This window comes from Lepidochelys kempii, chromosome 11 (assembly GCF_965140285.1).
Source record: "Lepidochelys kempii isolate rLepKem1 chromosome 11, rLepKem1.hap1, whole genome shotgun sequence".
Lineage (NCBI taxonomy): Eukaryota > Metazoa > Chordata > Testudines > Cheloniidae > Lepidochelys > Lepidochelys kempii.
Window position 1 is genome coordinate 49,539,201 of NC_136390.1, and position 72,089 is coordinate 49,611,289.

General features: G+C 39.0%; 1 long non-coding RNA gene across 1 annotated transcript; it reads right to left on the reverse strand.

Annotated features, from left to right (window-relative positions):
- Positions 1–22,593: 22,593 nt before the first annotated feature.
- Positions 22,594–58,155, reverse strand: LOC144929128 (uncharacterized). Its single transcript, XR_013634422.1, has 3 exons — positions 58,070–58,155; positions 31,500–31,653; positions 22,594–23,645 (listed from the first exon to the last, which is right to left on the reverse strand). It is a non-coding gene; the product is annotated as an uncharacterized LOC144929128 (long non-coding RNA).
- Between the last annotated feature and the right edge of the window lie 13,934 nt (positions 58,156–72,089).

Genomic DNA, 72,089 nt, shown 5'->3' on the forward strand with positions numbered 1-72,089 from the left:
TTCAAAATGGGTTTTCATGAAAAAGTATTTCTTTCAAAAATTTGAAAGGTGCTTTTTTAAAAAAACAAACAAAAAAGAACCAGAAAAATTTTCACTTTTTACTTGGTGAAAAAAGTGGAAAATTTTCACCCAATTTTTGTTAAATGTTGAATTTCTTTCAAAATTCTTCAAGGAAAATACTATTTTATTGCCATCTCTGCTCAGGAGTAGCCTTAACAGATTCCACACAGTGCTTGCTTGGTCAGAAAATAGTTAGCTTAACTTGAGAGCATCAGGAGGAAAGGAAGGTGTTTATGGGGCTATGTCACAGAACTGGAGACATTTTCCTCTGCCTTTTGGGTTCAGTCCTGCCAGGTGCTGAGCACTCTGGCTCCAGGCCAGCAAAGCATTCTATCTATGGATGTCAATGGGACTGCTTATGATCTTAAAGTTAAGCATGTGCATTCATGCTGGATCAGGACCAGAACATTCAGCACTCGGTAGGACCGAGCTTCCTGGTAACAAAATGCAATATTTTAGTGGAAGAATCATCATTTCGGTTATTTTGTTTCTTTGCTTTATGCTAAAAAAATATGACAAAAGGACAAAAGTCATGTGACAATTATGACTTCCACACAAGAATTAGGGAAGCTTTCCTTCTTTATTGTAGCTGATCACAATACCATACAAACTGTAATACCAAGGCACAAAAGCATGAGCTAAGGATACAGAAAGAAAGAAAGAAAGCCTACATCTGTATTTCCTAGCTATTGTGCATTTGATTCAGATTCTTAACAATACTGGTAAACACAGTTTTGTGCTTAATACACTTCAGAACTTAATGCTCCTCAGCACTAAAAACAGCCTCTAAATGATGGTACTATATATTAAATATGCCTTGTCTAACAGTATACCTGATTTATATCTGAGGCACAGGTCACCTAACGGGGGGAAGGTTGTATAAATTTTATGTAGAGAGAGTGAAGAAAGAAAATCCCTATACAAAAGTATTCATTGTGATGAACAAGTCAAGGAAGAGACACTTCAAATATCTGTAAGAAATGAGAATTCAGACAATGACCACAACACACCTTTAAGTGGGGAGGGGTCCTGGTCTGCCTTGCCAAGGGAAGGGGTAAAGCATTTCATGGGTGGCTGCTGCAGAAGGGCAGTGGGTCAGTCTGGTGATGCTGACTCACCCTCCAGGGACCAAAAGGTCTGAGGAGTTGATAAAGGGCAAGCTCAGCAAGAGAAGCCATTTCTTCCTGGACCAGGTGGGGCAAACTCATCCACCTTCCCTACCCTTGGAGGTGGCAAATACCAGGGTTGGTCAGGCTTACTGTGGGCATTGTGCTAGCAGCTCCTTTCTTGGGGAGCTGGGAAGGAATTTTTCCCACACCAGTAGATTGACCAAGGTATTTGGTTGAAAAATTCCCATTGACTTTTGTGGGAACAGCATCTCGTCCACAATTGATTAAATCGTCAATGGCACAAAAGAACCCTAAAGCTGCCTGAAATGGATATCCTCCTCCAGCAAAGAACCATAAGAGAAAACAGGAACAAAACAACATAGACAAAGATGATGGGCCCCAGTATATGTGTGTCCAGAACCCTTTGTGTTGGTTTTATGAATGCATATCTTATTTCTATGTTATACTGCAGGCTCTGTTTTTGTTCCTGCCCACCTCCCTGTAGACTGAATGTGGAGGACACACCAGAAAATTTTTGCTGCCTAGTAGGAAAACAAGATAAATAAGCATTTTCCTCAATGCTTCACCTAGCAGTGCGTTGCTTCTGAAATGTCCCTAATACTTTTCTATTAGCCAAAATGTGGACTAAGTCTAGAACCGATTACAGATTAAGTTTTTGTACTCTACCCTTCTGCCTGGTCTGAGGTAAATAACTGTAATGGGGTGGTCACCCGCTCCTGCCCTGGAGGGCTTGAAATCAGCCCTGGGAGAGGGCTGTGGCTGGGAGCAAGCAGTTCCCAGGCTGATTGGGGGAAGCAGGCTCAGCTGGCCCTTATAAGAGGGCAATGGGCCAGGAGTTGAGTCTTCTCTAGTTGTGGAGGGAGATGGGCCTGGCTGCTGGGGAGCGTACCAGAGGTGGAGCAGGACTGGGGGAAGGCCAACTGAGCTGGGGAGCTCCAGCCTTGAAACCCCACAGGTTGCAGGCCTAGTTTAAGGCCAGATAGGTACTGGAGTTGCAGGGGGCAGCCCAAAGGTAGGCAGAGGCAGCAGGTTGAAACCCCCTTGCCTGTGATGATTGGCTTATACACTGCAGTCCACCCCAGTGTGCGGGGGCTCAATGGTGACTGGCAGTAGCCAAAGACTGAGGCGAGGTGGGGATAGTGGCTGGGGGTTCCCTGGGGAGGGGAGACCCAGAGACTGGGGGGATACTGCCAGGGGGCAGCACCCTGAGTAAAAGGGGCACTGGGGTCCGGGAGGGACAAGAGGACCAGCAGCAAGCAGGATATCAGCCTGCAGAGGTTGCTCTGGAGGCTGGAAGAGCTTATTCCCTGAGAGACCAGCAGGAGGCGCCGCAGGCACCGTGACAATAACTAAGAGCAAGTTATCTTTCTAAAACATTTTATTTTGAACTAGCCACATAAACAGCCAGACACTTAGAAATGTCAATAATAACTTAATAAATATTCAAAAAATGCAGTTTGCTTATTTTCTGGGCAAATGGTTTTTGACACACTTTTTTTAGTGAAATAATTATATATGTAAATCACCCAGTTCAGAGGCAAATATCAATCCTTTGATCCCTCAAATCCTCAAAAATTACAGTGTAACTCTCGAAGTGCTATCTATAGGCTTTGCCAATCATAATACCTTATTGTACCAGAGAGTTCCAATGCTCGGGGCACAACTACATGCAGTAAGGTTACTATCATCACTACAACCTCGTTTGCCGTCCATCTCAATATTGTGATACAAAGCATCCTTTCCCAGTGCCCAGCATGACTGTATAAGTCTTTAATATAGTTAGTTCATCCCTTCGTCTTTGCCATTAAAAGACCAGCTATGCCAGCATTTGTCATTTCTGTCACCTCTATAGTCTATCTTTCATCTTTACTTCTTTTGATATGGTCACATAGCCTATTGCCACTATAGCTCTTACAATGAAAGATATTTTTCATTGTGGCTTGTTCTTGTGCACATTTGCTTGAGCTTTTCACTCTCCATGTGACACCAAGCATAGTTACTCCATTGCTAAGTTACTTGATTGCCATAGTTATTTCATTGCCATGACTTCTGCTTTAACTTTCTGGGAATACCACCTAATGGACCTTTAAACATGTCAGACAAGTCAAACTCTCTTCTCAATTTGAAAACTGTGAATAGGAACTGTATTGATCTTCTATAGTTCTTGATGCTGATGAATCAAAATATGTAACTGCAGCACCACTGCCAAGTTAGAAATGTACACGTGCTATGTGTGTCAAGTGAACCTCTTAGAGAAATAAGTGTGATGACTTTTACTAAGATAAACCAACATAGTTTGTTTAACCACTTACCAAAATTATAAGAAAAATATGGAAGCATTCTCTCCCTGCTTCCCCACAGTACTTCCAACAGCACTTAAAATGACTAATGGTGTCTAAATCTATTTTTGTCTTTCCAGGAATAAGTGAACCTGAGTGTATTCACGGACTTAGATACTAACTATGTCAATATGGATTTTACCTGCCTGATTCATTTAAATCCCCCTTTAGGCACAATAGATTTGCATATCTTTTTCAAAAGGTGTTTCCTTTATTATTCCTGGTACTGCTTTAAAAAAGAAGGGGTAAATATCCACTTTAGAAACAGTGGGATCAGACCGAGGTAAAACTGCTTAAACTTGCTGTGAGATCTTAACCAAACTCCTGGCATATGTTATCACTCAAGCATTTTATCAAGATTGTGTTCCTTGAAGTGAAAACTTGTAAAAGTTATTTCAGTTCACAAAATTGGTTTGGCCAGTGATGTGAGCAATTATTGGGCTTATCTGTGTTCGTTCTTTTTTGTCAGAAATTATACAAACTTGCCCATCACCAGCTATTCAACATTTGGTCATAAAATGACAAACTCATGCCATTGGCTTTTGACCTGGTTGCTGCACAGACTACCTCATTGCAGGTCACAGCACTGCTCATTTGTGTCAAACTAGAAAATCCAGTTTTCCAGTTTGAAACAAATGAGCAACCTCCATGGGTCCACTAATCCTCTATCCAGGGTGGATAGGAGCTGATTTGTCATGGAACAGGATAGTTAGGATCACTTCTCATGCATATTTATTCAATGGATCAACTAATCTTATTTAACAATAGCAGTAATATATTGTAAGATCAATGTCAGTATTAGTAACTACATAACAGATTTCCACTTACCACAAAAACTGAGTATTTTCTGTAACTATGCTTAACTACAAATACAGGAATTATGTCACGTTTCCACAGGGAAACTCGAGAAGATATTATCACATACAATCTCATTACATTCACAAGCTGCCTCAAATACAGATTATTCTCCTGTTGGTCTGAAAAGTGGTAAAACACATTCTTTTCACAGTTCATCAGGAACTGTTCAATTTTTTTTTTTTAACTCAGAAGATGCTGATTCATCAAAATCAGAACTTTTACAGGAAAGTCAGTTTGACTAATTTCTTGACTTTGGAAATTTTTGAATTGAATTTTGTTTCAAAATTATAAAAATGTTTCATATTGACAGAATTTTTAAACAAAATTCAGTTTTCTGGTTTGAAACAAATAATTTATTTTGAAATTTAAGCAAATTATAGTTAAAAAAACCCTTTTAAAAACAATGAAAATTGAAACAAAACATTTTGATTGATCTGAACCCAATATTTTTCCAGAATCTTGGTCCACAAAATTTTGAGATTTTTACTTCTTATGCTAGTTCAAGACAAAGGTTTTTTTTTTCAAATCTAAAATTTTCACTGCACAGGAAAACAGTTTCCTGCCCAGCTCTAATCCTGATCAAGTTGAAATATACCGGAGATAGACTGTCCAGTGCAGTTAAAATGGTCACAAGCTAAAAGCACAGGAAAAACTTAGTACAGAAGTAAAATTAAAATAAATTGAATGGAATCATACACTGATACTTCAACTACGCAAATACGACAGTGGGATCACCGTAGGGTTAACCACAACCAACTGAAACGGTGTTAAACATGAAACTCTGTGTCTTCATGAATACGCCTCACGGTTTCCAGCATAGACAAGCCCATCAGAGCCACAAGCACAAGGCAACCTCCTCCACAGCTGTGCTCTGTAGGGGTAAATAGAATATATGCCATTAACTACAGATCATCTGCTTACTGAAAGACAAGTCATTACAGATAAGAAGAGTGAGTGGGCAGACTAGGGGGCATTCTATATAAGAGTGTATCATGATCAGGGGCACTGAGTCAGAGGGCCCATGTGCCCTGGAGGAACTGTTATTGACGGAACACGAGTGGAACAGGCAACACAAAGAGTTAGGCTAGAAGCAACTCAGCCACAAAGACAGACCAGTCTACAGGGTTTAATGAAGTTCCACTTCTTTCATTTAACCTGCATTCAGCTTCACTTTGTGAATGAAACAATGACCCCACAACATTAGGACATTAGACATACCTAATGGAACTGAGGAAAACAAATATTTCTTAGTCCAAGGATAAACCTATCTATGTGGCAATGATATTTAGGCTTACACCAGGACACCATAATTCATTAGACAAAAAGGATTCAGATAATACCTTTTTACATAGATTTTCGGCCCTCAGAGAGGAAGACTAGATCCTCACTTATTGCAGAAGAGATGAAAGAAATACTGTATAAGAGAACAAATCAGGTTTCTCCCTAGTGCATGGGCAAAAAAAGAAAGATAATGTATCCCAAAATGCTGAGCTATTGTATGTGGATATCTACAAGTCTGCTTTGAGCATGCTGGGTGAAAAATGAATGTGTGTCAGGCTAGGCCTTGAAGAGGAATGCTCCTTAAATAAAATTTAAATTAATGATCTCTTTGCCATTGGTCTAATCTCTCCGCTGGTGATAAAAATTAACCTGTTTTTACACGAACTGCAACCTGCTATTATGTAAGAGCAATTACTGAATAATATTAAAGTAGTAATATTTATTATACAGTCAGTCAAAAGTTTATGTACTAATGACTGTTTATATTTTTTAAACTCAAATGGCAGTAAAATTCAAAATGAAAAGACATTTGGAATCATAAAATCAAAGTGGTTTATTTCAAAAGTGTCAAAACAAAACATTGATTTTTTTCTGATTATTTTTCCTGTTTGTTTTCCCCAGCGAAACAATTCAGCAAACTCAACCTGACTTCACAAAATGCTTTGGTCAACCCAAATCTGCATTTTTTGCTGAATAAATGTTTTGGCCAATAAATTTCACCCACTCTAGCTGTAAATTCCTAGAAAATATCCAGTGCCACAACCCTGATCAGGAGATGCTAGAAAAGGGAAGCAGAATAATCTGGTTGTTAAAGCAAGGGACTGGGAGTCAGGAGACATGGGCTCTTTGGCCTGCTCTGCTTTAGGCTCCTAAGGCCTGATCCAAAGCTTACTGAAGTCACTTGAAAAATTCCCATTAAGTGGTAGATCAGACCTTTAGCAACCAGACCCAAACCAGCAAAGCACTTAATCAAATGCTTAATTTTAACCACATAAATAGTCTTTAAATTCTGCACAACATTTTATTATATGTAAAATGGGGGGAAATAGTACTTATTCCCCTTAGCAACATGTTTTGACAACCTCAGACAGAAAGCATGCGTAACTGCAGCATTTTACTATTTAAAAACATAGAAAAAGAAAAAACTGGGGAATGTGATTTGTCTTTTTGATGATGATAGCTTGTATCCTCTCCCCCACCAAAAAAACAAAAACAAACAAACCCCAAAAGATATGTGCTATATGAAATGCTTGTTTTCATTGTTTTCAACTGCTTAATATAATGCTTTTAAAATACCGTCTATGTAAAGAGCATTTACAAATCCCAATCCACTCAAGTTCAGCAGACAGAGATATTATGCAAGTCACAATTATTTAACACTTAATGATTGATAAAAATTCTCAGTGTGGCACACGCTTTAGGCTTCTTTGTTTCCAGGTAAGCTTCAAAGAGAGACATCTACAGGAAAACCTTCTCTGGTGAATAAGGCAAAACAGTCCTCATGTGAGGCTAAGATATGAGTTCCATAAACAATTTTAACACTAAATCTAGTGTTGTCAAGTTTCCTCCCCCACTCTGAACTCTAGGGTACAGACTTGGGGACCTGCATGAAAACCTCCTAAGCTTACTTTTACCAGCTTAGGTTAAAACTTCCCCAAGGTACAAATTAATTTTACCCTTTGTCCTTGGAATAACCACTGCCACCACCAAACTCTAACTGGGTTTACTGGCAAATGTAATTTGGACACGTCTTTCCCCCTAAAATCCTCCCAACCCTTGCGCCCCACTTCCTGGGAAAGGTTTGGTCAAAATCCTCACCAATTTGCATAGGTGACCACAGACCCAAACCCTTGGATCTGAGAACAATGAAAAAGCATTCAGTTTTCTTACAAGAAGACTTTTAAATAGAAATAGAAGTAAATAGAAGTAAAGGAATCACCTCTGTAAAATCAGGATGGTAGATACCTTACAGGGTAATTAGATTCAAAACAGAGAATCCCTCTAGGCAAAACCTTAAGTTACAAAAAAGACACACAGACAGAAATAGTCATTCTATTCAGCACAATTCTTTTCTCAGCCATTTAAAGAAATCATAATCTAACACATACCTAGCTAGATTACTTACTAAAGTTCTAAGACTCCATTCCTGGTCTATCCCCAGCAACAGCAGCATATAGACAGACACCCAGACCCTTTGTTTCTCTCCCTCCTCCCAGCTTTTGAAAGTATCTTGTCTCCTCATTGGTCATTTTGGTCAGGTGCCAGCGAGGTTACCTTTAGCTTCTTAACCCTTTACAGGTGAGAGGATTTTTCCTCTGGCCAGGAGGGATTTTAAAGGGGTTTACCCTTCCCTTTATATTTATGACAAGTGTAAAAAAAAAAAAAAATACATAAGAGTCATGCACATGAACAAAACATATTTTGAAGTCATCTTTGTTAAGTAGGATGTATTTCTGTAAGTATTAGATCTGACTACCCACAACAGAAGTGGTAAAACACATGGGTGTTTTGGCAGGGCCTAGAAATACACACTAATACACCTTTACTATAATATGTGAATCCCATAGCCCCATAAATATTAGTGACTTAATAATTTATAAAAAGAAAAGGAGGACTTGTGGCACCTTAGGGACGAACCAATTTATTTGAGCATAAGCTTTCGAGAGCTACAGCTCACTTCATCGGATGCATTCAGTGGAAACATTCAGTGAATGCATCCGATGAAGTGAGCTGTAGCTCTCGAAAGCTTATGCTCAAATAAATTGGTTCATCTCTAAGGTGCCACAAGTCCTCCTTTTCTTTTTGCGGATATAGACTAACACGGCTGCTACTCTGAAACCTTAATAATTTATAGTTTTCCAAGCTGGCTCCTAAGATAAATTAGTATGACAAAATGATTCCACCACGGTATTAGATTTGTAAATGCAAAGTAATTTACATTTCACTGTAGAATGTATTAGTTGTTCCAAATGCCAATAATTTTTGAGACTGCTGCAGTGCTTCCTATGTCAAAGCTAATAGAAGAATGAAGTCTACTTCAAATAGTGGTCCCAAATGTTTAATAAAGTCATAGTCTTGACAAAATTATATACATATGTACATGTACTTGTGCATGCAGAGTCAACTGACAAATACCCAGAGGTCATAAACCAAATATTACTGAATTTGCATAGTTAAAAATAAGTACAACTTAACTCTACAACAACTATGCCTTGGGTTTATTATTTATTTGATCATTCCCATTGTACAAGATATTGTGTATTAATCTTACTGCAAACCCAATTAGAAATAAATAACTCCAAATGAATATGGTTATGATCCTGCAGTCCTTTCGGAAGCAAAATCCTTCCACGTATAAATGGGAGTTATGCCTGGATAAGAAATGCAGGAATAGCTTCTGTATATTTGATATAATCCAGTTGTAATAACGCTGCTTTCTCCTAACACTACTGGCATCCACATAAAATATAGCCTGTAAAATCTACTTTCACCAAAGTAATTTCTTATTTTCTTCCTTTCACATTTATTATATTTTTTCTGAGCTACAATTCTGTGATTCAGTTTTCTTTGAGGGCAGTTCCATGGGCCAGATCCTCAACTGCTGTTAATTGGCATATGTCTGATTGATATCAGCTAAGGATCTGACCCCAAGGATCTGTTGGTTGCCTAGCATTTACTGCTTTACATTTCTTTACTGTTGACCAGTTTTAGATATATACAGTCTTAAATACCCCCTTTAATAGGGGGTATGGAATGGTTTCCATACTCAGAGCGATTAATAAGACTGGGACTTCTCAGCTTGGAAAAAAGACAACTAAGAGGGGGTATGATAGAGGTCTATAAAATCATGATTGGTGTGGAGAAAGTAAATAAGGAATTGTTATTTACTCCTTCTCATAACACAAGAACTAAGAGTCACCAAATTAAATTAATAGGCAGCAGGTTTAAAGCAAACAAAAGGAAGTATTTCTTCACACAGCACACACTCAACCTGTGGAACTCCTTGCCAGAGGATGTTGTGACGTGCAAGACTATAACAGGGTTCAAAAAAGAACTAGATAAGTTCATGGAGGATAGGTCCATCAATGGCTATTACCCAGGATGGGCAGGGATGGTGTCTCTGGCCTCTGTTTGCCAGAAGCTGGGAATGGGCAACCGAGGATTGATCAGTTGATGATTACCTATTCTGTTCATTCCCTCTGGGGCACCTGGCATTGGCCACAGTTGGAAGACAGGCTACTGGGCTAGATCAACGGTTTTCAAATTGTGGGTTGAGACCCCAAAGTGGGTCGCAACCTCATTTTAATGGGGTTGCCAGGGCTGGCTTAGACTTGCTGCAGCCCAGGGCCAAAGCCCGAGCCCCACCATCAGTTTTTGAATCTAATTACCCTGTAAGGTATCTACCATCCTGATTTTACAGGGGTGAGCCCTTTACTTCTATCTACTTCTATTTCTATTAAAAGTCTTCTTGTAAGAAAACTGAATGCTTTTTCATTGTTCTCAGATCCAAGGGTTTGGGTCTGTGGTCACCTATGCAAATTGGTGAGGCTTTTTATCCAACATTTCCCAGGAAAGGGGGGGTGCAAGTGTTGGGAGGATTGTTCATTGTTCTTAAGATCCAAGGGTCTGGATCTGTAGTCACCTAGGCAAATTGGTGAGGCTTTTTACCAAACCTTGTCCAGGAAGTGGGGTGCAAGGTTTTGGGAAGTATTTTGGAGGGAAGGACGCGTCCAAACAGCTCTTCCCCAGTAACCAGTATTAGTTTGGTGGTGGTAGCGGCCAGTCCAAGGACAACGGGTGGAATATTTTGTACCTTGGGGAAGTTTTGACCTAAGCTGGTAAAGATAAGCTTAGGAGGTTTTTCATGCAGGTCCCCACATCTGTACCCTAGAGTTCAGAGTGGGGGAGGAACCTTGACAGAAGCAAAAAGATAAACTTATAAAGTGACTTGTTCACCAGATTCAATGTGTAACCCTGTAATAATTATGAAGTATTGTTGATACATGCACATACACTTGATTAGCTATGGTTAACAGAAATATATCTGTGATGAAGAACCCGGAACTGGATATAGACTGCCTGCCTAATTACCCCTGTAGTCCTTTGTTTATCTCCACCTTATTTCACTCCCTTTTATCCTTTTCCCCGTCTTTCCACCTCTCTATCACCACTTACTGTGAGTGATCAATGGGATGTACCAGTGAACTCCAAGAATGCTTATATTCTGATACTCTAAAAAGGCTTGGTAAATCTGAACCCCCAAGTTCCAAGAAGCATTATTTTAATTCTCTAGAGCTACACATTCATGTCTATTTGCACAAATATATTCAGCATAGCTATATATGCTATTTACTAAGTACTGAATATACAGTAGGAAATAACCTGGCAACTTTATTTGTGATATAGGACTGCTTAGTTGGAATAGGGAGAGGAAATAACACAAACTAAATTAGTCTTTGACTAATTTCACAGTGTGCCAAACCAAATTGTGGTTCATATAGTCAGAGAAATCTTTTGCATGGTAATAATCTACTTTTTTTTCCCCAAGAGTCATAAAGAAAACAAATCTCAAATGGCCAAACGACAGAGCTTGAATTGATCCCGAGTCATACAGAACATGCCATCAGGTGCTGCATAGTGATAATTGTGCAACAAAAGTTCAAAGCAATGGAAAAAATTAAAAATGGCCATGTCGGAAAGAAAGAGAGAATATAATGGGAGGTTAATGTGATGGGTTCAAAATGTTCAAAATAATGCAAATTGGTTTTAAAGTGAGGTTAGCTCCTCAAATGTTAAGAACATTAAACTGAAGAGTTAGTTTGATTTATTGTCAATTGAACACTGCTAATGTAAATTCCAGGTAACTGCAGTGGGTCATTCTTGTCTGAATTAAATGCAATCCATCAATATAACTTGAATAAAACCTTTTAAAGTTCTGTTGATAAAGGCAATTAATTTTAAATGATACTATGTGTATTCAGTCAGTGTGCTGTTCAATCAGGAGGCCTAAGGTGATTCTGACAATTTATAGTGCTGAAAAGTATAATGATGTGAAATTTAATCAGGTCTGAGTTTGAGCAGTAAGCAAAGTACTGCTATAATTAGCCTTTTCATCCCTTTCTTTCTTCCTTTTGTTTCTGGACATCACTTGTTATATGTTATGTCTGGCTTTAGCTTGGCAGCTTTGTGCAGCAAGGAACAGCTGCCTGTTTTTCATCAACGCTCAACATTTAGGGCCTAATCCAAATCCCATTGAAGCCTATGGAAAGACTCCCACTGATGTCAAGTAGCTTAGGTCCACTAGTTACAATAGGAGCACCGGGTGCTCAGCTACTGTGATAATCAGATCAAGAGTTCTTTTAACAATTTCTGTGGCACATCCTGTGCATGACGAGGCGCTCAAACATCATGAAAAAAGAATCAATGATGACAAATAGGATCCTATGCATGTCAATTACTTTGCACCCAACTGAGCAGCCCCTACTCAGACAAAACTTCCACGGACTCCAATGGGAGTCATAAAAGCTATAAAAAATTAACACAAAATAGGTAGCTGTGGTGAAGATACCATTTATAAAATATCAGGAAAGCAGACTGTGCAATTAATTCACAACTGCCAATTTGTAATTTTTAGGACTGTCAAGCGATTAAAAAAATTAATCGTGATTTAAAAAATTAATCACAATTAATCGCGCTGTTAAACAATAATGAAATACCATTTATTTAAATATTTTTGGATGCTTTCTACATTTTCAAAATATATTGATTTCAACTACAACACAGAATACAAAGTGTACAGTGCTCCCTGTAAAAAAAACAAGAGGAATAGTATTTTTCAATTCCCCCATTGCAAATACTGTAGTGCAATCACTTTATCATGAAATCTGAATTTACAAATGCAGAATTATGTTTAAAAGAAAACACCACCTGCATTCAAAAATAAAACAATGTAAAACTTTAGAGCCTACAAGTCCACTTAGTCCTACTTCTTGTTTAGCCAATCGCTCAGACAAACAAGTTTGGTTACATTTGCAGGAGATAATACTGCCCGCTTCTTGTTTACAGTGTCACCTAAAAGTGAGAACAGGCATTCACATGACATTGTTGTGGCCAGCGTCACAAGATTTACATGCCAAATGCACTAAAGATTCATATATCCCTTCATGCTTCAACCACCATTCTGGAGGACATGCGCCCATGCTGATGATGGGTTCTGCTCAATAACAATCCAAAGCAGTGAGGACCGATGCATGTTCATTTTCATCATCTGAGTGAGATGCCACCAGCAGAAGGTTGATTTTCTTTTTTGGTGGTTCAGGTTCTGTAGTTTCCACATTGGAGTGTTGCTCTTTTATGACTTTTGAAAGCATGTTCCATACCTCATCCCTCTCAGATTTTGAAAGACACTTCAGATTCTTAAACCTTTGGTCCACTGCTGTAGCTATCTATAGAAATCTCACATTGGTACCTTCTTTGTGTTTTGTCAAATCTGCAGTGAAAGTGTTTTTAAAACAAACAGCATGCGCTGAGTCATCATCCGAGACTACTATAACATAAAATATATAGTAGAATGCAGGTAAAACAGAGCAGGAGACATACAATTCTCCCCCAAAGAGTTCAGTCAAATTTAATTAACGTATTTTTTTAACGAGCATCATCAGCATGGAAGCATGTCCTCTGCAATGGTGGCCGATGCATGAAGGGGCACATGAATGTTTAGCATATCTGGCGTGTAAATATCTTGCAACGCTGACTACAGAAGTGCCATACAAATGCCTGTTCTCACTTTCAGGTGACATTGTAACTAATAAGTAGGCAGCATTATGTCCCGTAAATGTAAACAAACTTGTTTGTCTTCATGATTGGCTGAACAAGAAGTAGGACTGAGTGGACTTATAGGCTCTAAAGTTTTACTTTGTTTTTGAGTGCAGTTATGTAACAAAAAATCTACAGTTGTAAGTTTCACTTTCACAATAAAGAGATTGTACTACAGTACTTGTATGAGGTGAATTGAAAAATACTATTTCTTTTGCTACCAAGAAAAGTAGGAACTTTTATAGGTGTGGTTTAGTATGTTTCTGTTTGCTAAAGGTGAATAATAAAACAGAACAGGTGAACTGAGCTCCTAACACACATTTGCACCTTTGATAATCTCATCCTTCTTTATTTGTGACAAGGTATCATTTTTTCTTAATAAAAATAAAGGTTAGTAGGATGTCCATGGAAGCAACTGAAAAGGTCAAGATAAGCAAATGGAAAAGTTAAGCTAAATACCAGGGAAAACTTGTTCATGGTGAGAGCTATAGGTCTGTGGAGCTGTTTTACCAGAAAAATGATGGCAGTTCACCTCTAGAATCTTTGTTTAAAAACAGACTTGGGGCAAGGTTACACTAGAAGCGGAATGGCCTAGTTTCCCTATCTCTAATTTCTATGAAAAGACCTTTAAAGGAAAGGGCATAGTAAAAGTACTTTAGACTCCACCTTCCTTTAGCAATCCGGTCATAAAAAAATATTTGCTTTACTGTTTTCAGTGGCTTAGCAAGACAGTGCAGATGCTGGGTTAATCCCCCCTCTGTGGTCATTCAGGGAGCAAAGAACCAATCAGGAGTTAGAAATCCCTATACCAAAGTTAATTCAACAATATTGCTTATTTTATGGCATACATTTAAAAACAGAAATCTATTAAACTTCAAATTTATCAAGAGAAGTAAGATCAGAAACTACTACATATGTGCAAGATGGCCAAGTTAACATTGCGTTAGGAAACCTAAATGTTGGCTTTTTTTTAAAAAGTTTTAACAATGCAACACATTGTTGCATTACTGTCATTTTTGTCTTTACTGCTGGGTAGCGTTGGTGTGGGCACTCCTGACACCAAAGGTCTAAGGCAAAGAAAAACATAAAAAATTTAGAGATGAGAAATGGAGGAGACAGAGATATTAAAGAAAAGGAAGGAGGGATTTAGGGCGTTCTTAATAAGAACTGGTGATGTAAGGTGGAACGCTGAAAAATCTATTCTGTTAAGAGTTCCAGACAATCTACATATTTCTAGTGTGCCTATCACCATATATATTTATATTAAGTTGGAGAAACAAGTTTCACTGAGTAATTCCAATGTTTATTACTGGAATGGAACCAACCAAAACAGATATGACATCATCATCATCAAGGAAAGTGCACATGGAAAATTTGTCTTGATAAGGGTATTAAAGGTGGAATTGTTAGTGAGTAACCACTACTGTTGTTACCATATTTGATATATTAATAAGGTTGACATTCGTTTTCATCACAAACACTGCATGCAGGGATTCACTGTGTAGCAGCAACTGAATTTCATCCATCGAGAAAATCATTATTGGGGATTTTTCAATCAACTATTAAACAATGATTAAACTGTTAAAGAATGAATCCGTCTCTGAGCATGAATGAGCAAGATATGAACTGTGAAACATAATACACATTATGAGGGTCCTATAGGTCATTATCACTGTTTCACCTTATAAACCTGATGACTTGGTTTTTTCACAATTTTTGGCTATCATATGTACCCTAGATCATTAGCAAATATAGGTCTTGGTCTTGCGACTTTGACATCTATGGGACTGTTCATTTGCTTAAAGTTAATCAAATGCTTAATTGCTTTGATGGATCAAGGCCTGAGTTTTCAATAGCTTGCATAACCTCCAGACTTTCATTTCAAATCAAAATGTCTGCATTTGTCTGCATATACATATACAGCTATAGACACTGTATATATAAAATGTTGCATAATTTCCATGGCCATGACTATATTAATTTTATATTAAAATTCATGTGTACATATATGCAAAAAATATACACAGACAGATATATCTATGTAGGTCTGAACGTATGTAGGCAACATATACTTTTAGAATACCTCTAAATTACCCTGAAAATGTGCAAGTTACAAAATCCTGTCAAACTTACAATATTTATGGAACCTTACAAGAACTGAAATTTTTACCTACCTCAAGATAATCTGCTCCACAATCTATCCTTTCACACACGATCCATGAGAGAAAACAATATCACTGGCTCCAAGCAACAGGTACCATGGAGTGGAAGCATTATGCCAGTCAGTCAAAACATTAAAGAGATAGTGTAGATTAAAAGGGTGCTAGTGACAGTTAAAAGATAATAGCTACCATTCTATAAGAAACTGCTCTGTAGGCATTTTAAATCCTATAATGGCTCACAGGAGGAATTAACAGCACATGAGAATAAGGGTACCACATTATAGGATCTCTGATTTACTGGTATTACTGGACTTTTAAAGTAAAGTTCATACGAAAAAATGTTTTGTGCAGAAGATCACATACAGGAGCTTAAGGCAAGATAAAAGGAGAATCTGATGGAACATTTCCATTTCAAAGGCAAGCTGCTGTATGTGGGAAGTGAGACTGGACATAATGCTATAATCCATATTAACCAGTGTAGTCAGCAGACTTTTCTGAAAGTAACATTTTAAGGAAAATCACCTCAATGTTCCCTAATGTTCTTACACTGGATCTTTAATTGGTACCACCATAATCAATACATAATAATTATGGTGCTACTGCAACCAGTAGTAAGGACATAGAAAGGTAAGGACATTACAATAACACCAAGGCAATTGTTTTCCAACAGGACACTGTTGTTTATAACTGATCCAACATAAATACAACATATTTTATATCCAGTGCATGCATTCACAAGGCATTATACATGTGCAATTCTTAAGCTAAGAAATACTTTATTAGACTAACAACTAGGATTCTAGTAAAATATCGAGTCAGTAATATTAGAAAGTTATACTAATTTTTTGCTTAAGAAGAAACATTGTGATAGATTGTACTAGAGGATTTTCAAAACTGTATTCTTGACTTCCCCATATCCTCTTCCATGTTTAAGCTTGAGCATAAATGGAAATTAGAGCCAGGGAAAGGTTTAGATAGTAAAATAACAACAGGTAACATTTCACAGCCAAAGTTAAGACTAGACAGTATCTGTGCCTGGTTGTTAAAAAGACCTATAATATACTGCATAGGCCTGATTCTAAGAACAATGAAGACTATGAAAATACTTCCAACAATTTCAATGGACTTTGGAACAAGCTGCTTATCAAAAACATACAATAGCTTTCAGTAGATGTATTGCTAATATCTGATCCTCACCTATCACCTCCCTTAGCTGCCTCCAGGAGTCAACATTCATTCCTTTCCTGAAGCTGGTGCCCTAGCATCATAAAAGGCTCCAGGCCAGCTCTGACATGAACCTCATGACAAGGGTACCATGCTCATTCCAGGGTCAGAGGTTCAGATGGAGGAAGGCACTCCCTCTAGATCAGCAACCCATACAATATTGATCATGCACTTAGATAATTGTTCATCTGTAATTTAAGTGCAATGACAAGAACGTCTTTTGTTGCATATGTTCGAGAAATCTGGCTGTTAAAACTTATGAATGCTATACAGTATACTCTAGACTAACAAGCAATCTCTTCGCATTTTGGTCAACTAAAGATGTACTGCAACAAGTGTCATGTACTTTTCAGAATAAAGTGGAATCTGAGGACACTAGTTTAAGGGGTGGGGATTTTTTCAAACCAAATTGGGGGTTTAGGAGCCAACAGATATACAGAAAAAATTGAGTAGAAAATGTCAGCTCATTAATACACTGAAAATCAGTTTTTGACAGAACACACCCTTTTTCCTTCATTTATTTTAGTGCCCATAACAAGTCTGGAAAAATGTCTTTTGGTCCAAGTATATTTTCTTGCAGCCTATAAAAAAGCTCACTGTCCGTATGACATATCTTAGTATAACACACTTTATGACATGCCAAAGCTGCTATATGTCCTTTTTAAAGTGTAGCACACAACCATGAAAGTATATGGGTATGACAGAAGACTATATCCCAAGACTATAGAAATCTTCTATTTGAAAGAGGATTCAAGAACACCAAGATTTTTTGAAATTATTTCTGAATATTTTTCACTCTTGGGTCTTCACTGAATACTTTAGCATGCTTAAACTGCAGTTTCACAAATGTTTTCCCATATTCTCTGTGACAAGATTCTATTCCCCTGAATCAATAAGCCAATCATTGCACCTTGATTTGTCATTTTTCAACAGCTCGGTTTTGTCTCAGTGATTCCTATTTTACTTTCATGCTCCACAATTCAAGATATAATTAGATCGAATCTTTTATCCAGTCATTATACTAGCACAGTTTTTAAGGAAATGTCTAAATTCTGCATCCTCTATATAGTACTTTGCTGTAGGCTAGAGAGTATTATTCTAATACAAAACTATTGTACCTTACCCTGTTATGATCCCTGTTCTCAGTTTCAAATATTCCTCCTTAGGTATTTCTTTAGTTGTATTTGTTTGTATTTTCTTTAGAAGGATTGAGAAGCAGAAGCCGTATGGGAAGGAGTTAAGGGAAATGAGGGAAGTATTTTCCCCAGGATCAAACTGTAACAGTCAGCTTTGGTTATTTATGCATAGAAGCCAATAACACTATTTTATATTTATTACAGTAAAGAAAGGAAAACTACATTTTGATGTATTTGTTTAAAATGGGGTTGCCTATCCCTTCCCCATGTGCTTCCTTGGCAACAAGTGTTCTCCAAATTGTCACACATACTCTGATATATTTGATATAAATACTTCACCAGCAATAGGTGGGGATAAAGTATGATCATGTTGTACAGATTCAGGCCTCAATCCTGTAACGGAGTTGTGTGGAGGCAGTTCCCACGCCCAGGTGAGGTCCCATGGCAATTAGTGGGGCTCCAGATCACTGCAAGTATTCACCCATCTGCAGCTCATTGCAGGATTGGGCTTACATTATTCAATGGTACAACTTGTGGAGGATCCACATCAGCTCTGAAAACGGTGCCCCTATCCAACAGGTTTTAATTCTAAACTAAACAGATGTTTAATTTAACAACAAACTGAACATTAATATTCAGTTCCAACACATTAAATGGATTTTAATTAACATTTAATAATTTGATTTAATGGCCACTTGGGAAAAGAACATGGCTTAATAGAATCTCCCATGGATTTTGACAGGCGATTTCTATATGCTATAAAATCATTCTTTACACAAAACTGGTATTTTACTGACATCAGGAACTTAGATTCATTATGGTCTACTAATCCATACATATATTCCTGCTAATATGTATAATCACAAATTGCGGCAATAATTACATTAAAATGATGCAATGACTCTACATAATTCATTTTAACTGTAAAGTACTCTATTTCTTTTCAGCAACAATTTTAATTACAGATGGTTTATATTTCATAAAATATTTGCAAGTAGTCAACACACCAGGGAAGCCTGGTCATGATCAGCATGATCATCAAGGGTGTCCTAACAGGAGGACTTTATTTCCAAAGTAATTTGTACAGCCCCCTTTACAAGTACTAAAGTCACTTAATTAATGGGCTAACTTCACTTTGTAAGTGCCGGATCCAAAGCCCACCTGAGTCATAAGGTTGACTTTTAGTCATTAGGTAGTCATTAGTCATTCCATTGACTTCAGTAGGCTTTAAATCAGGCCCTTTACTTTAACTTTAAATTCATAGCCAACTTTACAAGTCTTCTCAGTCCATAAGCTTAGATTTGAAATCTTGAGATGCTTTTTTGTGAAACTTCCATCATATTTTCCCCCCTTATACACCAATAGCTTGCTCACATCTTTGCATATCTATCTGTTTACATTAGTAATAAGCAAAAACATGTTTACAAAGTGTGATATCACCATAACAAAATCAAATTATTCTCAAAAAGAATTATTTATAATCTAGTTTACAGATGGGAAAAGGCAGTGGTGTTCACATCCAGACCTGGATGAGGCTCTGGCTAAGGCTTTGGGTACAACTGCAGCAAAACCTCACAAGCTGCTCATGCAAGGTTTCTTTTTCATGTGAACTGGAGCTGGAATGTCTGCCCCTTCCTACACACACAGGCACCTCTTGAACCCATGCACAACCACCAAGGCACCCACAAACATACTGTGTTGTTCCCTCCCCAACCCAAGGACGAGCACAGTGACGTTTTTTGCAGCAGTCCTTACTAGGAAAAAAACTCCTCTAGGCCCTGCGGTGGGTTTTAAGCTTGAAGAAGGGAGTTTTGCTGCTCAGAGGCCAAATGTAGCAGCTCCCTTAGCAGGGTAGAAGAGGCCCAGAAAAAGCCAAATGAGTACCCGCTCCTAAACTGTGCAGGGGGTAGATGATACTCACTGCAGCCGCCCAGAAACCAAATGTATTTCCTTATGACAGCCAGGGTGGGAGTTGCTGTGCAATAGTTCAGCACAGAAGCACTCAGGGGCAGGGGATGAAGTTGACAGGAAAGCACCACAGACTAAACAGATGTCCCATCCCTTGCATCCTTTCTTCAGAACAGAACCAAACCACATGGTGTCTTATAGTCCTGGCCTAGATTATGTGATGTGGACTACAGTAACACACATCCGCTGTTTTGAATTCTGTATCTCCCCACACACGCACACACACTGTGTAAGAACATCCAAAACACTTCGCTGCCATTTAAACCAAAATTTACATTTGTAGCTCAGGCATGATGTCCTTAGATAAGAATGGTCATACTGGGTCAGACCAAAGGTTAGGGTTAGGTTCACCTAACCCAGTATCCTGTCTCTGACAGTGGCCACTGCCAGAAACTGCAGAGGGAATGAACAGAACAGGTTTGTATCGCTGATCATCTTCACTAACTACTACTGATGGACCTATCCTCCATGAACTTATCTAATTCTTTTTTTAACTCAGTTATACTTTTGGCCTTCACAACACCCCATGGCAAGGAGTTCCACAGATTAACTGTATATTGTGTGAAGTAGTACTTCCTTATGTTTGTTTTAAAACTTGCTGCCTATTAATTTCATCTAGTAATCCCTAATTCTCGTGTTACATGAAGGGGTAAACAACACTTCCCTATTCACTTTCTCCATATCAGTCATGATTTTATAAACCTCTATCATATTGCCCCTTACTCACCTCTTTTCTAAACTGAAAAGTCCCAATCTTTTAAAATATCTCCTCATATGTAAGTTATTCCATATCCCTTATTGTGTTATATATATTGTGTTATAATATTGTGTTATATTTTTTGTTTTATTATCAGTCCCTTTACTAACTATTCCTGACATCGTCAGGTGTTTGGACTGCTGAAGAGTTTTTCAGAGAACTATCCACAATGACTTCAAGATCTCTTTTTTGAGTGGCTATGGCTAGTTTAGACCTAATTATTTTGTATGTATAGCTGGAATTGTTTTCCAATGTGCATTACTTTGCCTTATCAACAGTGAATTTCATCTGCCATTTTGTTGCCCAGTCACCCTATTTTGTGAGATCCCTTTGTAAGTCTTCAGTATCTTGAACTTAACTCTCTTGAGTAATTTTGTATCATCTGCAAACTTTACCACCTCACTGTTTACCCCTTTTCCTGGTCATGTATGAATATGTTGAACCCTGCAGGTCCCAATACAGATCCTTGGGAGACGCTACTATTTACATCTCGCCATTGTGAAAACTGACCATTTATTCCTATCTTTTCGTTCCATGAGAGGAACTTCCTTCTTATTCCATAACTGCTTAGTTTGGTTAGGAGCCTTTAGTGAAGGACCTTGTCAAAGACTTTCTGAAAGTCCAAGTACCTTATATCTACTGGATCACCTTTGTCTGCATGTTTGTTGACCTCTTCAAAGACTTCTAATAGGTTGGTGAGGAATAATTTCCCTTTACTAAAGCCATGTTGACTCTTCCCCACGATATCATGTTCACCTAGGTGTCTGATAATTCTGTTCTCTACTACAGTTTCAATCAATTTGCCTGGTTCTGAAGTTAGGCTAAATAGCCTGAAAGTGCCAGGTTGCCTCTGGAGCCCTTTTTAAAAATTGGCATTACAGTAGCTATCCTCCAGTCATATAGTACAGAGATTGATTTAAGCAACAGGTTATATACCAGTTAGTAGTTTTTCAATTTCACATCAGGGTTCCTGCAGGTCCTGGTGACCATCTGGTCCTGGTGACTTATTACTGTTTAATTTATCACTCTGTTCCAAAACCGCTTCTATTGACAGCTCAGTCTGGGACAGTTCCTCAGTTTTGTCACCAAAGAAAGGCTCAGGTGTGATTATCTCCCCCATATCCTATACAGCGCAGACCCCTGCAAATAATTAATTTACCTGCTCAACAATGCTCATCTTCCTTGAGTGCTCCTTTAGCAGCTTGACTGGCATGTGGTCCCACTGAATGTTTAGCAGGCTTCCTGCTTCTGATGTACTTTTTACAAATTTTACTAAAGACAAAAAAACCCAACAGCTTGGTGCTCTACAAATTCCTTCTTGCCTGCCTTATTGTGCTTTTACACATGACTTCCAAGAGCTTATGCTCCGTTGTATTTTCCGTGCTAGGATTTGACTTCAATTTTTAAAAGATGTCTTTTTGTCTCTAAGCACCTCTTTTACTCTGCAGTTAAGCCAGGATATTTTTTTTAAAATGGGGTATACATTTAGTTTGAGCCTCTATATTGGTGTTTTTAAATAGGCTCCATGCAGCTTGCAGGCATTCCACCCTTGTGACTGCTCCTTTTAATTTCCATTTTGGGTAGCTCTCTCATTTTTATATAATTAATGCTTTTTGGAGTTAAATGCTGCTGTGATGGGTTTCTTTAGCATTTTTCCCCAACTACAAGGATGTTTAAATTTAATTACATTATGGTCACTATTACCGAGTAGTTCAGCTGAATTCACCTCTTGGACGAGATCCTGTACTCCACTTAGTACTAAATCAAGAATTGCCTTCCCCTTGTGGATTCCAGGACAAGCTGCTCCAAGAAACAGTCATTCCACAGTGCTGTTGGATCAACACATCCACAAAAGCTCCATATGCATGTCAGGGGTCTTGGAAAGATGATAGAGGGGTTAAGTGGGCAGTAGAAAGGAGATACAGACAGCAATTCATGGCATCCAAATAAGGGCTAAAATTATCTGCTACAGTAATTGGGTACAATTCCCTCTCAAGTCTCTAGGCCAAATCCACAGGTGCCAAAAACTGGTAGTGAAGCTTACTCAGCTGGTGTAATTTTGTCAGAAAATTAAAGTAAAATATTAATAGTTATTAAGCTGATTTACAGTGTAGGGTGACAAAGTGATATGGCCCAGAGGAAATACAGAGGATGAGGGGGGAGGAGAATGAGAACATATGGAAAAAAAGTAGTTAAGAAACTAAGAGATGAAGCAACATAGCCTCTTCCCCTCTCAAAAGTTGTTATTTTCATTATCACATTAATTAACACAACACAGATAATCTAAGTTCTTTAATAAATAGAAAGCATAGGGAACCAATGAGCAGTTAACTGGAAAAGGATCAGTTCTCATAGAAACAGATCAGGGCACAAGGCCTATCATTTCCTATGGAATTTCTGCCTTGCTGGGGCTCATGCTTTGCGCTCTGTTGTTGACATAGGACACAGGTTCTCCCTCCCTATGATCTACTTTTTCAGAGTTAAAGTGTGAGTGAGTGTGTATGAGAGAGATTGACTGATTCTGTAGAACTATTTTTGGGACCCAGCTCAGATTTTTTTGAAATCAGAATACTCTTTCCAATGCAGGCTGCCTAGTTGTTCTTTCATCATATCAGTTTGTACAAAGTAATATAAAGAGACAATGTAACACATCATTGTTTCAATGAACTGAGCTGAAAATTTGGAAAGGACACAGTTTGGGAAAACAATGTATTTTATTGTGTTTGTATGTATGTATGTTTGTATATGTGTTTGTATAAAAGTATGTATTTTATTGACTGCAAAGGATTAACAAGAGATTTTAAAATATATTACCTCATTTTGTGATTTCTGAATATCCACAATCAGTGAAAATACTGGGTGCTGTGTCTGCATGAGAGGGATGGGTTAATCCTTCAATTAATCCTAGCTGTTCCCTGCAGATAGTTGAATAAAATAATAAGGCAGTAATAATTTGTACTTTCCTAGTACCTTCTGTAAGAGGATCTCGAAGCAGTTTGTCAATATTACTGAATTGAGCCTCACAACACCCCTCTGAGTCCGGGAGGTGCTATTATCCATATTTCACAGATGTTGGAACTGAGCCACAATTCAGTGACTTGCTCAAGGTCACACAACAAGTCTACAGAACCAGAACCAAATCCTTCATGTTTAGAACCCCAAACCTTTGTTTTAAACACAATGTAGTGTTTGCTATTGTTAATATAGACGGGTGAAGGTAGTAATTTGTGTTTTTCTTTGCAACTCTTAGTTCCAACATGGCAGAACATTGTCTTTGCCTCAGGATCAGCCACCTCTTCTGTAGTCCACGCATTTGTTGGACTCTATTTTAACTTCTGAGGCCACACTGTTTTTTTTTTTTTACCCTGTTCAACTACTGCAGATTTCCTTGCACAGCACTCAGAGGCCCAGGAGGAGCAGATTCTTTTTGTCTCCCTGCTTAGACCTAGCCCCTACTTGTGCAGATGAGTTAGGTTATGCATATGAATAGATTCAGAGTTCACCAGTGTTTGCACTATATGCTCCAGCTCAGTGATTCTTAACCTGGGGTGCATGCACCCCCTGGGGGTGCGAGACGCCCTTTCTGGGGGTGTGAGACATGCCAGATTTTTTTGGAAGGTAAATCATCGAAAACACAAATTAAGCCCAGGCACATAAATACAACTACTTTGTTTCATCAAACCTATGTATTAATTAACATTATACATTTAACGATTACTGTAATATGCAAACAAAAAATATATCTAGGTTTAAAGAACTGACCAACTTCAACGATTTTTGCAAAGGGGTGCAAAAACATATTTTGAGAACCAAAGGGGTGAAGGATACAGTACAGGTTAAGAACCACTGCTCTAGCTGATGCCTCAATTTCCTCAAAACTCCTAAGCAGCAGCTCAAGTTAGAAAAGGCCTGAACAACTATTTTTAAAAAAAGACAAGTTTTCAATCATAGTATTTCTTTCCAACCAATAGTTCTATCCATTCCTTTCTTAATACAAATGCAGTTTTCACATGTCTATTAAGCACCTTAAGTTTACCAGTGAACTAAAATCAAGGTAAGACTCTCACTGGATTTGGAGTAATTTATATTAGGGCTGTCAAGAGATTAAAAATATTAATCGTGATTAATCGTGCTGTTAAACAATAATAGAATACCATTTATTTAAATATTTGTGGATGTTTTCTATATTTTCAAATATATTTATTTCAATTACAACACAGAATACAAAGTGTACAGTGCTCACTTCATGTTTATTTTTTATTACAAATATTTGCCCTGTAAAAAAAACAAAAGGAAGAATGTTTTTCAATTTACCTAATATAAGTACTGTAGTGCATGAAAGTTTCTCTTTATCATGAAAGTTTAACTTACAAATGTAGAATTATGTACAAAAAATAATGGCATTCAAAAATAAAACAATGTAAAAACTTTAGAGCCTACAAGTCCACTCAGTCCTACTTCAGCCAATTGCTCAGACAAACAAGTTTAGTTACAATTTGCAGTAGATAATGCCGCTCGCTTCTCGTTCACAATATCACCTGAAAGTGAGCAAGGGTGTTCGCATGGCACTGTTGTAGCCAGCATTGCAAGATATTTACATGCACGATATTTAGATACACTAAAGATTCATATGTCCCTTCATACTTCAACCACCATTCCATAAGACATGAGTCCATGCTGATGATGGGTTCTGCTTGATAATGATCCAAAGTAGTGTGGACTGACACGTTCATTTTCATCATCTGAGTCAGATGCCACCAGCAGAAGGTTTATTTTCTTTTTTGGTGGTTCGGGTTCTGTAGTTTCCGCACTGGAGTGTTGCTCTTTTAAGACTTCTGAAAGTATGCTCCATACCTCATCCCACTCATATTTTGGATGGCACTTCAGATTCTTAAACCTTTGTGTTTTCGACAATTTACCTTCTTAAAAAAATCTCATAATAGTATCTTCTTTGCGCTTTGTCAAATCAGCAGTGAAAGTGTTCTTAAAACAAACAATATGTGCTAGGTCATCCTCCGAGACTGCTATAACATGAAATATATGGCAGAATGCAGGTAAAACAGAACAGGAAACCTACAGTTCTCCCCCCAAGGTGTTCAGTCACAAATTAAATTAATGCATTCTTTTTTTAATAAGCATCATCAGCATGGAAGCGTGTCCTCTGGAATGGTGGTGGAAGCATGAAGGGGCATACAAGTGCATAGCATATGTGGCACATAAATACCTTACAATGCCAGCTACACAAGTGCCATGTGAACGCCTGTTCTCGCTTTCAGGTGATGTTGTATATAAGAAGTAGCCAGCATTATCTCCCGTAAATGTAAACTAACTTGTTTGTCTTAGCGATTGGCTGAACAAGAAGTAAGACTGAGTGGACTTGTAGGCTCTAAAGTTTTCCATTGTTTTGTTTGAGTGCAGTTATGTAACAAAAAAAATCTACATTTGTAAGTTACGCTTTCTTGATAAAGAGATTGCACTACAGTACTTGTATGAGGTGAATTGAAAAATACTATTTCTTTTGTTTATCATTTTTACCATGCAAATATTTGTAATAAAAAATTATATAAAGTGGGCACTGTACACTTTGTATTCTGTGTTGTAACAGAAATCAATATATTTTAAAATGTAGAAAACCATCCAAAAATATTTAATAAATTTCAATTGGTATTCTATTGTTTAACAGTGCAATTAATCACAATAAATTTTTGTAATCGTGATTAATTTTTTTGAGTTAATCACTTGAGTTAACTGCAATTAATCAACAACCCTAATTTATATACTTTTATTCTAATTAAAAATGAAATGTAACTTTCCTTGATGTGTCTGACTTTATTGTTTTAAGTTGCAGAGGGAAAAACTCAGACTCTTTTCTGCAAGTTTACAACTATTCCCACTTCCCACCTTTATACTCCATTTTGCACCTGTTCTTTGCTAACTGTAAAAATGGCAGTTCAGGAACAAGTATAATGAATCTTTGATCTCTTTCAAAACCAACGACCATGAGAAGTCAGGTATTTTGAAGTTAACTCATCACCAAAATAACGACTGCTGTCCATTTTATACAACCAAAACCACAGTCACTGCAGATGCTATCATCCACCCTCCGGTGTCCCTTACGAGAAGAATGTGAGTAGGGGAGAGGAAGGGGACACAGGGCACCAAAAGGAGGGCCTCTTAGGGCCTCCTCAGAGATGCAAAGCACTTATTTCCTACTAAATTCAGTAGTGGTTGAAGGCACTCTTCTCTGCACAAAATCTCTCTCTAAACAGTAAGGCATGTTTAGCTTTATTTCCCCTCTATGTTCAGCAAATCTAGGGTGGAAGGAGGGTGTTTGGGGCAGCTCATTTGATTTTTACATCTTTGCTCTTCAAAATCATTTCCTCTCTTACCTATTGCCTGCTGTAATTTATGTTCTTTTGTTGGCTTCACTAGCATCAGATCTCCAAATTTTGAAGGATTTCTGTTAGTCTCTTTCCATTTAACTGTATTGGTTTGCTCCTTGCCTTCCTAGTTCCCTTTTTGTAAAGCGGTATGCATATTCTGAGACTACTATTGTTTTTAAGTAGCATCCATTCCATCTCTTTCCTTCCTTTACTTTTAACTTTACAGCTTCTAAGTTTTCATTTTGTCTTTTGTTACAACAAGATTGGGCTTTGGGGTTATGTTATTGGGAAGCAAAAAACCCCAAACAAATCTATATTTATGATTGTCATCTTTTGCTACCAGAAGCAATTTCTGGCAGGGAAGCACATTTTATGATGTAACATCAGCACATTTTACAATGTATACAGTAATGGTTTCCTTGCTATCTATTACAGTGTGTAATTTTGAAAAAAGTCACCACTTATATATTAAAAGAATTCCCCTATGCTTTTAAATGGATATAGGTATGATAAGTGATCACTCACATCATATTTGCGAAAGTTTATTTTAAACTTCACACTGTATTGCCAACTATATGCACAACTCTAGACTTGAAGTCATTGCAAAAAATATTCTGTTGTAAGCAAAATAAACTACAGAGGTCAGAGAACAGAACGTTTCCACTAAAAAAAACCAACAGTTAGTAGTCTTTCTTATGGCTCTTTTTTACAGGAGATAAAGTCATATTATCGAGTGCAATATTTGTGTGGCTTACAATGAGATTTCCAAGTTGTCAGTCATGGTACAATGCATCTCCAACAGTGCACTCCGAAGATATTACACAAGGTAAATCATTTAATATTTTATCGGCGGCTGTTGATATGAGGCACTTCAGCTTAGTGAGTCTTTTTATTACTTCCTTTCGTTTTATTGTTGAGAAGCTTTTATCTCTGTCCACTGATTGCAATACAGTTTTTCCAAAGTTTTTGTCTGCTATTGCTGAGCCAATTAAGTTAAATAAATATGATTATATCCTTGTATTGGAGATTATCTTGAAGGAAATCTGAACAATTGCCTGCAATTTGAAAAGCTGAACGACTGCCAGCGATAGCAATCTTCCCATACGTCTCGTTGCATGTTTGGTTAGAAGTATCTATCTCCACCACTGAGACTATTACTTATAGTCAACTCAAGACAGACATTCTTTCACTAGCAGGGGAGCCACACAACTGCTGGGAAATTCTCTTTAAGCTCCTGCGTAGGGATAGAGATGCACCTGGGAACAGCTGTCAGGCATCATTCACTAATAAGTCACATTCATTAATAAGTAGAACAGGCTACAGAAACAGATTGTATTTATTATAAGCATTAGACATGAATTTCCCATAAACTTCTTATGGAGTCCTCAATTCTGTCCTCCCCAAATGCTGCAAGAGAACTTTTCAAACACATTACTTGTCCTTTAATACACGCAAACGCAGAAGGCTGCTGTTCTGAAACTGCCACCATTTGAGAAGTTCCGGCAGCTGTATGGGAAGGCCTGATCATGAACAGTTCACTGTGAATATTTGATCATTTGTATTTCAAAAAATTAGCTATGTGGGTTAGCTACAAATGACATGACACTGTTTCTGTTATCTGGTTTCAAAGGGTGAAGTCAGATACTTGTTTGTTTTGCTGATCTGTCTGTTTCAGTTCTCTTTAGAGAAAATTTGAAAACATTGTCTCACTACTGTGCAGAGGAGAGTCCCATTGCATATACAACTTCCACTAGAATTGGTGCTAGGAAAACTCAGTTTCTGCATAGAAATGTAGTTATTTTTGCTGACATGCTTTGATGCCAGATTATCTGAAGCCTATTAGCTCCAGCCCAGGAGCTGAGGCGAGATCAGCTAGTGTGGGAGATAGACGGATCAGAGGAACAACCAAATAGTAGCAGAAAGCTGGCTAACTTTTGTTTCTCTTCAAATTAACAATAAAATAAACCTCCAGGAAGGTGTGTGGCCCTTATTCAAAGGTTATATACTCTTTTTGGACTTGCTTCCATCCACCATAGTCACCATAACAGCAACCAATCTGAGACCTGCTCTCTACCATTATATGGCTGCTATTGCATTCAAAATGATGAATAAGTAAATTAGCTGGATCTCTCTACCAAAATAAGCAGCAGTGAAATAGTTCACAATATCGACACTTAGAGTCACAATTAGGTTTCAGAATTCATAACCAACTGAGATGAATGGAAGCAGTTACCACCACTCTTAAAAATTATTTCATGCTGTCAGCAGAGTCAGGACAACACAGCTTCAAATTACATTAGGTTCACATTTGGAAAGCTGTTTTCCCAACCATAAGAGTTAGGAACTTTCATTAAAAACAGAAACGTAAGCCTGGAGTCTGCAGCCATATTTTGCAGAAGAGGTGGATTCTGTGCCCAGTTTTAGTTTCCCTTCTGTATAGGATATACTGTAAATGCAAAGTACTGCATTAGTGTTTAGATTCATTTCTAGTTGCACTTCTCTCAGACTTTTCGTGCATTTTGCGGTAGATATTGTTAAAGACATTTTACAGATGAGTAAACTGAGATGGAGCATTTAAGGGTTGATCAAAAACCCACTGAAACCAATAGAAGTCTTTCCATTGAATCCAAAGGGCTTTTTACATCAGCTGTAAGTGACGTGCCCAAGATCATATTCTAATAGTTAATGGCAAAGGCTGAAATAAATGCAGTCCTGAATGTAAGCCTCCTCTGCTCTAACCAGCAGATAACACTCTCCCCTTTAGGCAGCTTGATTTCTTTCTTTCAAAGCAACGGCGTGATCGCTTTTGATCCCCAAACAGGCATTCCTCTGTGTACAAACAAGGCTTGTCCTGCAACAATTATCCATTTTAGATATTTTACTTTCATTTTCACCCAGTGGGAATGGAGAGAGACAAATGGCAAATTTCCATCTTTCTTAAAAGATCTGAGACCCAATTGTGTCACAAGGCAAAAGAAAATTACTAACTATATAATGTCAGCATTAAAATGCTTATCTCCAGATACATTTGTGGGAGATTTTTAAGCTATTAGTGGTAATGAATATTAATCATAATTCACTTTCAGTTTGAATTTAATAAGTTGTTTTTCTCATACATTGAAAGAGTCGTTTCCAAATAAGTGGTTTATCATTACTTAAACAGCATAAAGTCTAGAATTTTAATGGCTTCACTTCAGAATGTGACGGTACTCTCATTATTATACAAGTGTCTCAGACACCTAGCTATCCCTTTTAGCCTTGACCTCACCTTTTTTGAATAAGCACGGTATTACACTGCGTAAAGACGACCTTCCTTTATTCATTTTAAATACACTGTCCTTTTATTTTGGATGTTCTTTTATTTTACTATTATGGGGAAACAGATAAGATCATCAATTTAAGCAGACACATTTAAGAATAGTAGGCTCTGGGTCCCATTTACAGAAATGGAGATCATGAGCTGAGGTTTACAAAAAATAAATAAAATGGGATGTTTTCTTTGAATGAGTCTGATCTTGCATTCCAGCACACAACTCATCTATACTGTATACATGTACCACCATGTACAATAGATACAGTAAAACAGACCATGCTGCCATTGTTTGAGACCCAATGCGAACATTGAAATCAATTTGTTTAATACAATGCATCAAACAGTTGCATCTCAACAGCTCCTAGAACTTTAAGGGCCTGATCCAAAGGCCAGTGAAATCAGTGGAAAGATTCCTATCAGCTTCAGTGAGCTTTGGATCAGGCCCTGTCAATGGGCCTGATCCAACAGTACTGAAATCCATGGGAATTTTTCCACAGATTTCATTAAGTTTTGGATAAGGCCCTTAGATTTTCAGGCTTTGGATAAGAATCATTTAGGCCCATTGTAAACTTTCATACATACAAGTCTACTCCCGTATATTCAATGTTATTTAAAAGGAAATTATTCTACTTGCTTACACTGGTGTTGTGAGGAACATTAACAGATACTGGCAATTTTACAGTATTTATTAGCAAGTAAACGTTAGAAGTTAGGGGAAAATATACACCAAACCTGCTGTATTTGATGTAATTTTTTCTAATACATTTTATTATTTCTTAGGCCCTATGTTTGTAGCTATTTCAAATACCCCTTTCATCTGAATAAATGAAAGAACACTGGGGACAAAGTGTTACTTAACATAAATAAGGGTAATAGAATCTGGCCCATAGATGATATTCAAAATATAAATTGTTGAGATTACAAAATTACTGCAAATTGTTACCAGTTATCATTCCCCCGTCCCCACCCCCCCAGTCTCCACCCCACCCCCATGCCCTTTCCATACTATTTATCTAAAGACTGTTTTTCCTGAAAGGTGTTATAAAAAGTAATTTTAATCTCTTTGTTCATACCTCTCCTGAGCAGTGAAGATGATCATAGTCAGCAGTAGTTTTGTGAAGATGTATTTTAATTAACACCAAAGATCCTCCTGGGTCTCTAGACTTAAAGGCTGGGTTTATTGGACACAATCGTTTATAGTGTAGATGTGAATCATAACCTGAAAGACTGAAGCAGTTTTTAATGTTAATAGTGTAATGGGGGTCACAAAGTAACATCACGCTTGAGCCTTGTGTGAAATAAACCATGGACGACTGCATACCAGAAGACTTATACAAAGGCACTTGACTCCAAAACCTCATCACAACAAAACATTTCCAGTTCCTTAAGCAGAATCATCAGCTTGCACTGTCTACATATGTGGCAGAACTGAAGAAGTTAAGGCAGCACTATGAATTTGGGGCAATTATGATGATTCTTTGAGGGATCATTTGGCATATGGTCTCATAAAAGCAAACATTTGTTGACAAAGGTTGACCTTATTTATTCCTAAACTGTGGTTGCTGCTTTCCAACTGGAAATTGAAGTAAGAGAAAAACAGAGGAAGTGATCCAAGATAAAAATCATGACAGGTTTCAGAGGAACAGCCGTGTTAGTCTGTATTCGCAAAAAGAAAAGGAGACCTTAGACCTTAGTCTCTAAGGTGCCACAAGTCCTCCTTTTCTTTTTGATAAAAATCATGTAAACCAAATTAACTCCGTGTTAGCTGTGTCAGATTAAGCATCCCAGTTAAGTATTTTCTTTGTGGCCAGACCATTAGAGAACTTATTTAAAAGGGGAGTTATACTGGAAATACTGTAAGAAAGGACCTATATAACGAGCTATGTGAAAACAAATACATCAGGGACAAAATCCACAGGGAAGAATAAAGCTGTTCAGCCAGCACATGTGAATGTGTGCAACACAGTACCCTCCCAAGAGAGTCTAAAGATACCACTTTCAGCAGAAGCATCCATGTGCATCAAGTGATTCGACTGCAAGATAAGAAATGAGCTTTACCATATCAGGTACTGAACTGAGTAGAAAGTTTACCCATATTTAGCACAGGTAAACTAGAGCAAATTTCTTGGGTGCTTCAGCACAGCACAGAGAGGAGATTCATGATCAACGGCAGGCATAGTCTGGATATGTAAACTACGCACAAAGCCAGCCCAAAGGCATAAGTATATTAGGCATATGCATTTGTGTAAGCAAAGAATTTGGTAGGCACTAAGAAACCCTCAAAGCACTAAGATCCACAGCAGAACAGGATTTGAATATGCAGATCTCTGTGACTAGGAAGTCATTTTACTCTCTGTTATTATTAATTGCCCAGCATGGCTAAGATTCCAGAATTATGTAATACTAAAGCAGGTTTTTACTTTTCTCTGCCTCTCTTCTTCCTTCTTGTATGTATATTCTTGCTCATTCCAGTGTCTATTTTCACCCTTATTCTTCTAGTGGTAATAGTGTTCACTGATCCACTGCATTTCCTGGCCCTCTTACTGATACTTCCAGGTACAACCTTAGGCTTAAGCTGCCTATGCTTTGTATAAGACACAATGAACCCCTGTACCATTGCACCTGCCCAACCCAAGATTCATTCTTTTGCACTAGGACCATGACAACCACCACCACCCTGGCCCCCGCCTATCTTCCACTGTACCAGGAATTTCCACTACTATTTGCTTGGAGGTGGAGGGAGGATGTTATGGTTTTACAGAGTGGTGACGGGGACCTGGATAAAATCCCACATTAACTTCACATATGGCTCCACAAATATAAAAGCAGGCTATACTTCCTTCTCCCTATTGATTTCAGGTATGTCCCCTCTTTTTCCCATTACTGATGTATGTCTGCAACTCCCCATTCCACTCAGGATTTAACAGTAAGTATTGTTCTGTGAGCTATTGCAACAGAACCCACACATTCTACATTCCTCAACTGCTATTCATCAGGATTTAGAGAGGCTCACTAACAACGTGACAAGCTATATTAGGGTTTCTTCCCATTAGCAATTTTTAATAAGTCTCGTGAAAGACATCCAATTTCACAAACTTACTATGGCTTTTCCTCCTCAAGTTCTCAGTATTTTCCTATTCTGCCCTCTATCTCCTGGCCTTTACATGTCCCCAGCCCACTCTGATTGCTAATTAATTATTTCAGCTCAGCAGGAGTCAAGTTAGCTTTGTTCACTATGTTAACTAAATGAATGAGCATTTAAAAAAAAACCACACTTCATTTGATCAGCCATCATTAAATTAAAGTTCAAGGATTTGACCTATGTACTGTACACAACAATATGTATACACAGTTCTCTATTCCAGTACGTATATCCTTAATATTATTTTGGAATGCTTGTTAACATATCTGTCTTCATTTACAGTATAGCAGTTTTCCTTCTTGGACACCAAAAATTGACATAATGAAGTTATTTTTCCAAAGCCTCTATATAGTATTTATAGTCATAAATGGGACAGATTTTTAACAGCATTCAAAAAAAATAGTTTAATTTAAAGAGACAACCCCTACTGTCAATATGATTTGATATTTCAAGAACTGAGGTTGTAGTCTTTGGATTTACTAGTGCAACTGCTCAGCAGCTGTGCTTTGCTTCCAAATATTCATGCCTTTTAATTGCCTTTATCATTATTGGTCTTAAATGGTTTGCTTCTCAGTCTGACTTTAGTATGTCTGAAGTGTGACTTTTTGGAGACATGACTCAGCATGGATGTTTTTAAATTGTATGAAAAATTTCAAAAACTTGCCAAAGTTCACACTTCTAAATGTCACCTAAAGCAGTAATTAAAATTCTCTTCCAGAGGGGTCAGAGAAACAGTGTTATACAATAAAAAAGAAAAGGAGTACTTGTGGCGCCTTAGAGAAACAAATTTATTTGAGCATAAGCTTTCATGAGCTACAGCTCACTTCATCGGGCATCTTTCCTCACACATCAGAGGTACTCTGGATGAGTTTCAATCTCTACTGTCTGAATCCCGTTTATAAGACTACAAATGCTCTTCAGAACTACAATAGTGGGAATAAAAAAATACAATGGTAATCAGTCTTAATGCTTGACCACACAAACTGACCAAGTTTCCTCTTGGTAGTGCAACTGGATACATTATGCCTCTATCTAAAGTGTTGGGTACTGCCCAGTTCAGGATACAGGACTAAGTGGGGGTTATTTGCATCTATTCCAGTATAGCAATTCTTATACTTAACAGCCCAATTAAATGCTCATTGAAGTAAAATGGAGCCTTTCCATGAACAGTGGATCAGACCTCATATTTCTTTTGGGGAATACTGAAATGACAGATATTGTTGTCCCTTTGACCCAAGTAGTTAGCCAAAATTCAGGGATGTGCAGGGTTATTTCAGTTTGGATGAATCATCAGTGACAGAAGTGAGGCATAATCTTTGCAAACAGTTTCATAAACAAAAAAGATTACATTAAGCCCTGTTTCCCTGAGCAGAGAGGACGCAAACATCAGGCAGTTTCCTTGCTCAAAAATTCCATAGTTTGCCATTCCAGGAAGCTCGGTGTCTAGCACTTGCTGTCTCTTTTTCTTTTCAGGGTCTTGCTCACAACTCCTTCTGCTCTCTTGTCCTTTCAGCACACTCACAGCCTGCTATCAGGTAAACCCCCGTTGCGTCACCTACTTTAGCTCTGGCTTGGTCATGCAGTCTAGTGCCTGGGTATGCAGTGCCCCCATGTCTACAGCTGGTTTTCCTGTATAATGGCTTCATTGCTCCGCCCATTGAGGCTAAAAAAAAGAGTACTTTGCACATATATTGGCTTTGGATCCAAGAACCCCATAAGGGTAGCCATTAGAACTTTTCATCATAACAGTTTCATCCTACTTGCCTGCATATTTTATTATAGGAAGTTATTAACAGTCACTCGAGTTTGACTCCCTGTTCTTCCCTCAGAATATGCACCTATTTCAACAAGTGGAGTTATACACACCTTCAAAAGAGGAACAGACCCCCAAAACATAATATCTAGTGTAAGAGGAAGAAAATATTACAAGTTTTTGTTGATGTTTTAAAGCAGTGGAAAAAGTGAGATTATTTCTTAGACACTGACTTGCTACTTTCTTCCTTCTTCCACTGGTCTCACAACAGATTCCACTACACTAACCAGAGATGACTTTTCTGGATTATTAGCCTGTACTTTGTTCTTCTTGACATCCAACATACAATGATGTTAAATATAAAGAAGAGCTGTGGGTGCAGTTGTGTGTTTATATATGAAATGGAATAGGATGGATAAATGTAAAGTTCTTCTTTAAAAGCAGACATCCGATCCACTAAAGTGTGAACATAAATTAGACAGCAGTGAGTGATGAAATTAGGTCATGTAATTTTCAAAAGAACGATACATTTATCTGATTGGCTTCCCTCTATCGATTTTAGGTTGCAACCTAAACTTTTCTTAGCTGAGGAAAGCTCAATATATCCTACAATGTCAACTGTGCAGTGAATAAACAATTTGGAAAGCACCTGAATTGTTTTCATGCCCTTCAGAGCATCTCTGACCAAATGAAAGATTTATAATCAATGGTGATTTTGTCTGGATAATTATTAAGTACTCCTTTTCTTTTTGAGGAGTGCTTTGAAAATGATGACTGATGTGGTGAAAGAGCAACTTCTGGTGTCATCACACCACATAAGCTCCTCGTTTTGAAATGTCTTCATTTCAGCTCAGCTGGACTACATATAACCTTTCTAGGCTTACTTAATGCTGCACCTAAAAGCATTTCAGCCCTCAAGTTCAGGCAACCTATATGTCAGGCAGGAAAAAAAAATAAAAACAAACCTACACAACTACTCACATTTGTGTTTCTCTGGTGGGAAGCAAACAGTTTTGTGCAATTTGTCAAAAGCCAGAATAGAATTGTGCTTTGATGGACAATTTACGTTAAATGGCTGCAGTTATTGCAGAGCAAAGGATAAAAATCATTTCCAATTGGTTTTTCTCAGATGGATTTAATTCTGTACAATTAACTAAAAAGCAAACCTTTTATATTTCCCCACTATCTAAAAGCAATCAAAGAAGTAGTCAAAAAACTTCTCCTTACTTGCTGGGCTATTTCCCCCCACTATCACTGGTATGTAAAAGCTACCACTTTGCTACACCTGAGGCTTGGAGAATGCACAGGAGACTGGGGGACTGCTTCAACAAGTGTTGGAGGGGGGGGAAATTACCTTTGTAATTGTACATTTAAATGTTACTGTTCAAGGGTTGAAAATAAAACTAGAGAGAGTTTTTCTTCCCAAGGCAGTGTGAATACAAAAAATTCACACCACTTCCCTTTCCAAAATGAAAAAAATAAGAATGATTAGTTGTATACAAGGTATGGACCCAATCCAGTGCCTACTGAATTCAGCAAGGATGTCAATATAGTCTCCATCAGCTGGCCCTGTGTCTTATTTTAGGGTGCTGTTGTATGGTGAGAGTATCAAAGAACACATTCAATACCAAACAGACCAGAACTGTCTGGACCCCGATATGCTTTGGGGGCACTGAAACCTGGGTTATGTCTCCCCTCCTTGATGAAAAACACCAAGGAAAAAGCAAATAGAGGCTCCAGCCACCAGGAGCCGCTAGAGAAGTGGCTAAAGCAGAAAGCTCTGAACATTCGGAGAACTTCCTAGAGTTTTGACTGGACTTTCTCTGCCCTGTACTGACTGTTTGCTCCCCCCTCTACTTCTCCCTCCCACTCCCTCAGTGTCACTCCACACCTGCCCCTTTCACCCCACCTTCCCTTCAGTGTCCCCTTTCCCTTCACCTCTCTTTCCATGTAGCTTATCCCCCAAATATGCACCCCCAAAATGATATTTGCCATCACATTGTTCACTCTGCTTGTGTGTTATACCCTTTCCACCAGCCTGTGCCTTTCAGATCTGTTTAGATTGTAAGATTTTTGTGGCAGGGATTGTCTGCTACTCTGTGTTTTTACAATGCCTAGCACAATGGGGTCCAGTTCCTGGTTGGTCCTTAGGCACTAGTACAAACAACAAACATTTCCAGACCTCAGTGCTTAAAATTAAGCACCCATATGTATATAGAGGAACCTTAAAAAAAAAAAAAGGTGGAATGATTTTCAGAGGTGCTAAGCAACTACAACTCTCATCAGAAGATGTGGGTGCTCAGCAACTTTGAAAAATCAAGTCACTTACCTAGGAATAGAGGGTACGCTTCTGAAAATGAAGCCACTTTTTAGGCATCTAAAATATGGAATTTTGCAGCCAACTTCAGATACTTGGGTGTGAAGGTTTGGGCCTTACTACTTCCATGCTACCTCCATACACAGCACAGAAAAATACAAAACAAAACCACAATTATCGGTATGCTCTTTCACAACTCCAATTCCAACCTATTTATAATTTTCACCACTTCCATTTGCGGTGAGCGATCATAAGCTCCTGGGTTTTTTACAGCACTTTATGGTCTCTTTTCAAATTTTTTTCTTCCATTTCTGCTTGAATTAGATGTTTACACACTTACCTCAAGTATAATATACAAACTATCCATTTGCGGCCTGTGCTGAATGCTTGATATTCTGGATCTAGAACCATCCCTCGTTTTTCACAAGTTTGTTTCCAGATGTTCCTGAGGTATGGCCAGCAGTAAGGCCCTTCAGCTGTACCTGCTCAGTACTCCTGACACCCTAACGAGCCAGCAAGGCTGTCTGATGGACCACCCTGCCTGATTGGCTGAGGAAGCCAGCAGACTGGTTCTTAAGCTCAGAAGCAGCAGCTTGCTGGCTGCTCAACACACACGGACACTCTCTCACCAAACCCTATTACTGCTTTGCTCCTTCACAGCTCCAGCCCAGATCCCTGCCCTGCACCCACGCTTTGTTCCCACCCTGTACCAGCCTTGCTCCTGCCTCAGAACCAGCCCTGCTCCTGCCTCCCGGCAATCCAGTTCCGACCCTTGGCCCTGATTCCTGACTCCAGCTCTGTCTTGAGCCTGGACTCTGACATTTGGTCTCCAACCACTAGACCCAACTCCCACTCTGACCACTAGGCTGACTGCTTGCGACTCAGTTTCCTAACAGGTGCACACCAGTAGGACTTGGCAATAAGTTGCATTGGAGGGGGCGGGGATGGGAAAGGAAAAAGAAAAGTGTGTATGTAATGCTAACCTTACAGTTTTTGTTCTCTAAATGTCACTTTTTCTGCCAGTCTTTCAGGATTTGTCCCCCTCATGAAGCTAGTTAAGTTGTTTTTGTGGGGGTTTGTTTATTTGCTATTCTTAAAGTGTAATAGCTACAGTGGAACCTTCTTCAACGATATTTTATTAACCCATACACCTTATAATTCACAGAGATAACACAAGAGGCTACGTGATTTACCCAAATTGCTGCCAATGTTAGAAATAAATCCAGAGTCCCTGCTCTAAGCATTAGATTGCATTTTAATACTCATGCTGGTCGTGCAACTAAAGAAGGTCACCACTATTTTAAGCTTTTGACAATTTGAATCTATAAAGAAGTGTGTACAGTATCTTTTCCTTTGATCCTCTCAAATACAGAACGAGCTAGCTGAGGCACTGCCTTTATTTATTAACTTTTTATATGAAAATGGTGTACAATACCTTTTCCAAACAAATACAGTCAAGCTTGATGAGATATATGACAAAAACACAATAAGCCAGATCCTCAGCTAGTGTAAATGGGCATCGTTCCATTGAACTCCATGGAGTTCAGCCAGCTGAGGATCTGGGAGATTTATGGCCACTGGCTTCAGTAGAGCTAGGTCAAATTTACATCAGCTGATGATACAGCCCTCTTCCCCTTTTAGTTTTATGTATGGTCTTAAACTTAAGAGCATAAAAACATTGATACGCAGAAAAATATTCTAAATATAAGAAATATAAAGTGACAGGATATACCAAATGATATAAGACAGTCCTTCAGAGTCCAATTTTGGTTGGATTGAGTGCAGTAACAGTCTGTCATAAGACTGTTGCCAGGTTATTAAGTTTCCTTCTAAAGTATAGCAAAAACTGGGAGTTATGTATCCTCAGATAATTTTCTAGGTCAAGATCTGATCCACTGCGGGAACTATCTTTAACAAAACATATTGTTTTTTAAGCTGTAATCCAACCGTTCGAGTTCTTTGTGGCTGACAAGAAAAGTGTGTTTGGCAAGGACCAGACATTTTGCAAAGCTCTCTCCAAAAGCTTTGGATTTTGCGATATTATCACATTGAATGATTTTTAGGAAGGCAGGGTTGATCACTTATTACAAACTTTGAGGGACAACTTTTGCATATTATTGCAAAGCCACATTGCAGTTAAGAACTTGGATAAAATAATGACATGCCATAGTGTCATACACAGCTATGACAGCTCATGAGACTTCATTCCAGCTAAGCATGTTTTTGTACTCTTAGCGCATGGTGTATTTTAGCTTGGAATTTAGAAAAAGTCATAGCAACAAGGGCTCGATAACAGAATGAAACATTTGTAGAGTGGCCCCCAGTTAATAGCAGTTTCTTCTGTCTGTCTCCCCATTTCTGTACCCTCCCTTTTACTCTCAGCAGGAAATCTGTGATCTGTACAACACCTAAATAGGATTGCCTAGAATAGAATTATTTAATATTAGAACAAGGAGAGAGAAGAACCATTTCATTTTGTGGAAGATCTGACAATGGTATCATTCCTTTTTGCAGTCAAAGTTGATAGATTGGCTGTTCACTTATGTTACAACAGATGTTTATTGTCAACAGATTAGCCATACATTTTGCCTTAACCTTGTTCCACAGACATATAAAATACCATCATATATGGTATGTGACAGGGTCGGGCTAGATGGCTATAGGAGAGTAATAGAAGGCAGATATATTAGTCCCAGGCTAAGTAGGTCCCTTTTCCCTGGCTAAGGTAACAGGGAAGGTTCCAGAACAATCAGGAACCTTCTGGAGATAATTAAGACAGGCTGATTAGAAACCTGCAGCCAATCAAGAAGCTGCTAGAATCAATTAAGGAAAGCTAATCAGGACACCTGGGTTTTAAAAAGGAGCTCACTTCAGTTTGTGTTGTGCATGTGAGGAGCTGGGAGCAAGAACGCGGACTGTTGGAGGACTGAGGTGTACAAGCATTATCAGACACCAGGGGGAAGGTCCTATGGTGAGGATAAAGGTGTTGGGAGGAGGCCATGGAGAAGTAGCCCAGGGAGTTGTAGCTGTTGCACAGCTGTTCCAGGAGGCACTCTGGACAGCTGCATTCCACAGGACCCTCGGCTAGAACCCAGAGTAGAGGGCGGGCCCGGGTTCCCCCCAAATCCTCCCGACTCCTGGTCAGACACAGGAGTCGTCGACCTGGACTGTGAATTCAGAAAAACGGCCAAGCTGAGGGCTGCCGTGAAGCTCCAAGGTGAGCAAATCCGCCAATAAGTGCAAGACCCACCAAGCTAGAGCAGGAACTTTGTCACAGGTAGCATATCACATTGAAAGGAGAAAATATATTGTTAGCTAAGGGGCAATATCCTGAAATATGCTATTTGTCTGTACACTAAACTGTAATTTGTTTATCTTAGGCCATTTTACCTTATATACTATAATTACTGGTGAGGCCCGGTAATATATTCCTAGATGTGCAAAAGCTCCCTTCAGCTCAGGGAGTGCATTGGGAAGCTGGTTCCAGCTCCATGATTCTGGGGCGAGACCTAACTCTGGTATCGTGGAACTACTGCCAGTCTCCTCTAAGGTAGTGTCTTCAGTGTGAAAAAAAGTGTTCTGGAGTTACTAACTCGTGGTAAAATTCTAGTGAAAATAAGGCATCTTGTAATTTTCACTCAAGCTAGAAGGTCTAGGGAAACCCAACGCTCCCTCTTAGTCTTTAACTCTGCCAGCTAACACGTATGGGAACTACAGATAGCCTGGTCTTCACTAGGATTTTAACTGGATTTAGCTGACTAGTTAAGAGCACAACTTTTTCACAGTGAAGATAAGGCCTAAAATTACACCACTAGTTGTCATAATAGAGCAGCTGGGTATCAGCATTACAGAGCAGAGCTCCATCCTACTCCCATTCCACTCTGAAGTGGGCATATACTGGGCCAGGGACTAGGGCAGGGCAGCAGAGGTTCCCAATGATTTCCCATATGCCAGGGGGATTTTCTGCTAGCAATGTGTAACAGGAGTATGGTCCCTTGACCCATAAACCAGGCTTGAGAATCAAGCCCTTCATCCCTACAGCTAGGTGAACTGGTTCATTAACAGTCATTGATCAAAAGTCAATCCCCAACGTTTTAAAAAAAGTTATTAATGAAGTGTTCGGTTTTTAATTTTCTTATGTTTCTAAATTTCCTAATTTAACCTAGGACCAAAAGCACTAATACAATGAGGATAGTGACCATCACAGCATTTCTGGTACAGCTGAAATGAGGCTATATTGAAGATCTCATGACAAAGCAATATCCAATGAGATTGTCAGCTCAGTCTCCTACCTAAGGTGGTGTTCTGGGTATCTTGAGATGAACTTTAGATAAGCATCCTAACTTTGAGGCACTCATGCAAACCAAAACACAGAACTTTTTGGAGATTCATCCATTGAGAGTTTTCTCCAAGAATATTAAAAAAGACCCATAAATGTCATCTTATGAGGAATTTTGCATTTTAATATTTCAACAGGAGGAAAGCAAAATGAGAAATAAGAGAGCCAGGACAAACGCATAACAAACTACCATTAGAGCTAAGGAAGTATCATTCAATGACACCTGGTTCTTACAGAATAAAAAATATTGAACATAAATGTATTATTTCATAAATACACATTTAATCAAATGCAGGATTTTGACCTTGGGCACTGAATTAACAGTTTTTCTTGACACAAGTCATGGAAAGTCTTTACTCATAAGACCTTGCATTTCATTTACGAAAGTACTGAAACTTTAAATCACAAAGTTTCAGTTCTCCCAAAATGTAGTGGAGAATTGAATAGATACCATCTAAATCCATATTTAAAGTCAATCAAATTGTGTAGAAACCACTCTGAAAACTGTAGCTTATTTATTGAATAAATTACATTTACATTATAAATACTATTCCAAAGATCTTAAGCATCAAATCCTGTATGACAAAATATAAAACTTTCCAGGCAGAGTTCTTGTACTGAAGGAAAATATTCATTCAGTTTCACTATGTTTATAAACTCCTTAGTCTCCCCATTTAAAGTTTATGTTGCCGTTTAAAGAACATAACCAATTGTACCAATGCATCCTCAGATCCAAGGTTTCTGAATCATGTTTACTGGTACTGATTAAATTAAGGTTTCAGAGTAACAGCCGTGTTAGTCTGTATTCGCAAAAAGAAAAGGAGTACTTGTGGCACCTTAGAGACTAAATTAAAATTAAATTTTTAAAATTAAATTAAAAGCTCATTCGTTTGCTCTCTCCCCTTAAGAAGGTTCTGTAGATGTTCTGTGGGACCAGTTTCCCAGCAAATAAATTGAGATGGAGGGGAATGAGGATTGCTCAGCAAAAAATAATGTATTTTTGGAAGGAACAAAACCGATCTGAAGATAAAAGGCCTTTAACAGAAAGATTGAGGCCAAAACCTTTAGTATGTAGCAGATACATCTAGAATCAATTTAAGATGTTCTGTAGACTCAGGTAAAAAAAATAATTATTTGATCAATGATAGTGTTTCCAACACTATGATTTTCAAGCACTTTCTGTACTGATTCAACATATAACAACATTTTTAACTTATCTAGCATAACAAATGGCAATGAATTAAATCAAAACTATATGATGAAGGCTAACGGGTAGAGCACAACATGAATTTTATAATACAAGAACCACATGCTGCACTTAATGTCCATGACTTTCCATTTCACCAGATTGTGACTATAAATTAGTACAGCAGCGATGAGCATTTTATTTAATCCTCCTATCATATGATCTTGAATATGGCAATAGGATATTTTTTTTTCTTTACAGCATAATTCTGGAAGATGTCACATCATCTGGGTTACAGATCATTAGTGTTACATGGAGACAGTTGGCACTTTCAGGAATGACTGTTGAAGTAGTAACCCTGTCATGCCTATAGCAAGAATTAGGGTTCTGCAGACAGTGCCTGTGCTGTATAACAGGCATTATTATATAATGTATCACAAATAGTAGCAAAATCTACCTCGACAGAATTTGAAATAATCTGCTGAGGTTTTATAGCATTTTCAATGTTATCTGATAGGACTCAATCACATAGTCCTTGCTCATTCTAATCCTAGTCTTATTAGGACCACTCACATGAGTAAGGGCTGTAGCTTTGGGTTCATTATTCTTGCCTACAGGAGGGTATTTAAAGAAGGGAATTCCCAAGTGGCAATTGGGAACACCAGTTCAATTCCACCAGTATTGCTGTCTGGCTCTGACATCCATCTTAAGCACCATTTAATTAAATCTGCTCAGAGCAAATCTAATTAAGGCTGTAGTGTAAGCAACTGAGAGAGCTGTCTACTCCAGGGTTACTAATGTTGCTAACGCCAGTGTAGCTTACCCTTGATTAGCAATAGTAGGAATTTGTTAGAAATATCTATCTAGACAAGATGTTTGTCCAGATCTGTTTTCCAGTTCTCTCCCTTTCACCACCCAAAATGCAATACAAGTTCTTGAACCGGTGCCAAAAAAAGTTCCAGTTTAGGTACCTAAATATAAAGGACCTGATTTTCAGAGCTGCAGCTGTCTTTACCTCTGAAAGTCAGGCCACACACTTTCTTAGATGTTCTGGATCACTGAAGTTACTTAGAAAACTCTGACCTGAAATAGTAGTTTCTTACAGTATTAAAAGGTATTTGGAAACTCAGTTGGATAATCTTTCACAATGGGATCCCATGCTGACAAATATCTGTTTTCAAGTGGGATGGCCACCTCCAGGAGCCAGGCTCAAAATGTTAGCTGTAAGTAAAATCTTTTTTAACTCATTTCCAAGTTTATTCCTGCAGGGAAATATATCTTAAATTGTGACCTTTCATGCTATTGAGCCAAGCAGAATGGACACCATTTTCTCTTCTTTTACTACAGTTTTCAAGGAAACCATTTAGTAAGTTAAAATTCCAAAGGGAAAGGCATGTCCCAACAAAGCGACATTACTTATTAGTAAAAGTAAAATGAGAGATATGGAAATAATCTGGTGTGCATTTAAGTTAAGGCCCTGATCCAATCAAGCACTGAAACTTGTGCTAAACTTTAAGCACAGTGGGAAATCAGTCTAGATCCTCAACTACTGTGATTAATGTAGCTCCAAATTTCAGTGGAGCCACACAAATTTACACTGGCTAAAGATCTGACCTATTCTCAGTTTTCAATCCAGTTGACTATTCATGTATTTAAAAAGTTCAGCATATGCTTAAATGCTTTTCTGGAATTGGAGCCTAAAATATAAAGTCTGGGCCAGACCTCAGGTGGCATAAATTACCCTATCGTCATTGAAATCTAAAGCTATACTAATTTACACTAGTTGTGGATCTCGCCCTTAATGTAAATATCTTAAGATATCAGCATGCAGATACTGCAACAGATTTAACGAGATAACCTGATGTTGTCGAGAAGATGGATGAACAGGGGAAGTTTACTGATGACCCATGACTGCTTTTAGATTCAGGAGTGACAACAAAGAATCTGCAGGCACAACAAGGAGAAATAGGATGATGTAGCAGAGGTAGTAAAAGAGGAAGGATGTATAGTAAAAAATGAATGAAATAGAGATACGTACGCACACCCCCAGTAGCTTTCAGAATTGAAGGTCAGTGAGGGTGATTCAGTGGATGGGTTTCTATAACACAAGACAATAAATAGAGGTAGCTATAGAACTAAGAAAAAGAAATTTTAGGAGGCGGCGGCTCACTGGTGTCAAAAGAGGCAAGCAATCAGACAGTGATTATTCTTTCAGTGGTAAACAATATTACTGGGAGTATTGACAAGCTAGTCAAGAGAACGAGAGGCAAGTATGGTGCATATATAATTGAGTATGTTGGAACAAATGGCAATCAGACATATTCAGAAGTTTAGAGTTTAGGCACCTCAACTGGACAAAGACAGGAATTTAACACTGCGTTTTCTGTTATGGTACCACTTGCTGGTAAAATTGCTGACTTCAACAGAAGATTGTGCTGGGTCATTTATAGCCAGTGCGAATAACTGGGATTTTTAGACAACTGAATCTTTTTGACCTTTAGCGGCCCTTCTGGTCCAAATGAGGGGTTTTTTTATTTGTGGATGCACATGTGTGAGTTTAAGAGCCCATTTTCCCATACAATTCAGGGGAGGAAGAAAGAAAAGCCAGCTATAAAACTGGATTTTTTTTCTGGTTGCCTTATCTTAAAAGTGAAAATGCTAATGTTCAAGAACATTTTTACACATCACTTCTCTTCCAATCCTGTTTTTAGAATTTTTCTATTTTAAAGGACAGAGTTTTAAAGGCTAGGAAATGGCAAAAGCATATCATTGCTTAGAAACCAGCCCAAGACACTGCATAGCGCATCCTTTGTTGAGGAAATGCTTAACAAGTTGTGAGAGTCAGTAAAAAAAAAAAAAAAGCCTACCCGGAAAAGCATAGTTTTATTCCAGACTTGAAAAAATGTGGCATGCTTTACTGTATTTCCCGTCTCTGCCACTGAAGCATTAAGCACAAGCCTTTGCAGAAGCATGGCCTAAGTACCCACACTTAAGGTTATTTGCAATATAAAGGGATAGATTATATAGGGTGTGACAGTTTGCTGTGTGAAAATGCGGTCTTCAGCCTAGGAAGCTATTATGGTTGCATGCAGCTGATTGTCTGGCTATGCCAAAAGAACGACAGGAGACATTAGATATGGGTTTAATCAGGCCGCAACTTAATTATTAGGCAGATGTCTGGGACTAACCCAGCAGATAAAATGTGTGCAGTGCAGGTGCAAATTTATATCCCTCCAGGAGATTCACTGCTGGGACCTAACCTATTCCAGCCAACTTTAGGGAGGATGGGGAAGGGCCTTCCACAGCTCCCACCCCTATTTATCCAGGTCCCTCCAGCAATTCCCTTGCCAGGACCTTACCACTTCCAGCCAGCTCCGGGGGGGGGGGGGGGGGAAGCTTTCACCAGTTTCCCCCCCACCCCACCCCTTTGCATCCAGGTCCCTCCAGCAATTCCCTTGCCAGGACCTTACCGACCACCTCCCCTTGGATGAGGGATTAAGGTGAACTATAATGGTGGGGGTTGGCTCCCTGCTGTACCAATCATAGGAGTCCCCAACTGCCCCCGGCTTGCTCAGTTACCAAGCACCTCTCCTTAATTCCTTTATCAAACCATTTTTTCATTCTTTTGTGCCTTAATTTATGGAGTACCTGCACTGAACATCCACTGTACACTTAAATAAAAAGTTGCAACATATGGCCTACCGCCCATCATGCTATGCATGAACTGAGCCTACCTGAACCTGCTGTAAGGAAGGTGAAAAAAACCTCTCTGCACCTGGCCAGTATGGTGGTAAGGGAAAAGTTCCTTCCCAGCCCGCCTTAGTGGAGCAGCTAGTAACGCCCACAGCCGATATAGCTAAAAACCTGTCATATTTGTGATTTAATTAGGGAGCAAGGGTGGGTGCTGCCCAGCCTGTTCCAAGGGATGAGGGGAGGGGCCAAAAGACTGACCTTTTTAAACCTCTCATTCCTAGGTGGTGAGTCATCCACCATGCTGACTGTTCTTTCTAGCAGTTTTATGTCTCCCCTCCTCCCCCAAGCCAGAAAGCATTGCCCTCTTCTCCTGGCCAGCCAGCCAAACCCCTCCCTGCTTAAAGTACAGGGTGGTGATTGTCTGGCTATGCTGAAACAACGACAGGAGACATTAGATATGGGTTTAATCAGCCACAACTTTATTATTAGATGTCTGTGACTAACCCGGTGGATAAAATGTGTGCAGTGCTGGTACAAAATTTATGTCCCTCCAGCAGATTCACTGCCAGGACCTTGCCAATTTGGGGGGTGGGTGGCAGGGGCTTTCACCATCTCTCCTCCCCCGCTTCCCTTTCATCCAGGTCCCTCCAGCAATTTTCTTACCAGGACCAGGTCCCTCCAGCAATTCCCTTGCTGGGACCTTACCGACCACCCGCCCTCGTAGGAGGGGTTAAGGTGGACTATAATGGTGGGGGTTGGCTCCCTGCTGTACCAATCATAGGAGTCCCCAACTGCCCCTGCTTGCTCAGTTTCCAAGCACCTCTCCTTAATCCCTTTTCCAAGCCATTTTTTCATTCTTTTGTGCCTTAATTTATGGAGTACCTGTATATCAAATATGACCTAGCAATGTTTTCTGATGATGCTGTCATAACAAGGAGTTTATCAAAAATACTATTCCAAATCAAACCTTTCTTTCTATAACCCCCAAAAAGGAGACAAGCCAAAGACTCGAAGAAGTCTACTGTCTACATAGTAGGCACAGAGATTGTGTGGTAGTAGACAGTAAACTCTAAAATGACGATGAGAAGAAGAAAGGAGGAAGACCAAAGAATAAAAATATACTGCAAGCCATTCCAGAAGAGTCTGGATCATTTAAGAGACTAGATTTGTAAATAAAATGTAGCTGGATTAACATGATTGTAAAACAACATCTACCACACACACACACACGCACGTGCACACACCCGAGGCAGAAAACATGCATTTACAGTTTCACAATGATGACAAAGGGCCAAATCCAAAGCCCAAGTCAATGGGAGTTTGTTGGCTACAACGCACTTCGGCTCAGGCCTGAGGAGGTTGATGTAAGAGCTACAGAAAAGTTATTGGGGGAAAAAATCAGTTCACGATATGGCTGCATTGAAAAGAAGAGAGAATATTGGAATTTAGTCCACAAAGAAAGCATCTACAAGACAGGGCAAAGAACACTGCTGAGTATACAAGGCAGTGGTCAGATTGATCAGTGTGCAAGGGAGTCATGTGACACCCGAGTTTCATGCCGAGAGTTGCGCCAACCACAGATGGGTAGGAAAGCATTCAGTCATAAAAAGTTAGCTCTGTTTCACAGTATTTGGCACATAAACGATTCCTATTGAGTACGTAGTTTGTAATGATCTGTTCCTGGATAAGCCGGAATAAACTCAAGCTTGGCAGTACTAAGAGCATATAGAAGGTTAGGGTACTTAAGACAGGTCTACACGAAGGCCAGACGGCATAATTTCCAGTTTGAAGAGACACCCACGCTAGCACTTAGAATCATAGACCATCAGGGTTGGAAGGGACCTCAGGAGGTCATCTAGTCCAACCCCCTGCTCAAAGCAGGACCAATCCCCAATTTTTGCCCTAGATCCCTAAATGGCCCCCTCAAGGATTGAACTCACAACCCTGGGTTTAGCAGGCCAATGCTCAAACCACTGAGCTATCCTCCCCCCCCCTTGTGGAGCTAGAACACTAAAAATAGAAGTGCAGTCGCAGTGGCCTGAGCTGCCAGCCACCCGAGTACATACTCATTCAATACACCGGGCATGTACTTGGGTGGCTACCTCAGGCCCCCTCACCCTTGCCTCTTTGCTGCTTGCACTGCTGCACCCACACTGTATGTGTGGCACACGTGTGTCTCCTTGAGCTGGAAATTACACCTTCCAGTTCAAAGTGTAAACAACCACTAAGGGAATAGCCTTATGACTCTGGGTGACACAGAGGCCCTTTGATGGATAACTACTCTGTGTCAGCAATTCTTATCAGGCATGACAGACTCACTGCACCCAACATACTTAAGATATATACCCACAAGAGGTCACATAGTATCAACGGAAAACTAATAACTCACCAATCATTAGAATTGTTGCATGATGTATGTACGTGCTACGCAAAGAGAGTTACACATGTGCTAGAATTATGTTCTTAAAATATGTTTAGCAAGCAATACATCAGCCCAGACTACCTTAAACAAAAGAATATGTATTTGCTTGTTTGACCAGTCTGGTCATCAGGCACCAACAATGAAAGTACATTTACCTAAGAGGTAAACAGACCCAGCAAAACAGTGAGTGAGGGAGATAGTTTCAACTAGAAAGACCAGGGGTCTGAACCACAAATGATAAGCAATTGAATCAACTGATTGTATACACTTTTATAATACAGTAATATGGTAAAATGTATGCATTAACACTACATGACCAATTATGGATACCTAATGCTTTAAAGTCTGCGGCCAAACACAGAGAGAAATAAGTTCTCCCCCACACAGGAGGAAAGGTAACTATCTACCTGTCTCCACCATAAATTAAGCAGGGTAGAATCAAAACAATGAAAGCACAGTTTACATACAAATCACTAGGGGAACGGAGACTGCACTTGCAGGAACCTTTCTGCCTCTTGAAGCAGGGTCAATTAACTTTGGGAAGATAGCATGGCATCTATACCCCCTCAGGAGAGGGAAGCTAGAGCTAGGTTTACTTTCCAAAGAATACATTTCAGAGTTTTAGTGGACTATAGCAGAGTGGTTCCCCTTTCTTTTTATCTATCACTAAGGGGAACCAAGGTACTGGAGCGCTTGAAATTCCAGAACGTTAGGTCTTTCATCCAATGGGGAAGTCTCCTGGAACTAAGTTTAGGTAAGAAACTTGCTTAGGAAAAGACTAACTTACTGAAATTAAGTATTAAGTCTTAGAAGCATATTTTTACTTTTTGTTTGCTTGTAAGCCTTTCTATCGTTATTCCTTATACTTGAACTCACTTAAACTCACTTAAACCCTCTGTCTTTTTAATTAAACAAACTTGTTTTCCTTTTTACCTAAATAACCCTTGTGCTTTGATTGAAATAAGCATGTTTGTCCAGTACCAATTAAATTAATGAGCTGCACTGTATTGACTCTTTCAAGGAACAACAAATTTAACAACTTCTGTGAGCGTTCCAGCAACGGGCTGGACATGACAGGGCAGGTAGTTTTGCAGAAATTCAGAACTGTGGGATCGGGGGGTCACTCTGTAAAAAAATAACTATGCAGTAAAAGCCAGGGTGTGTCCTGCATGCTTGTAAAACTGGTTATTGGTGTCAGAGCTATGGAGCATAACATTTAAGAAATCTAGAGTTGCAGGCCAGGTGGTAACAAAACCCCTTACTGGTCTGGGTTGAACGCCAAAGCGTCACACCCCGTAGAGGCCAGGTACAATAATATAGTCAGTAATCATGGGATGAGCCGGCTATTCCCCCTTTACAAGTTTTATTTCTAATCTAAACCAAAAGAGAGAGAGAGAGATTGAGCTTCAGGGGTCATGTTAAAAATGGCAAAAGCACTCTGGAAAAATATATTCCAACAATGCTTGAAATTCCCTTTGGAAGGGAGGAAAAACAGTTGCCTCTGATCATGGTAGCATTCAAAAAAATACAGTCAGGTAGCAAACGACCAGTATTTAAGGTTTGGGAACAAAAAAGAACGGTTTCTTTTGCTCTTTCACAAACACACTATGAAGAAATCACAGTCACAGCTGGGTCCCAAATAATTATATTTAGTAAATATACACAAGACTAGAAGACCAAGCAACATATTTACGCTGTTGTTCTGACTGGTTTCTGGTGGCTTCTAAAAAACAGAAGACAGTGAGCCCCAGTAGAGGGCTCACAAACTATTTAAGAACATACTTCCCAATTCTTATATCCAAAAAAGTAAAATTGGGTGTGTTTTTTGTATATTAATAAGGATCATATTTATTTAAACATCCCCTGAAGTATTAGAATCCAAAAACATAATAGTTCGTTACTACTGTAGGAGAACCAGAAAGTAAAACTGACCCCAAAGAGTTTAATTAAGCCATCTAGTTTTACTTCCAAGTTGAGCAAAATCCAACACATAGTGACTTTCATCCACAGATCTCACTTCACACTGGATTCAGTATGGAGAAACTATGTGGGACCCTTACCACCATTTCAGCCCCATAGTGAGGCTGAGCAGCTATAGAGGTCAGCCGAGCAACTGCACAGGAAACCTCTGCACTGCTGAAAGTAGGAAGCCTGTATGCTGGCTGCAGTTAGGCATGGAAAGGAATTCAGGCTGAAATATTGTTTATGAGGGTCAGTGTTTAGTAGTCAGATAATCCATGTGGCCTTCTCATTGGTCAGGAAGGGATTCCATCCCCTGACCCTTTCAGCATTCCCCTCCCAAACCTTGATTACACCAGTTTTTACTTGAAGTGGAGACCATTTGTGAATTTCATCCATAAGCTATGGCACACAAGAGGGTCCAGATAAAGTAATAAAAGAACATACAAATATGAATTGAAGGCCCAGCTAGACTTTCCAGGTTGCATGGCAGATGAGAGATTGAGAGCCGGTGGGCTCTCTCCAGCTCAGGATATTTAGCAGATAATTGCCTTAGTCTCACCCCTGGCTCTGGAAAGACTACCAGCCTTTTCCCAGGAGCTCTCTCAGCTCTCCTTCCTGGATGATACCTGCAGAACTAGACTCCACTAGACATGTGACTGGGAGTTGAGTTAAAACTGCATTCTCTCAGTCTTCAGCATAGTTAAGTCTCTCTGGTGATTTGCTTCCTGCACCATCTAGTTGCGGAGGTGATTTGGCCCTCGAGCTAAGCCCAGAAAGTCTACTCCTTCCACCATAGTCAGAGGACAATGGAAGATACCATTCTTCCATCCTCAGCTCATGCTGGGAACCCAACAGTCCCCATCCTGCCCTGTCTTTTCCCCTTAACATCCAGAGTCACCGCCTCATCTTACCAGGTGGCACTATGGGGGGGACCCAAATTCATCCTCTATCAGCTCCCAGCCCTGGGAACCCATAAGAAGCTGAAGAGTCACCATACCCAAACCAAATACAATACAATAAAAGACACTCATTCCCAGGGCCTCTTCCTACAGTACCAGCTTAGCTAGCTGGCCTCCTGCTCTAAGAACAGCTGACTTCACTCATTGCCTCCACCGGGAGAGGCAGGGCAAATGTGGCACAGGTTCAGGTAAGCCCTCAACCCTCTTCAAGGACCAGCTCTGAGATACACAGTGGTAAAACATATTGATGGGTTTCAGAACAACAGAAAGGGGATGAACCTGTTCCAATAAATTGTCTTTTTTCTAACCATTACATGCTTCTGTCAGAAAAGAGTCAGATGTTTTCAAGGCAATTCAGTTTAACAAGGGCAAATCTACATATTTTGCAGTTTTGTATTTTAAGTGATGGCTCTTCTAGATGTTTTGTTGGTCATTCTGTGATTGTGAAAAAGGTGTTGCAAGACACAAGGTTTGTGTGACTGCGGGAAGAATTATCTGCATTGATTTGGAGAATGGCATAAGCATTCCTTTTCTTCACAAAAGTAGTAACCCTTACTTCCGCTGCTTATTCTGGCAAGGAAAAAGGAAGAGTGTGAGTGTGGAAAGAGGAAAAGATGCAACCGGAAATGCATCCATACCCTCAGATGGTAATATATTTCATGAGCAGAAAACAGAATGGAGTGGTTAAAGTGGGAGAGTTCTCTGTTTAACTAGACAATATTTGAAAAATACCCAAAACAGGAAAGGGAAAAAACACACTAGAAATTTGTCAAAATTTGTTTCTCTAGAAAATTTGCACCAGAGGCTCTTTAACAGACTGGTGACACGGCAGTAAGAATTTACATTCTACTTCTGCATTCACAGTCTAAAAAGAAAAAGGTTTACCTGTGAGTGTAACATAACTCTATCAACACTCACACTTCACTATTGCCTTTCATTTTGCTTTGTTTTCAAGCACATCTCCCAGAGTGCAATCTTTGTTTGGATTGCTATAGTTCTGGAGCTTCTCTAAAGGAAATTCAGTGAAGTGCCATCATTAATGCTTTTTTAATTAAATATTAAATCTGCTGTGGCAGAAAGTATATGAAATGAAGCAGTTTAGCAGCAACCTAAGCAAAAGCTGAGTAAACACATAAATAATTAGAACATCATTTCTCTCGCTTTTCCCTGGGAGACAACTAAGCTGTATCAAAGAAATATAATGTATCTGGGTACTTTAAGACAGATTAGATGAAATTTAAAATGTTTTTCTATATACAGTACAAGTGAAGTGCTGATTGTTTTATTTATATTTTCATGTTTTCTGAACGCAAGGGGAAATTATTTCCTCTAAAGTTGCTAGCTAGATCTGAATGTTGCTTAATAGCATTTCATTCTGCAGTTTCTATTCTTACGGTCACCAACCAATACAAATAAATTAATTTTTTCAGTGATTGTTACAAAATTACAATATGACAAAATTTCATATCGATAGAGCTCAGGAAATAATTCATGGTCAATACCACATTTAATAGATTTCAACTCTTTTTCTGTTCATGCGTGGCCTGTGAACAGATTGCAGTTCTCAGATTTATTTGTTATTCATATTTCTGTGAATAATTCTCAGCCTATTTAGTTCAGGAGCAATTTGTGAGAGTATTTACAGTGTGAGGAGTTTTGATTTGACACACAGGTCATGTATGCGTATCAGATTCCTGACTGAACGGGAATTTCTGTTAGAAAGAGGTTTCTGGTACAAATAGTAATGATTATGAAGTCAAAATTCATTTCCATTAACTTTTTTTGCAGTATTTGCTCAACTCTATACCAAAAACTGGGGCTAAGTGAGCTAAATTGGTATAACGTACATAAACAAAGGTTGGAATAAGATGTAAATTGTATTAGCAGGTAGTTTATTTCTATTTGCATTTCCTACTACATCCCTCTTTGGTCCATTGTGGTGAAAGTTACAACAACTTAGACTCCCCTGAGACCCACTTACACTTCCCTCCTGATGGGTAATTGACTCCACCTTATATAGTGGCAAAATCTGAACCTGTAATTGACCAGTACTGCTCTATCAGTTGGAGCAACAGAGGAGGCTTGAGTGAAGACAAGGTGAGGATAAAATGTTCAAAAGCACCTAAGGTCCAGATTTTTAAGGTTTTATGCATTACTGTGCTCAGCCTTGTAACGCCTAACTGATTTAGAAGCCTAAATCTCACTTTCAGAAGTGATTTAAAGCACTTAGCAATTTAAGTACTATTCACTGTCATTGGGATTTTGGCTCTATTTGGGAGTTAGGCACTGCAATGCTGAGTGCAACAACGCCTAAATACCTTTAAAATTCTGGGTCTTAAGACTCAGGATCCTAAATCACCATTTTCAAAAGTGACTTCAAGCCTAAGTCTCACTTCAAACTTGTGTACGCTGCCCCTCAATTCGGACTACGGGGTGTGAATAGCAGTGTGCCGCAAAGTGCAGCTCTGTAACTCCTGCATATGGACACTGCGGGCGTAAATGGAAAGGCTCTTACAGTACGTCTACACTTCATTAAAACACCCATGGTTGGCCTGTGTCAGCTGACTCGGGCTCACAGGGCTAAGGCTGTGGGGCGAAAAATTGCAGTATAGGGTTTTGAGCTCAGGCTGGAGCCCGGGCACTGGGACCCCAAAAGGGGGTCCAGCCCAATCCTGAATGTCTACATTGCAATTTTATAGTGCCACAATCAACTGACCTGGGCCACCTGCAGGTGTTTTATTGGTTGGCAGTGTAGACGTAGTCTTAGAGTACTCCTCTTCAAACAGGATATTAATGCAAACTAAGAACCTTTTCGTTTGCACCTGCAGCATCCACATGTGGGCGTTACAGAGCAGCACTTTGGTGAGCACTGCTATTCACACCCCCTGTAGACTGAACTGCAGGGCAATGTGGACACAGCCTTGGCTCATAAGTGCCTAAATCACTTTTGAAATAATTCTACCCACAGGGATTTTTACCGCCAGGTTAGCCAAATGTGGTCTACTGCCACTTCAAATTCAGGGTTTTATTCTAACTATTTACTCATAGGTTAGACATCTTTGTAGCCTCAATATACACAAGCAACAGGCTAATACTGATGTCAGTCATGCTAATAAAGGCAATTCAACTACTCATATGCTTAAAAGTTAAGCATGTGCTTAAATACCTTGTAGAATCAATGCCTACATGAGCTAATTAAATAGAAAGATTGACCTTTAGAAATAAAGATGAGGTGACTTTTGCAATACACAATTTTATTTGTTATGACAAATCAGTCATCTGTTGTAACTCATCATACTGTATCTAATACTTTACATCCCATTCTAGTCATGTAGTACTGTACTTAATGAATTAAATGTTCTTAATCCTTGCTTGTTAAGTACTGCTGCTACCATACTATGCTGCTTAGTGACTTAATTACGTTAGACAGACTAAATTGTTTCAAACGAATTCTTACAAAAAGGTCCTCACTAAAATGGATTTTATTTTTCCCTTTCTGCTTGCTGCCAGAAACCTCTCCCAGGGCCTTCTACATTTCCCCCCTATTAAGCAGCTAGCTGTATGTCATTGAGCCTATGAACCTTTGCAGTAGCTTGCACTGTTTCTTTCTCCCTTTTAAATGAGGTTTAGGGAGATTTTGGACCTCTAAGCAGTAAGTTTTAGCAGTTTTCTCTCAGGATGAGTGACACCAGTATGGGGATGGGGCAGAGTGCCATAAATTAGCCCTGCCTGGGGTGCCTTCTAGTGGCTGGCTACAGCATGACAGTGCACGTCTCACTTCCTCTTTTCTTCCAGAGTCCTCAATAACTCCACACCAGCTTTCTATGTATAAATAGCTCTTGCTGGATTAATTTGTTACAAAAAAGTCCGATGCATATAAATCTTAACAAAAAGTCCCACACCCCAATCCAGAATTCCCCAACACAGTCTAAGTAGTTCACTCAATCTGTCACGTCCCAACAGCCCATTTGACATGCCAAGTGCAGCTCCAGCATCTCTATGCCACTCCTCTCTCTGGGGCAGTTCTGGCGTCTCTCACCACACCTTACTTCAGCCTCTCTAGTTGGGTGCTTCTCAGGTATGGTTGTAGCTCTCACCCAGAGATATCAGTGGTCTCACCTGTCCATCATTCTCCAGCCTTCAGCTCTCTCTGGTCTTCTGGCTCGCAGAGTGGGGGAGCTGTCTGGCACACTGGGGCTGGGGGGGCAGCAGCCGCCCAGAGCTGGGGGTGCTCTGGGAAGGCTCCTGCTGGGGAGGGGGTTGGCCGGGGCCTTGGGCACAAGGGGAGGGACCAGGGGCTAGCCTCCCACAAACGGCCAGGTCACCAGCCAGCCATGGGTGTCTAATTGTAGTGTAGACATACCCACTGAATTTTGTTGGCCCTTCATTATTCTGTCACAGTTTCCCAAATAGTCTCTCCATTAAGTGTCAAGTTTCTGCTATAAAATTAATGCTCAAAGGCCACGCTGAAGGTTACATTCAAAACGGAGGTTAAAAATACAACATGGCACTCACAAAACCAAAGCTGATACAGACATGTGCACCAAATTATCATATACTCGACTGACTGACCACTATGAATTGAATTAACTGAGATCTTGAAGGTTTATGCAAGTCTTAACTTTAATCCCATTTTGGGTAATCACCTAAAAGTTCAGCAAATTGCAGGCTCAGGACCATAGTGTTAAAGTGAATTTTCAGCCTTGGTTTTGTGGATCTTAATTCAGACTTTCTATGATTCTATTGACATTATTTGAACAGACTTGTTTTAGTGCACGTGTAAATGTCATAAGTGGTACTAAAGTTCTTCCATTATAAACCTCTTGTTTGAGGTGAACTATGGTGAATGTGCCTGGATACTATTCCAGTCACGGAATATGTTAGCTGGACCTGGTTGTACCACCTATCATTAAGGTTGCCAAATGTTTCCCATTATAGGGGCTTATTTTCAGTTGCTCAAAATTTTTACCAGAGAGTTTGACCTGAAGTTTTCTATGCTGGGTCTCTGCCTTAGGCTGATTTTTTAAAAATACATGCATACATACATAAAAGCTTCTGAAAAAACAGTTCAATCATTTTGAAGAATGAGACCAAAGGAAAACACATTGTTTGCCCATGTTAAAAAAATAGTTAATTGTATTTAAAAACTAAATAAAAAAAGTAAAGCCACATTTTGCTTTTCATAATTACCCTATATTAGATAATCATGCTTCATTTTATATTCACTTCATCCAACTGATAAAACAATGTAATACAACATTATCCAACTCAAACCACATAATTATCCAACACTTAAGTAATTACAGGGCAGAACACTTTACTAGCCACTTAAAAGTTTCAGAATTATTTGACAGTAGATAATTAAGTAAGTAGACTGCAATACTGTCATAAAAGCATGTGAAAATTCATTATGGAGAAAAGTACAAACGAAAGATGGCTATATTTTATCTTTGCCAAATGTCCTCCTATTCGTCTTTACAAATATAAAGACTTCTCCTGAGTGTGGCACCCAGAGAGTAATTTCCAGGAAATTATCTTGTAGCATGAGAACAAACAAAGACACTTGACATCCTAATGTGTGTCTGTTTCATGTTACCAAAATAGATACCTTATGAAAAACAGGAAGAAATTAAAATTTTGGTGAGAGAAAAAATCAAAATTTAAGGACCAAGAAATCCAAGACTAAGAAAAGCTGAGACCAAAAAAACCAAACAAAAAAAACTCATAGTATCCAGTTTAAAGGATGGCTGAGAGCGAATACTCAAGCCAAAGACTGCTTTCTGGGGAAGGAAGTGTGCTGGAGCACAAGGGAGATCTAGCCAGAGATTGCTAGAGAGACTGGTTCTTTAGTTCAAGCTGTACAGACTCACGTTTTTAGTACTGGAAGTCCTTGAGTACGGAGATTACCCTAGTATGAGCCAAACTGAAAGCCATCACAAACATATTGGCAGTTCAGTCTTTCTGATTGGATGTGTAAAAATAGAGATATTTTATTTGGAAGAGGTCAGTAATAGTTGGATAGACACTAATCTGCTCTTTTGCATATGCAGTACTGTACCGCCCATTCAACAAGTACAAGAAGATATGTAAAAGCATGTGCAAGAAACAAAATGCCTGAAGTTCTAAGGAATTGTTTTGCTTTCCGCAATAGTTTGGTGTATAGCACTGTTAGTCTGTATAGCATATGTGGGTCAGATATTTTTATTGAAGATTAGTTTTATTCTTTTTAGTTTCAGGTTTCTTTCACAACACTTAAGAGGCATTTATTGATCTGCCTGTCATTTAGAGGCTACAGACTCATTGGTCTGGGAAGAGAAAAATAAATATAGCTTTCAGAGAGGAGTCTATTCTTTTTTTATGAATACTCTATTATATAAACAAACATTTTCAAGCCTTGAATTGTTCTACAAACTAAGCTTTCATTATTTCGGTTATAATATTGTATCCCTAACTTTAGAAAATGTTCTTTCACAAAAGGTGTTCTCGACATTGAGATTTCCAACCAATGCTCTCAGACCACAGGGGCAGAAATTAGAAACTTACAAAAGTGTTCCAATATTTCCTTTTACCACTCTAACAAAAGGAAGGGGGAAAAGAGAAAATGAAAAAATGAAAAATAACCACCACCTGGTCATCATTCATTCTATTGCATTCAATTATTTAAAAATAAATAAGGGAAAGGCGAAAAAACATTTCAAATATTTTTCAAAACTATTTGCTTAAAAGTTTCCAATAAAAGTTTTTCCAAAAATGAAACAATCATTCAAAAAAAATTCCATTTTTGACCAGCTCTAATATTTACAAATTGCTTTCATAACATCTGGCAGGAGGTGCTATAGAAGTGTAAATCTAGCAGCCTTGTCTGTCAATAGATAAAACCTTGTGTACCAACTTTTAGTGTTTGTGAACAATTTAAAAAAAAAAAAAGATGCAAGAAACTGCCAGTCTGGAAAATGCTGGTGACTTCTACTTTATTCAGAGCTAATGCACTGAAGGTTGAGAGCTGTCTGCTGTTGGTCAGATATCATAAGCATTCCATTTATTATGAGTCTTACTGTACGCATTAGGCTTCCAAGAAAGAGTAAATCCACAACTACTACTAATTAAAAAATACATTTTAAATAGACTTGGCCAAGGAGATGGGATTTATACCCAGGTTTTGTGTATCCAAAGGTTTGGCTTTTAGGCTAGGTTATAGCTCTTCTCAAAAGAATATAGTCCACCATCATGAGTCAAAATATCACTAGAAAAATCCTGGCTTTCTGGAAAGTCAATGGCAAAACTCAGTGGGGTCAGAATTTCACCCCAGAACATGCTCTGGATACCTCATCCCATCTGAACTAGAAAATGAGCAGCTTCTTGTCTTTGGGTAACACCCTTAGCATTTTGGTTGCATCAAAGGATATCTCATTCCCACCATTGAAATGTAAGTGAGAATTCAGGAATGGCCCATCTATACTTCCAACTTTCAAACCTAATAAACTCCACAAAAAAGGCAGGCAATACAAAATGCTCCAATTACTGAAACAGAAGACAGAAAAGGCCAAATTGCTATACATCAGAGGAAAAACCCAGAGCAACCAAACAGTGGAAAACCCCAATTTCACGCATTATCCCCTAAAAGTTTTAGAACAAGTTTGAAGAATATAGACAGCCTGGAAATACTATTTTTGTTCAGTGTGAATTTAATTTCCAAGTGTTGGAAATGGAGAGTGTGGAATGAGCAAAACCAACTCAAAGCAAATGCCTCAGCCATAAATGATTGAATATTCAATGTTGTAGCCGTGTTAGTCTGTATCAGCAAAAACAACAAGGAGTCCTTGTGATACCTTGGAGACAAACAAATCTGTTAGTCTCTAAGGTGCCACAAGGACTCCTTGTTGTTTTTGCTGAATATTCAATGTCTTGATTTAGTCATGTTATTGACATTTGGAAATTTGTCTGCTTCCCTCTGTCAAGGAAGATGTGGCCCTTAACACCCCAAGGATCCGAGAGCTTTCCCCATATACATAGATTTATCCTCATGACCCCTTTCTTTAGGGAGGGAACTCTTATTTATTTTCCTTTACAAACAGCATGGAAAGTTTAAATGTCACCATTTCTTTACTTTGCTTTCATTGAGTACCACTTTACCCCTCAAATATTACCATCAATTCATAGAACTGGGCAGGAAACTTTTCTCACCCCACAGAAGTTTGAGATGAAACATTTTTCCCTGTTCCAGATCAGGACAAAAAGTTTAAAATCTCAAATTTTCACAAACTGAACATTTGAAAAAGATTTCAGTTTGAATCAAAGTGTTTCATTTCACAATTGTGACCTTTAAAAAAAAATCTCTCTAATTACCTCAAATTTTAAAACAGCCATTTCAAGCAGAAAACTAGAATTTTTTGGTTGTGGAAATGTTAAATTAACATTGAAAAATTCTATACTTTTTGAACATTTTTAGAAGTAGAGAAATGTGTCAAAACAGACTTTTCCATTAAAAGTTTCAGTTTTAACAAATCTGCATTTTTTCATGAAAAAATATTTTCTGGAAAAATTCTTGACCAGCTCTAACACCAAATTCAATGGGAGCACTTAAGGAGTAAGTTACTACTCAACATGAGTATGGATATCAGAATCTGACCCTAAGGGCTCGTCTACACGAACATTTAGTTTGTGGCAAGTGGGGTGTGAATCTGCCCTGCACTAACCCTGCATGCCAACTGTCTGTGTGGGCTATGGATGCACATTAACATCAGGTAGGGCATAGCAAGCTATTTTGGGGTAGATTTATACCCCAGCTTGCCACAGACTAAAATCTCATGTAGACAAGGCCTAAGTGACTTACCCATGGCCATACATAGAGTGGCCATGCTTCATCTGAAGAGAGAGAGAGAGGTTGAGGTAGTACAAACTCTTTCAAAAAATCTGAGAACAAGAACAAATCAGAGTGGAGGGTTTACAGTAGCCAAGGGAGAGACATGTGTATAGTTACAGGACAGTTATCAAGAATCCAGATAATCACAGAGCAATTATGCATATTCCTGCACAGTTTGGCTAATGCCTCTCTGCCAGACTACAAGGATTCTCAAAATGATACAGTCAAGATATAATGGTTCAATAATTGTGTAAATTGGACACTCCAAACCAAAACACAGGGAATTATGTAACTGGAAATAATTGAACAGTTTCAGGTCAGTAACAGCACAGTATCCCTGCCCTCTGACTGTTGGACACAATTCCATGTATGATCACTAATAATTAATACTTTCCAGTTATATGCCACTTCTCTCACCCCACTTCAGAAACTTCAATTTACAGTTCCATTTTAATAAGTTAGAAGCAAGAGATAATTCTGACCCATTGTTCATGGTTACATGCACATGTCAGTACGTATTTCGATATAAAACATTATCAAGTATTTTATTATAGGCAGGGCTGAAGGCACTACCTATTATTAAGGTTCCTAACTCTTCTCATTGTAAGACCCTGTTTTCAATTGAAACTGAACCATTCAAGCTGAAATTTTCCAGGCTGGGTATCTACCTCTGGCTGAATTTTTTTGGAAAATTTCCATCAAAGTGGTTGTGTCATTCCCAAGAATGAGGCTAGGGAAACAGACATTGTTTTGACCATATTAAAACATTCTGGTGACCTTTTTCTTTTAAATGCTCTAGTTCCATGCTTTGGAGCAGAGACTTCAAATTAGAAAGGGGGTAACAATTCTGTCAGGTATGTGCCTTTTGCCATCCCCATGAAAGCCGTCCAAATTTCACCAAATGATAAACCTTGGGGGAAAAAAAAAATCACCATTCATACAACCTCAGTCAGGTATGCTAGAAATTCACAGCTAAAAATCTCTGAAGTTTCCATCTGGACTGGTCATGCTCTATCCAAGGACTGAACAGCATTTTCCCTGCAATTGCATCTCAAGGCTGCTGTGTGCCATCCCAGGTTTCAGCAACTTAACTGAGACCCTGTTTCTCCTCTGTTCTCAAAGTCCCCCACCTCAACCCCTGCTGGGGCAAGGCAACTTCGAAGAGGAAAACGCCTAATTCAAATGCAGACAGTACAAGGACTAGATTGGAGAGGGTCGATGAAGTAAATTGGAACTGGAAATTGCTTGTGGGGCATGGGAGGGAGAATATGGACTAGGTGTTCAAGGAGACCTGGGATCCAGAGCGGCAGAGGAGACTAAGACTCGCTGAGCAAGGAGTTTGGGAGAAAAAACTAATACAGGATGAGGAAGCTGAAGAGGGAGACTGGGAGCCAGTGAGGTTCAGGAACATGGATCGGGGGAGAAGGACAAGTGTGACTGAAGGCCAATGTGGGTAACAGACATATCAGATGAGGAAAGGGGAAGGGTGAGGAATGGGACTGGGATGAGGTGCCCGGCATATTATATATATATATTATATATATATATGTGTGTGAGTGTGAGTGTGAGTGTGAGTGTGAGAGAGAGAGTGTGAGAACGAACTAGGACAGAGACAAGTTGGAGGGGATGGGGGGAAAAGGGGTCAAGCTTGACTTAAGTGACTTGACTAACATCACATAGAAAGTCTGTAGCAGAGGCAGGGACAGAATTTCAGTTTCCCAGGGCAACACTGAACTGCTTTAACTATAACAGCATCCTCTCTTCCTACAATCCTTGGCCTAATTCATTCAGTATGCAGCTTTCAACTTCTACAACAAGAAAGGCAGGGGTCCTATAGACCACAACCCCCCTTACCATACAACTCTGATTCATCCCCAAATCAGATCCATCCCATGCATTGAGGGACACGGGTCCTATGGAAAAAGTAATACATGATCATGTAATTGAAGACTATAGCATATGCACATGGGGCAGCAAATTATTTAAAGATCTTTTAATATAGTCTGTGTGTGTGTATAATATATGGTGCAAGATATAGGCTCCTTGGTAACTTCCCAGATTTGTCTCCACTTTTTGGACATGCCAAGGAGTCAGATTGATCTAGTATGTAGCAGTGCCCTTGGAAAAATAGCAAAATGCTTGTATTCCCATGATGCAACATCCACTCACTAAATTAATACAGAAATGTGGCTTAGAGGATGTAGATTTTCCTTTTTCTGTCATAACTCTAATAGGGAAACAGTTCAGGCACTCCATAGTCAGCAGTCATCTGAAGCACAGTGAGCAACTGCAATCTGCTGCTACAGCAGAGACGACAAACCACAAGTGTCTTAGGGACTTCACTTATTTACATGCAGGATAATTCTCGGGGCTAGCCTTTAGAGGACAAGAAAGACTCAGAATTCAAGGTGTTTGGGTTAAGACAGAAGACAGGGGAGAGAGAACAAAGTTATTTCAGGATTAAAAAATAGTTATTGCACCTTTTACAAATGAAAGAAAAGGAGCCTTTACCTGCCCCTGTGACTAGTCAGTATTAGCATTTGCAGTCGACTGTAGTGCTCATTGTTGTCTGATGTTTGAACTTGTGTGTTCTGAACTATGCTGGGAAAAGATGTTGCGATGACTGCCTCCCTGAAGCTCCCAGAGAGGAAACATGCCTCTCATGGGGCTAGCCTAGTGAACAGAAACAGAAAGTAATTTAAAACATTCAGGATGCTTTTCAATATTATTTTTATAATAGTCCTTGAAGTCCCCCTCCGCTCTTTTTTCTATTGTCTCTGGTGGTGTAGGTGCCTATCAGCTTTCAGCACACACACACACACACACCTTTTGATACGTATGACATGCTGCAAATACATCAGAAACTACAAGGGGAAACATACATTTATCTATGGTAAGTAGCAAATGCAGTACAAACTACAGATCTTGAAAATGTGACTGATAACGTGAACTCAAAGTCAGCAACAGAGGAATGTTGTTAAAAGCTCCTTTAGAATATTACCTTCCCTCTTTGTGGAAAGTGGTAGCACTCATGAAAATGAGGGAATAATACCACCGACTAAAGATGTGATGTGGATAAAGATTCTTTAGGATAAGTTTTAGAATTACTAAACTCCTCTCACTTATGACCTTTTCTAAATTTGAACCTAGGCCTCGGGAGGTGAAAAGGTAAGGAGTGTGTGTGACTTCTGACCAGCAGATATTACCCTCTACAGACAGTGAAGTGTTCTTGACTCAGTGGTAGGCCCTTACTTACCTGATCCTACAAAACTATTCAAGATTCAGACGCAACAAACTTTGATAAGATGAAGTAGTCACTGCTCATACTGCTACTGCATTCATGAGACGAGTTTTATGGCATTTTATGGTACAGCTGGTAGGGAAAAAAAATTCACCAGAACAGTTTTCTATTGGAAAATGCAGTTAGGTCAAAATCTAAACATTTGTGGGAGTATCCTGATTGAAAATTTATCATCAAAAATGTCATCCATTATTTGTTTCTATTTTATCATTCCATTCCAACTTTAGTAAATTATGATTATGTATTTGATGTGTAAATTTAATATCAAAATGAAATGTAACATTATGGAAATATTGAATATTTCCAAGTCAACTTTCTTTAGAGTTTTGATTCTATGGGAAATTGTGACTTTTTGTCACAAATCAGGACAATGAAATATTTCAAAGTGTGAAATATTTCCATTTTCCGATCAGCTCTGAATCAGCTTGGAAATTTCCAATCAGCTTGGAAATTTCTCTACTGAGCAGACTTAAAAGAAAAAAGTATCCTGAAATGCTTGCATTTTCCACTGCTTTTAATGTTTATGTATTTATTTATAAGGATGCAGGGATTTGGACTAGGGCATGTGTTTTTTAATTACTCTGAGGCTCCCCTTGTCATTTTAATTAGTTTGGAGTTAAGTTCTATATTGAACAAGGTCTTGGAAGTTTTCATATCTTCATTGCAGTACTGTATTGCTTTGGGGATGATTAAGCTTTCAACAAGAAGCCTGTCATCTAGGGAGGAACTAGAGTTTCATCTGTTCACAGAACATATAGGGCTGAATTTCTAGGATGCGTGGAGGGAATAAGTAGAATCAATAATATTATAAAAGACCACCGCTTAGAAGTAGTCTTGATTTACCATGTTTGCAGATTTCATGCCAATCTGTTACTTCCTAAGTTTTTTTCCCCTCTAAGAATCAAAAGAATGTTAAACTTCCCTAAATTAGTGATAATTGATAATGTTCCCTTTGTGTCTTAAAGAAACATTGCCAAGACTGGTTGACATAAAATTAGACCTGCCAGCTGAATGCATATCATATACCTCTTTTGCTTGTGTACTCCATACGATCTAGTAAGGTGTTGAAATCTTCAGGAGTTTTCTGTCTGGACAATGTATTACTCTCTAAACCCATATACAGAGCTACCACGGACATCAGTGGATGCACAGATCAAGGGCACAATATGTAAGCAGCAGCACTTGTCCGCACAAAACAATGAAGCAGATAAGCACAATAGAGGATGAATGGTGGTGAAAATGTCCCACATATATTGTTTTAGATTTTCAGTTCATTTTCACTTCAGGAGCATCACTAGAAAGGTCAGGAAATTTGGAGATCCCAGACTCACCAGAAAGTGAAAGACGTGCCCGGATTGCAGGAGCATGTTTCAGTCCTCATTGTGTGACACAAAGTCCCCAGCCAGAACACACTCCAGCACTGGACTGTAAGGCAACACAGGTGACCTCACTTTATTGCCCACCACAACTCCAAAAGCAGCATCGAGAACAAGAAGGTGAGGGGGAATTCAAGTAACAGCCTCTGCAGAGATCTCCACCAACAGCCACTTCCCCCTGCCCTCGGGGAATACTCTGGGACAGTTCTTACTGTGTTCTGGAAAGGTTGGTTGGTTTTTAAAGGGACATTACATCACATTCATCTCTCTGGAGTGGCCCAGGAGTGCTTCATTCACTGCTCTCCATTTCAGAGAGAGTCATCAAACCAGCCTTCCCATAAGGAATGGCCTCCTTCCTCCCAATTCCAAAACACTCACTCTCTTGGCCTGGATCATGAGAAGATCTTTCCCACAATCAAATAGAGCAAAATATTATTTTAGCGCAGCTGTGTAAAGCAAACATAGAAATGTATCACAGGCTAATCACAGCATTCTTAGAAATCTGAAAATATCAACAGAAAACTGTTTCACAATTTCCTCAGTTCCTCACTGCTACTGTCAAGCCATTGTGTAGAACGCATATTAAAATTTAAAAATAAAAGTCCTGCACTTATGCTGACTCCATTTTTAAACCATATCATATAGTATATCCTATAGAAACCTGCGGTTTACTACAAAGAAAACCCATAAAGGGAAATTGAATGATGTTCATTACAAAAAAATAGAGTAAATTTCCTTTAGAACCCCGAGTCAAGATCATTCTGACTATCTATAACTAAGATCTTGAGATGCTATCTTCTCCCGTTGGAATTTGTCCGACAGTTTCTCAGTCTGGTTGCCTCCTGTTAATAGTATCCAAAAATTCTGTCTTTTTGGTCTCATTAAGTTCTATATAGAAAGGAAAGCTTCCTACAGGCTTTGAATGTACTAATATTACATAGTATCATAAACATAGGAATATCAAAGAAATTACTTTTAAAACAAAGTTGTGTCAATACTCTTAGCATTCCCCCTAGGCACTGACGTGCAAATTTTACAGCCTGAGTAGGTTATAGTCTCCTTTTTCATTAAGGGCTATTAAAATCACTTTGGGAGCACAGGAGTAGACACTCCTATCAATAATGGACCTTAAATACTTTGTGAATTGACTTATAAAAGGTGATTTCTGTGCCACGTTTATGAATACCGTGGGGATCTAACACAAGGCCAAAGTACATGTAATGCAAGTAGCTGTGCAATTTTAAAAACAGAAGGTGCATGGGCGATCCTGTGATTGTACATATCAAGCACTCCTCATCAGATGATTCATGTGACCCACAATCCTAATGTTAACAGATTTGTTCCAGTAGAACGTGCTTACAGAGTGTACAGTCTGGCAGTGTTTGACAGCCACATACATTCAAAAGTCATGGGTCAAACACTAAAATTGGTTGAAGAAGTCATAATATATTGAAAATATAATTCCTTTTGAGCTGATTTAGCTTCTGATGTTTGTGCCTTTAGGGTTCACTTTTTCAAGCTATCTTACCCCTCATAGTTACAGAAATCTTATTTTTTTTATTTTAAATGGAAGCAGAGATTCTCACATAGTCACGTGACTCCAGGGCTTTAAGAAAATCTAAGCATTACAGGACTTGTAATGGCCTCACAAGAGCTGCCAACAACGCACATCCCATTTTGATAAGTGGTAATCCTCTGAAAAAGGATTGATTGGGTTCTGTGTCTCACTGTGGTACAGAGGCACTGGACCGAATTAACATGCAAGAGAAATGGGGATTCAAGATACAAGACAACTCCATTCTCCAATTTCTGTGGGGGGATTTTTTGATTGCTGGTCACATTGCTATCTGCATTGTCCGCTCTGCAGTTAGTACATTGGTAGCACTTCCAGCAATTACTTCTTTTGAGAACAGCCACACAAAATTCCCTCTGGATCAGAGAGAGGGAGATCCTAAGAAACAGGAAAAAAATCTACTTACAAAACAGCTAGATTTGGACACTGTGGTCTGTCCCCAAGTAAAGGACAGCACATTGCTGTATGGCCCTTGAAGAAGTCTGGAAGTCACAATCTTTTTCCCCCTCTCTCTCTAGCTCTGGCGAAAGAGTATGCTTCAAGAGAGCTATATAGTCATGCATATGCTCTGAACAGGCCAGCATCGCTATGCAGTTAGCCATTTTGTGGCGCAAACGGAGATAGCACCACCTCCTCCTGCCCACCTGCACAAGCCTGATAAGCACCATGCTCAGACAGTGGTCATATGATATATCAGCACAAGGTAGCAAAGATTAACGTCATAGTCCCCCCAACTCCTTTGAGTCAGTGTGCAGCATCGGCAGCAGTCTGGCTCAGATATCCTTCAGTATTCATTGTGCCGAGAATAGGACTCTGTAGCCTGGTGATTTGCACCTAGGAGGTAGAAGATGTGCATTCAAATCCCTCATCTGAATGAGGCTGAGAGAAGCTTTGACTCCATATTAGCTCCTTCAAGGTGAGAGCCTTTAAAATTCACTTCTCAAATTCTACAGTTTATTTACTGAGCTCTGGACTGAAAATATATGGTATCTGAAGTCTGAACTGTATTGATTTTTGATCGAGCAGAACAAACATACCCATGTGACTTGGCTGGATCAGTGTAATTTAGAACCACATTTCCTATCTAAATCCAATCTAAAATTCACTTTCTCTGAAAATTTGCTGAAAAATTGTTGTTTCTGTTAATACTCCTGCCTGTTCCCATTCACCATAACATTCATGGATTACAAACACAAATGGGGTGAGAAACTAATCAAATCATTTATATATTTGCTGGAGTACCTGTGGTATTCATCTTACTCTACAACTACCATGCAGCATTTAGTAAATAGCATGTTGTTTCAACTCCTACCTCCCTCCAACATAACAGGCATAAATGGGATCATCAGGCTAAGATCAAGGACAATATATGCCTATAACCAACCCACACACCTGTTACCCCAGGATACTGTGGGCCACCACAATTTTAGTTCCTCTTTAGAGAGAATTCTAAAAGCCAGTTTCTTAAATGTCCCTTTTAGTCAACAACATGGTACCATTCCCAGAAGTGATGCGTTTGGAAACAACAATTACTGAATTACAACTTCTAAGATGTTGACACCTACTAGCATGGAGAGTTGGGGGAAATACTTGATCTGTTGTATTAATTTAGATGGCACATATAGCTCAAAGAGTCAAAGATGTCAACATAACCCAGTCATTGTCCAACATTAAACAGTTTTAAAGAAAGTCCAAGGTTTGATCCAGAGAGACCTTAGCCTGCTTGGTACCATGGCAAACATACTATTAAAAATCCTTTTAACATTTTATTAAAGAGATACAAGAAAACAATTAAAGTATTAAGTAAGGCTTTCATTTTAACAGCATCCCTTGTTCCCTGTTTCTTTAACTGGAGAGAGAGAGTTTTTAGAACCTTTCCCCGACAGTCTCTTCTATGGAAATAATTATCCTTTTGGAGAAAAGAAACGAAGTTTGTTGATGCTGGAGCTGCTGTTGTTGAGGTCTGATCTCTTCTCCTAGAAAAAAAAACCCACACAAAAGGAGAGAGAACAGAACAGCAAAAATAGAAAATGCAGCTTCTGTCCCTGGCGTTGACTCTTGCCTGCAACCTCACTGCTGGAACACCACAGGCACAGTACCCGAGACCTAGCAAACTTGTACCAGCATTGAGTTGCTTAGGGCTTTACATTTAGCAGTTTCTTTCTGGTCACAGGTTTATAATAGTGTTGCAAAATATACAGTCATGGCTAGCTCAGCGAGCCTCTTATTAAAAGAGAAGGAAAAATGAGAGAGAGATAGGAAAGAAGACACAGCGGGGAGACAGCCTCATATCCCATGTGGTTTTTGGGATTCAGCCAGAGCTGGTAGAAGTGTCGATGTCATCTGGGTCCCTGTCTTTGGCCTGGTCTGGTCAGGGCATCTGAGGATCAGAATGACAGAGGCCTGAGGTCACAGGAGATGGTGGGGGTGGCAGCCATGATGGTGAAGCTTGCTCCATTAGCCAATTTTCAATCAGACAAACTTTTCCAAAGTTTGTTTTTCAGGACGCCAAAAGGGAGCGATAGGTAAATTAGTCCATCCTCTCATTATTTTGTCCACCAATTAGGCCTAATTTCCGACTCACCAGTTTTGGTTCATTGCTTTCTGGTTCCACTTTTCTTGTTTACCAAGCATGATTTTAACATAGTCCTTGAATTTTATCAGTAGGCCTTTTTGTTTGGCTAGTTCAGTCTGTCTCACTTTTGTACCTTTTAACATCAACATTTGTTATTGAATCACTATGAACTTTCACTCCCTTTTTATTGATGATCTCATAATTAGGGTAAATTTGTAGGTCCAATTCACAGCATACCAAACTCAGGACCTTGGCACTCAAGTTTTTGGCCCAATTCCGTTACTGATCAAATATACCAGTTGTCCAAATACCTCTCCATAAGCATAGCACATTCTTGCCATTCTGTATCCTGCTTACCAAGGAACACTCTTTGGTTACGGTTATAGAAATGTGCAGAAGAGGCAGCAGAAGTTCAGAAGCAGTTAACAGGAGCTAATGATTAAGTACGAAACTTAATCCAGCCAAAGCATTTTCTAAGTATCCTCATTAAGATCTAATCTAAGGATAATTACTAAAATGCTATAGGGGACATCCCCTAGCACCAACTAACACTCCCACCAATGGTCAATAACACAACTGTGACCTATAAAACTCAAAAAATCATTTGAAGTCAAAGTCTTCAGCTCCTTCAGCCCTTCCCCTGATAAAATTAAAAAAAAGTTTGGCGCTGGCAGTTAAGTTGATGTGCTGTACAGAAACTGATGAAGATGCATAAAATGGTGTGTTTTATTACTGTAATTCCCACATGCTACGGTGAGAGGGTGATGACTCAGAAAACCCAGCACTTTGATTGAGTATGGATTTGTGCTTAGAGGGAAACCATTCAGGCTAAGATTAAAATTCATGTGGTAATGAGAACTCGTACATTAGTTTTTCACAGCCCTATTACACACTTGTTCCCATCATTTCTAAAACATTTTCTTCACTATTTTCCTTCCTCCTGGAAATAATGACCCTTTTTTTCAAGCCATTTTTATAATTTCTGTATCAAACATTTTATCTTTCTTCAAAGTAACTTCGAATGTGCAAGCTGCTAAAGTTGTTGAAATTTGGCGCTCGGAGGAAAAAACAAATTAAACAAATTTGTTTTAACCCAGTAGGCTTATAAATCTTTCCTTCAGCCTTCCACAGCTCCAACTGAATGCCGATCTCTCCAGCCTCACATACAGATTTAAACTTGACATTATCTACTGAGTCTTGAAAAAAGTCCTGCATACCAAATTGAATTTTTAAAATGGATAGGGCTTTCCAGTAAGGAATTAATACATTACATTAACTTGATATGCAATGGAATAACATTATGCTCAAGGAACTCATTTATATTTGTATTCTTTAGGTCACATTTGAACTTCAATAGTTAAGGTTTACATGTTAGAGTTTTGCCAATTTTCAGTTTTATGTTTTTATATAACTAAACCCCTTGTGTATTCATTTGATTGACAAATAACTATGCTCAACCTAGATACTTTTTAATCTGATTAGGGGTCATTGCTTTGGTGGAAAATAATAAAATCCAAGGGAGGTGAAGCATTAGTATATCTGACTTTTACCTAGGGTTTAGTTTCAATCCAGTTGCTTGCCACTTTAATTCAGCCTTTCTCCCCCACTTCATGGTATGCAAATATTTCTCCTCTGAGCCCCTACGGCCAATCCAGAGTTTGAAAATAATCAAATAGAACAGTGTGCAATTTAAGGTCCTGACAACAAGTACAGAAATGTTGTTTTATGCTTGAGGGAACTGTGCACAAACCATCTGCTGCCTTGGTGATTCCCGTGATGCCTGTCAAAGTGAGTATGCATGAAAAGGCAAGGAACAGAAAGGGAGATATTATCACGTTGTTTGGTGCAAGAACCTGAGAAACTTCAGCATCCCTGCTGGACATCATTTCAATAATAATCAGATCCACATGGAATATTGCAAGCTCACCTATTGTACATGGGGCCCAGGGGAGCATCCCCATTGAGTATTTTCATTAGGATGATGTCATTATGTATTACACGCACAGTGATTTAAAATATTAATATGATCAAGTGGCCCTGAATCATGGGAAATGATGGACAGAACACAAATTATGGTACTGTTTTGTTATCATCAAAGAAGGTCTATATAAAGATGAGTTTAATTCCCCTATAACCTTACCACACCTTACCCTTTCTCTCACACACACCCACACCCACCCACCCACCCACGACGGGGTGGGG